General features: G+C 38.1%; 5 protein-coding genes and 1 pseudogene across 6 annotated transcripts; 1 reads left to right on the top strand and 5 right to left on the bottom strand.

The window, feature by feature from the left end:
- Nucleotides 2,178-17,883, bottom strand: LOC109716684 (protein SGT1 homolog). Its single transcript, XM_020242230.1, has 10 exons — nt 17,535-17,883; nt 16,027-16,096; nt 15,817-15,941; nt 15,424-15,574; nt 13,817-13,913; nt 13,657-13,722; nt 12,566-12,704; nt 3,095-3,183; nt 2,860-2,964; nt 2,178-2,650 (listed from the first exon to the last, which is right to left on the bottom strand). The coding sequence occupies exons 1-10, from the start codon at nt 17,692-17,694 to the stop codon at nt 2,549-2,551; spliced, it is 1,104 nt and encodes a 367-aa protein (XP_020097819.1). The 5' UTR covers nt 17,695-17,883; the 3' UTR covers nt 2,178-2,548.
- Nucleotides 19,270-23,534, top strand: LOC109716318 (3-methyl-2-oxobutanoate hydroxymethyltransferase 1, mitochondrial). Its single transcript, XM_020241683.1, has 5 exons — nt 19,270-19,767; nt 20,156-20,362; nt 20,476-20,622; nt 22,586-22,639; nt 22,980-23,534. Exons 1-5 carry the CDS (start codon nt 19,399-19,401, stop codon nt 23,238-23,240), a joined length of 1,038 nt encoding a protein of 345 aa, XP_020097272.1. The 5' UTR covers nt 19,270-19,398; the 3' UTR covers nt 23,241-23,534.
- Nucleotides 23,884-29,518, bottom strand: LOC109716317 (GTPase Der). The gene is made up of 8 exons (XM_020241682.1): nt 28,917-29,518; nt 28,358-28,582; nt 27,692-27,948; nt 26,804-27,021; nt 26,352-26,477; nt 25,932-26,111; nt 25,284-25,421; nt 23,884-24,666 (listed from the first exon to the last, which is right to left on the bottom strand). The coding sequence occupies exons 1-8, from the start codon at nt 29,357-29,359 to the stop codon at nt 24,352-24,354; spliced, it is 1,902 nt and encodes a 633-aa protein (XP_020097271.1). The 5' UTR covers nt 29,360-29,518; the 3' UTR covers nt 23,884-24,351.
- Nucleotides 31,205-39,837, bottom strand: LOC109716339 (SMR domain-containing protein At5g58720). 2 transcript variants are annotated; one of them, XM_020241717.1, is made up of 11 exons: nt 39,071-39,834; nt 37,936-37,961; nt 37,241-37,396; nt 36,454-36,536; nt 34,302-34,522; nt 33,216-33,292; nt 33,049-33,105; nt 32,484-32,551; nt 32,310-32,416; nt 32,116-32,186; nt 31,205-31,641 (listed from the first exon to the last, which is right to left on the bottom strand). In XM_020241717.1, exons 1-11 carry the CDS (start codon nt 39,648-39,650, stop codon nt 31,519-31,521), a joined length of 1,569 nt encoding a protein of 522 aa, XP_020097306.1. In that variant the 5' UTR covers nt 39,651-39,834; the 3' UTR covers nt 31,205-31,518. The 2 variants fall into 2 exon arrangements, with proteins under 2 accessions (XP_020097306.1, XP_020097307.1); XM_020241718.1 differs by lacking the exon at nt 32,116-32,186 and having other exon boundaries at nt 39,071-39,837.
- On the bottom strand, nt 40,282-43,441 carry LOC109716341 (annotated as a pseudogene).
- LOC109716340 (BURP domain-containing protein 6-like) lies at nt 47,435-50,493 on the bottom strand. The gene is made up of 4 exons (XM_020241720.1): nt 50,335-50,493; nt 49,838-49,949; nt 48,136-48,507; nt 47,435-47,962 (listed from the first exon to the last, which is right to left on the bottom strand). The coding sequence occupies exons 1-4, from the start codon at nt 50,485-50,487 to the stop codon at nt 47,658-47,660; spliced, it is 942 nt and encodes a 313-aa protein (XP_020097309.1). The 5' UTR covers nt 50,488-50,493; the 3' UTR covers nt 47,435-47,657.

Genomic DNA, 61,897 nt, shown 5'->3' with positions numbered 1-61,897 from the left:
GGTTCATGGGTTTATGGTTCATGAACTTATGGTTCATGGGTTTATGGTTCATGAACTTGGTGTATGGTTTGGGGTTTATGGTTCATGAACTTGATTTGATTCATGAACTTGATCATAATTCGTGGATGGTATGGTCCACAGGATTTGGTGCATGGTTTGGTCCATGGTTTTGGTTCAAAGTTCATGGACTTGGTTAAGGTTATGGGCTTGGATATGGGTTAAATGAGTATGGGTTCATAGGTTTATGTATATGGGTTTATGTATATGGGTTTATGGGTTAATGGTTTTAATGAGTTTTGGATAATGGGCTTAGATAGTGGGCCCAAATGGGTTTTGGACAGGGGGCCATTTGTAAATGGGCTCTGGACTTCATGAGGATTTGGACTTGGCCTAGATTTAATTGGATTGGGTTATGGGTTATGGGTTAGGTGTGTAGATTGGTTATTGAGTTTAGACTTGGACTGAATTCATTTTGATGTGGATTCGGGCTCAATATGGGTTGAATTCATTTTGATGTGGATTCGGGTTCAATATGGACCAAATCATTTTGGATATGGATTTGGACTCAATACGGGCTCATTTCATTTTGGATTCGGGTTCNTTTTTTTTTTTTTGAGAGAGAGATAGGTAGCACGCTAAGTCGCTAACTGCTTCATTTATTTTACTTAGAAATAAGCTTAGTTGAAAAATGTGAATCAACGGAATCAAACATACTCCTTCATTTAAAGAACTTATTGACTTCTCATTCTACTTTGTGGAAAATAAAATTTTAGACATTTAGTAGTTACATTTCCTAGTCTGAAAATTTTAACCACGTACTCTTTAAAATTTATGGATAAATTTTTTGAGGAAAGAAAAATAAAATATATGCAACATAGAAAAGTTTAGTTTTAATGCAATTAAACATATTACAATACACAAAAAGAAAACAATAACTACTACAACAAATATTGCTCACAATACAGCTAGAATACTTGTAGAAGTATAAATATGTTAGTATTTTCAGACAGTATTAAATAATGGTGTCTCTAAATCGACAATCGATACTGTTAAATATGATTTTAGCCCCAGGAATATTTTATACTTATGTAATGATCAATTTGTCTCATATATTAAAGTTTATTAATTTTAAAACCACTTGAATAATACTAAATAATGCTGAGAGATCACAAAATTTAATTTCTAAAAAATTCATAATATGTGAATCATATTATACAGAAAAGTTGGTATTTCCAAAAATATCCTAATTCAATCAACCAACTCTAGTGTAAGTGACAGCTGACGCAATAGTCCGTACTCAAGATCTCAAATTCAAATCTTAATTATTTCATATTTTCAACTAAATTTATTTTTTAATAAAATAAGAAAAAACAGCATAGTTGACTTAGGCTTAGTTTGATATTGAGATCTATTTAACGCTATTAGATAGAATAGAGTTGATAAAAAATATATAGGGATATATTTCTGCGTTTTCTGATAGGACCGCAGAAAATATGTCGGTTAAAATATATAGGAATATACTTCTACGTTTTTCGATGGGACCGCAAAAAATAGGGATATACTTCTGCGTTTTCCGATGGAATCGGAGAAAATATATCGTAACCGACTTACCGCAATATGCGGAACGCAATATTACGTACCAAAACAAATATAATATTTTTCCATCGTCGTTTCTCACCGCACGTAACACAATCTTCCCACAATTCCAGCATCAATTGGGTTCTCACCGCACGTAACACAATCTCCCCACAATTCCAAACAAAGCCTTAGAGTCGCATCAATTGGGTGGAGGATTTGATACACCACCTAGGTGATGTGATGCTAACACCCATCTTTATTTATAATTTTGAGGTAACAACTCATTAGATGGACTATTTTAAATCGACAATTCAACCTCTCAAAATTATAATTTTACTATTCAATCTTTTAATTTATTAATTTACACTGCTCAACAATATTTTTATTTCAAAATTTAAATTAATTACGTATCTTAATAAATTTATAATTGTAAAAAAATATAAAGTATACTAACTAAATCTTTAATCATAAAAAATGACGCATTCCAAGTTTCAAGTCAACATGCCCTCAACGAACTCAAATCAACAAACTGAAAAATTAAATAGTAAAATCAAATTTTTAAAAAATGGAGTAGCTAATTCAAAAAGATTTGTGGCTCAGATAGTTCCAATACCTTCTTATCTAACTTTCACCTGTTCTGATAATATTTAAAACAAATACAAATCTCGTCTTAGGACCGTACCCGACTAAAATAAACATGAATCCACTCTGATGGGATTTTTGTTCTATTACGACTAGGCTATCATATTGATCTCTGAGTCTCATTTCATAACCATGTCTCACTAGAAACAAGAATTTTAAATAACTTTATACTAATGACAAATTTAAGATTACATGGGAAAGAAAAGCACATTAGTTGCTCTGTGGAGGGATCTGAATTCCAGAAAGAAATATACAACTACGACGGCGCCGAGGTAGACCATGTAGAGCCGGCCAAATATCCGAATTGGAACTGCGGACGAGACCAGAATTACCACTTCTTGAGTTCCATACCTTCAGGTGGGCTCCCCTCGACTTTTTTCGAACCCACGTCTTTCCAGTTTGTGGACAGTACCGTTCCGTTCGACTCAATCTGGATACAGATGCATACGAGAAATCAGGTCTCGTCCTACTACACAGGAATTGATAGAATAACTTGTTTCTACGTAGATCTTAAAACATCTACAGCTTAAAAGCAAGGGTTGAGATGATTTTATAGACGCGACGCAACTAATAAAGTCAAAAGGGCCTTTGTATAAGGAAAAATCGCTAATGATGTTATGGGTGAGAGCCATGTCTTACAAAGGATTTGCTCATCGCCCGTCTGGTGTCCTCATCAGCGTCGTGATATATTTCCCGGAAGAACTTGCTCAGCGCAGCATCACCGTCGAGCTTCTCCTCTTTCTCCTGAGACATAGGAGAAAACATAATTGTTAACACGCATGCGTGAAGAACAAATTTGTAGGGACTGAACGGAGATTTGCATGTCGAGCACATTGTTCACAGCTTCACACTTTCATCGGAGATTACAACTCACCTCGTTTTTCACCTGGGCTTCTAGCTTGTCCCAGTCGATTTTGGATTTGGAAGAGGGGTAGGATGGTCTTTGAGATTGTGAAGCTGAATCTAACAAAATGTGATAGACGAGCATAAGAATATTAAAATGAGGGGTTTGCAGAGAATAACTAGTTAGCTTGTCAATCTCTTCTAATATCCTAGATATTTTGATTTCTTTTTCCTCCCCATGTTTACTTGGCAATATTGCATCCCCAGAGCCATTTTCTTCTAGTTAAGGATGGATTACATATATCTAGCAGTCTTTAGAGTGCGCGCACTTTATATGGCAAGTTTCAGTGCTTTACTAATTTCAGATGAGTAACTCTTATAGACGAGTATAATGAGCATAGAAGTCTAAATACTTAGTTAACACCATTGGGTGAAGTTTACAAATTCATGGAGCACAGTTTCCCAAGTTTGAGGTGATTACATTGTTCTACTGGAACTCTATAGTATTATATGGGAAAACTTCAAATACCCCTCTTGTGGTTTCACTTTTTCTCACTTTAGTACCCTGTGGTTTAAAGTGTATCAAGTTAGTACCCTGTGGTTTTGTACTTTTTCACTTTAGTACCCTGTGGTTTAAAGTGTATCAAGTTAGTACCCTCTGGTTTCGCACTTTATCACTTTAGTACCCTGTGGTTTTTACCTGTGGTTTAAAAACCACAGGGTACTAACTTGATACAAAAATAAAACCACAAGGTACTAACTTGATACAAAAATAAAACCATAGAGTACTAACTTGATACACTTTAAACCACAAGGTACTAAAGTGAGAAACCACGGGGTACTAACTTGATACACTTTAAACCACATGGTACTAAATGAAAAAGTGCGAAACCACAGGGAGGTTTTTTGAAGTTTTCCCTAGATATAACGAACTTAGCTTCATGTTAGCCTTACTATTCACTAGGTCACAATGTCACATTTATCTTGTCCATAACACGTGTAGTTCAACATACAAGTTGATCACCTTTCTACTCCATTCACTATGGACACACCAAGTAAGGAACCATTATTCTTTTCTAACATACTTCCTAAGATTCATAAGAGTTAATTATCAAGAAGTGCTACTTAGTGTACAAGTCCACATTGTATGCCTCTACTTTATAGAGCTTAAATTTTCCTACACATAACATGTATGAAGCATGCTTTCATAAATTCTACCATGTCATGAATAACATGAATGTGCACCAAATTATGTCTTATAACTATAAGGAAGACATAGAGGGAGTTCACCCATTTCGGTGAGGTCAAACCCACCAGATATTCCTCGAACCCTTTCATTCCTTTGAATGAAGTTGTCCACCAAGCTTCTAGCACCTTAAAAGAATTTCTAAGAGGGTTATAAGTTTCGAACGAACATCATACAAAAATATTCAAAAATCAAACCTAAATAGGTAGAAAAATACCTATACCCAAGAAGAACTTGATCAAAGTCCCAATCGAAGTTACAAAGCTTCAAATCCAACCTAAATGAGAGTTCTACACTCATCAATTAGGTCCGAAAAGCCTCAAATCAAGAAACCCCAAATAAAACCCTAGTTTTTCCAAAATTAGGTTTCATCTACAAATCTTGCCAAAAATCACAACTAGATAATGCAAGATGAGTATTAACCTCAAGCAAAGCTCCAAACCAAGATATCTTGAGCTAGGGTTGAAGATTGATCCACCAAAAAGCTCCTCTCTTCACATCCAAGCTTTCTCCAAGGTCCACAAGCTTGCCACCAAGAAGAGGAAGAAGAAAAGGAGATCAAAACCCAAATTAAAAGAAATTTGAGAGGGAAAATCTAGAGAAAGAAAGGGAGAAAGTCCTACATTTCCTTTTTTTCCAAGCTCAGCACAAAAGAGGGCTGTGGGGGAGAAAGGGGTTATATATACAAGTTGTAACAAATTCCAAAAAGCCCTTCCAAACACCAAAAATTACAAACTGCACGAACTGCAGTTTTTGCACTCCGTACCGGTACTCGGGCAAGAGTAACGGTACCCGGCAACCAGATCTGCCAAACCCGAGCCTCAGTCAAGCCATCTATTTACGGCGTACTAGTACCTGCTTGATGCAGTACCGGTACCCGACCCCAGTTTCGGTACTCGGTAACCTAGCATCGATACCCAGCACCTCTCAGCCCAAACCCAAGAGCAGCTCTCTCGGTTACGCACTGGGGTTCTGGTACTTCACCCAGGTACCGATACTCGGCACCCCAAAACCTGAATTTTCATATTTTGGTGCTAAGTACTCCTTCTCGCGTTCTCGCAAGACGAGTAATAGGTCGGTGCTCAGTCAACGACCTTCAAAAATACCAGGGATAGCTCAAAGTGCTATTCAGACACTGTAACCTCGCAATTTGCTAAGGTTCAGGGTGCTACATCCCTATTCCTATCCGATATGGGATTATTGGGGTATGTCACTATATACATAAAATTAATATACGTAATATATATATATTATTATATATGTCACGCCCGGGTTCCAGCGGAAGCCTACTTAATACGCACACAGACCCACCATATACCTAAAGTATACAAAGCGTCTACAATAAACATGTTACGAATAATACCAAGGAATAGTAATATCTAACATGATATCAGAGCATAAAATACATACTATACTCTAAAGGCAAATCGCAAAAGAGGTAAACTACTAACATGAATAACTTCCAAGCCGCTCATACATCCAACATAAACATCTCTATACATGTGGTGGTCTCTATACATAAGCACATAAACCTCTCCAGCTCACTCAAAAAGAGAGGTGATCACCTAGCGGGACTCCGAGCTCTGCCTAACTAGACGCGACCTCCTTACCGCGATCCCTAACCTCTCTCGTTGTGGATGGCTCTGAAAATAAAACAACAATAAATAGGGCATGAGAACTATTAGTCAATAGTTCCTAGTGGGTAAGCCAAACAGTAATATGCAACCAGTATAACACCTGATTATGCATGCTACATCATGTCCATTATTGTACACTATTTAGTAGTGATTATTTAATGAACATCTTTAGTTATCTTTACCTTATTTATAAGGACCTACACAAGTGTAGTCCGGCTTGCGCCGCACCTAATGGCCCCATGGTAGTATACACTCCCCACGACAATCCTCTTCAGCACTCAATCCCGCATGGGCGAGCATAATGTCGCGTAGGCCAACTCCGGAGTGCCGGCTTGTGGGGAGCGACCCTCACAAGCATGTGCGAATGAGCACAATGGCAAGCAAGCATGATCCACAATACAAAGCTCTCAATCCTCATGTCTAAAACATGGAATGTCCTCTACCGACCTATAGGTCGGAATCTAAATCCAATATCAAGTGCTAGTCATTAACTAGGTTATCAACAATAACATGAAATTCATGCTAGTTTTATCATGTATGTACAAATTCCCATCTTGTTTATACAAGTATGATAATCATCATATAATGAGTTTAATGCATCTAACTCTCTACTTCATAGAGATATGACTTGCCATATAATGTAAATACCTCTAATACATCCAACAACTCAATTATAATTTTACTAGCATATTATGCATGCTCTCCAATTCATGAATAATAATAAGAACATAGGGGGAGTTCACCCATTTCGGTGAGGTCAAACCCACCGAACACTGGTTGACTCCTTTTGATCACTCAAATGAAGAAGCTTCCTAGCCTCCAAGCACCCGAACAACTATTTACGATTAATTAGAGATCAAGCCGCGACTTGCTCTTGGGTTCCAGGTGTCCGTGGCAGCCCGGTGGTGGCCGGAGGAGCTCGGGGCTATGGCGATCCGTCGCTGGAGGCCGAGGGAGGGACGGTGCTCCCCGCTGTGAGCGGCGGCGACGTGCGATGGCCAAGAAGGCTCGGCCTCGGCCCGCACCAGGTCTGGGCGACCGTAGTAGTCACGAGCGGTGGCCTGCGGTGCGCGGGGACGGCGGAAATCGGGCGCGGGAGGTCCCCGGTGCGCACAGGGAGGCAGGGCGACCCGCCTCGAGGCGGCTGCAGCTCGCGATTGCGAGCTGACTCGAGCTCGGCCCGAGCTGCAGAAGATGACCACGGATTGCCTTGGCGGCGCCGGCGACGCGTGCGGGCGGCGAAGGCCGGCAGGGACGGCGTCGGGGAGTTCTAGGAGCGTGGTGCTTTCAACCCCGAGCAGCAGCGGCGCGAGGAGAGGGAGATCTAACCACCTCGGCCAGATCTATCCAATCTTGGTTGCAGCTTGCCAGGGCGGCGGCGGCGGCACTCGGGAGCGGCGGTATCGACAGGGATGGTCGCCGAGTTGGGGGCCTGCTGTCAGAGGTGGAGCCCGAGGGTGTGGGGTCACCCTGGCAGCAGTGCAAGCCGAGATGAAGGGAGGAGGTTGTGAGAGAAGTAGAGAAGGAGGCTGAGTGGGGCTTTTCCAGCGGCTGGGAATGCTTGCCGGCGACTGGGGCACGCGCACGGCTAGGGCACAATGGTGCTGATGATGGCTTAGATCAGCTCCAGCTGAGGAGAAGACCAAGGACTAGGGTTTTCCTCATGAAACCCTAGTTGCCAACCTTAAATACCATGTGTACATTTGCGAAAAGGTCCTCTAAAGCTGCATATTAAAATCCCAGTCCCTGCCAGCGTGTGTATTTTGCACACAAGCCCCTCGATGTTCGTAATCACGCAAAACGGCGCATAAAATATTGGCCTTTTCGCGATTTTTTCGTTTGCCGACTTCGACCCCTCAGCGAACATTTCGCAATTCCCGAAGATCCGTCCGTCGGATTTCCGAACGGATTGCGCCAGCGCGTTCAGCACGACTGGGCATCGAATATAGCATTTTGTTTCATTCGATTTGATCGCAGATTCACGACGAAACTCATCCACTCTCCAAATACCAAAAACCACATATATACCTATATGTGTAAAAACAATAAACCTTCTTTTTCTCGAAAATCGTGTATCATATCTGAAATCTGTCAGTGCCATTGGTTCCAGAATAGCTGAATCGTTCAAAACGAGCTATTGGATCGCTATGAACGGAGTCCAATGCGCACCAGAAGCCAACTCTACTCATCAGCCTCTCCGAAAAATCGGAGTTACTATTCACTTTTAGTGATTAGTATTTATCGCGTAACTTCTCCATTCTAACTCGTTTTCTCCTGAAACTTGACGAGTGCTTATGTAATTAAATTACACACAAAAACATCATCAACAGAGAGTTTAGCTACACTGCCAAAATTTCAATCCTTACAATAGACTTGATGATTGGCTCTGGTTATGTGATCATTTTGATTTAGAAGCCTTCCAGTGTCACACCCTGTGGTCCCTTTGTAGTTTAAAAACACAGCGGAAGTGTCTAAATTTTTTTTTTTTTTAAACCTGACCCCTAGGGTATGCCAGATCCGCCACAAATATAGGAAGTCCACTGTTCACACGGACAGAGTCTCCCCTGTATTTGCACGGCGTCGCACAAGTACAAGGTACTTAAACAGAACACAACCACCATAACTGAACATATAAACATTTAACATTCATACATTCATACACCATTCACAACAAATTCACATTCAGAGTTTTAATCATAAATCCACAACTATTAGTTTAAAATATTTCCTACCCGGAAACTGGTTTTGAAATACTAAGTCACGTAAACCACGAGAAAACCTTTTAAAAATTGTTTCCCACACGGAAACTCTTTTCTTTTTAAAACACGCTATCATGAGCAATAGAAAACCATTTTCATTTCACAAAAACTCACAAATCCTTTATTACATGCATGAAATCCCAAATTCAAGATGCTGAACCATATAAACTGTCTAATTCAATTATTGAAGGAAGTTAGAGTTTAGAATTTAAACTAATGGATGGGTCTGAAAGCTCTACCGAACCACTAAGAGCGCTCCTCACGAACCATCCCACTAGGACTGACGACGTCACCTGTAATGGGGGCGGGGGGTAAGAACATATAAATATGTCTTCCCTCCCAGTGGGTACCGCAAGTCGACGAGGGCGAGGGGTACTCACCAGTCACGGAGAATAAACAAAGGTATAGGTAAGTGTAATACAGTAGCAACAATAATACATGAACAGGATGTATAAGAACAACTATCGCTACTATATGAATGCATCAACCAGATGACAAGTCCAAAAATACCCAATCTAAAACCAATGCTCTGTTCGTCCGCACCGCAAACCTCAAGCCTGTGCCACTGCTACTCTACCATGCATATAACCCCTCGGGTTGGCACATGCAACCACTTTTGCGAAAAAGAACACCCTCTTGCGGTGGATCAGACCGCTGATGTTCATGAAATGTGTACGACTATTGGGCGATCAATGCTGATATGCTCAATGGCCAACCGTCGGCAACCAGCCGACAATCCTGCCCTTCAGGGCACATCGACCGTATAGGTCATCAAGTAGTACAATCGACCAAGTAGGTCACAACCGTGCAATAAGCCGGCCAAATAGGTCACAGATACGAGAAATGAAAATCGTCCAACCAGGTCACAAATGCGAGATATGAAAACCGACCAACCAGGTCACAGATACGAGGTATGAAAATAAACCAACCAGGTCACAGATATCATATGCAGATAAATCTACTCTACTCATCCTCATGATACTAAATATGAAAACAACCGAGTAGAGTAATACGGAAACAACATGGGTGCAAGGCTCAATATAAATAATATGCAATATAAACAACAAGGGGTGAAAGGAACGTCACCGAGCGTGCACCACTGTACCAACTTCGGGTCGAAGTACCCACCTATATGAATACGGTACGAATCTTCCGACTACGTAGGAAATAACAACCGGACCTGTCTACCAGGTTAGAATCTAACCCACCAACAAGTACCACTAACTCACAATCCCCACTCATAGCCCCACGGGAATCGGTTTCTCAAAATCGACTGCCGTAACACGCCGTAAGTCCCGAAAACAGCATCGAGACTCCGCCGGGACCCACGAACTGTCCCAGAACACACCGACTCGGACTACGAGTCACCCGCTGCCACTAAACACCATTATCCATGGGACTTGGCAGCAAACACCTCGCCTCACATCGAAACGATTATCGTCGGATAATTGTTCCGATTCGGGTTTCCGAAAGTGTTGATTTCAATACCGGAACCCACCGTCACTCACCCGTCATTTCCGAACCTTCAAAACGACGTGGGTGACCAACCAACAAGGCTCAGTGACATAACAATAGCTCACGAGGCACTGTCGGAAGAATTTCGAACTAAAATCGCGTTCCGTCAGCGGATTTTGCCGACAAACGCACCGGAAATCAATTTCCGATCTTTGAAAAGGCCGGGGAGCTTGGAGAACCAGTCCAGAGGTTACCCACTACCCACACATACTGCCAGCAGTAGCCATGAAATAAGCAATTGCATAAAAGTCCTCCCGATTGCATAAAATCACGTTATCTTATATGATTTCTGGGCTTTTATGACAGCCAAGCCGAGACACCCACTGACAGGTCTCGGCATGCCGGAGGCTGTGCTTACCCTTCGGAGCACTGCCGGCCACTGTGGCGGCCGCGCAAACGACGCAAACATCAGTGAAACAGCGCGCACAGCACCTAAATCGTGTCTATCCCGCAAACCAGGGCATCTCTGACCCTAACGGATGTGAGCAGGATATTCAGCACGAAACAAAGGTCATCGTGCTCACTTCCAAAGCTAGCGGGGTGCCTTCGGATCGTCGGAAAGGCGACCAGAACTCCAAAACGGCATGCAGAAAATTAACAACAGCCTTACCAGAGCAGTGGGAGCACGGGTTGGTCGCCGGCGACCGGACGGTGAGCGCTCCGGTAGGGGACGGTGAGTGCTTCGGTAGGGAACGGTTGCGGCCAGTCAGTAGGGTCCAGGGCAGGTGCTGGCCCGCGGCGGGCGGCAGTCGGTGGCGCGGCGGCAGAGATCAACCCGCAGCTTGCTCTCGGGTTCAAGGGATCCGTGGCGGCCAGGCGGCGGTCGGAGGAGCACGGGGCGACGGCGATCAGTCGTCGGAGGCCGAGGGAAGGGTGGTGCGCTCGACGGTGGGCGGTGGCGACGCACGGAGACCCTGCGGGCTCCGGCTCGGCCCGCCCAAAGTCTGGACGGCCGCAGAGAGTGGGAGCGGCGGCAAGCGGCCTCGGGGGCGGTAGCGATGGCGCGCGGGAGGGTGCCGGCGGCGAGAGGGAGGCAGGGCCCCCGAGCTAGGGCGGCTGTGGCACGCCAGCCTCGAGCTAGGCTGAGCTCGGCCCAGGCGGTTCAGGGTTGGCGGTAGAGAGCTCGGGGTGGCGCCGGCAACCTACGGGGTGGGCGAGGGCCGGCGGGGTTGGTGCTGGAGATGGGTCTCGGCCAGAGGGGGCGATCACCTCAGGTTAGGGTGACTTCCAAAGGCCAACAGCCAATGTGGTGGAGACAAGAGGAGGGAGGAGTTGAGAGGAAGGTTTTCCGGCGGCTGGAGCAGCTTGCCGGCGGCCAGGGCGTGCGAACGGCGAGAGCAGAGAGGAGGTGGGATGGTTAGGGTTAGCTGGGTGGACTAGGGCAGCAAAAGGGTTAGGGTTTTCATGGAAACCCTAGCTCTTTAGCTTTTATACAAGATGGCAAAAGTGCAATTCAGTCCACCCCTGCTCATTAATTTCAACTCAGTCCCTGTCAATACGTGAATTATGCACACAAGTCTCTCAACGTTCGAATTTGCGCGAAATGGCGCATAAAATATTAGCCTTTTCTCAGATTTTCCGTTTCGCCGATTTCGACCCCTCCGAGAACATTTTGCGATTCCCGAAGATCCGTCCATCGGATTTCTGAACGGATCGCTCCAGCGCGTTCAACATGACTGGGGCATCGAATCTACCATTTTGTTTCGTCCGATTTGGTTGCCAATTTGCGACGAAACTGACCCTCTCCACTCTCCAAAAACCACACCTATACATATAGATCCAATAAAACTCTTTTTCTCGAAAATTGTGCATTAGAACCCAAATCCGTCCATGCCATTGGGTCCTGGATAGTCGAACCATCGAAAATGAGCTATTGGATCACTATAAACGGAGTCCATTACGCACCAGAAGCCATTCCACTGATCGGCCTCTCCGGAAAACCGGAGTTACATCACTTTAAGTGATTAGTAATGATCGCGTAACTTCTCCATCCTAACTCTTTTTCTCCTGAAACTTGACGAGTGTTTATGTAATTAAATTACACACAAAACATCGTCAACAGAGGATTTAGCTACACTGTTAAAATCTCGGGTATTACATCCGGGTAATACAATTNGTTGAAGTTTTCCCTATATATATAAACACAAATTCGTTTCTAGATTGTAAAGAGATCTTGGAGTCAAAGATCTTGGAGTGGAAGACTTAAATCTTATGTGTACATATTTATAAATACTAGTAGAGCAGGTGGTTGTTATATTACCACAGTTTACTAGACAGCCTTATAATGCCATAACTAGAAGAAAAGTGTAAGAGAATTACGTGAAACAAAAAAAAATATAAGCTACCTGGGATGTTGCTCATCTTTTGTGGAACTGCTCTCTTGTCACTAAATTCCAAAGATGTCCATGTAATAGGTTCAGCCTTCCAAAGACGAATTTCAACTTTTGAAGACAAGACATCATACCTGCATTTCGCTGGTACGATCTGTACGTTGGCCACGCAAAGCCAAAAAAGGATGAATAAAATGGTGGAAACAGGACAGTAACTAAATCTACAAGATTGACTGCAAAACTAAATAATGCATTTCCAGATGCATTGGCAATCTTTTTTCCAGCATAGGCCGAAAAAGAAAAGCCAAAAAAATGCTAACAGCATATAGTAAATACTTATACAAAGGAAAATGCAAAAGGCATCTCACAATAACAAAGAAATATGTAAAGCTGGGGTTAAAACTAGATAGTTTGCCCGATAGGTGGATCCAAGTAACCAAATTAGGGAGTCTGGATTTATTTACATATCAACAGTTAAGTTTTTGGCAGAGAAGATGTGAAAACGGATTACCATTCACTTAAAAAGAAAAAAAATACTAACCTACACGGAAGAAGTGGAGAATATATGACACAGAGAACCACTGCTGGGCATTTATTTAACTGATTTCTCTCAAAAAGGATTGCAATCTTGAGCCACAAACAGCCTATAAGAATAAGGCTCAGAGCAGAAGGTATGAAGGGCCATACACAAGAGGCTGTGCAACTAAGGTGTTTGACAAGTGTCAGAGTAGGCTGTGTTATCCCTGTGTATGCAAACTGATAATGCCTAGGTGCAAGGGATCAAACTTACCAATACACCAAGCTGACGGCCAAAAACAATATGTTCTATACTACTAGTTTTTTTGACCTGCTAGTAAATCACTTTATGTGCAGGAACTGACATGATTCCATCATTTCATATATCGCACGGTTATATTACATTTTAGATGCTTGTGCTGCATGATGCGCACAAATTAGTAACGATCTAATACATTGCACACTACTGTTTTGTTGGCTCAGTAGCAATAAGGCCCACAAAGTGAACGAAGTTGAAAGAAGACAAAGTGCTCTATTGCCAAGGAAAATGGTCACTCAATACAAGTTGCGATATCAAGAAAAGGGCATACCTTTGCAAATAAACGTGGTTGAAATTGATATTTCTCTTCCCCAGGGATATCTATAGCAACACTAAGCTGAAAAGATAGGAAAAAGAAATCATTTTATTTGTGAATCACATGAGTATCTGGAGAAGAGAACAAAAGGAGCTGAACTCATGGAAGAGCATACTATTTGTTCACCAAAGTCGACAGACACATTTTCAGCAGGTATGCCCTTAGCAAAAATGGTCAAAACAACCTCTGTTGGAGAATTGTAGTAGTCATGCCTACACCACAACCATCCATCCAATTAATCAGTAATCAGGAACTGCTTATGGAATGCTTCCCAGCTATCAATATAAAGCATGGTGACCAATAAAAAGAGAAGAAATGCGTCACAAAATACAATGAGAAGAGAGAGTGTAATTCTTCAGCTGTTCAATATTTTGTGCGAAGATACAGAACACAGGGTAGTTCCTGTTGTACATCATCCAGCTTAAGACATATGCATGCCTAGCCTTCCAAGTTACACCTTTTGAAAGCAAACTACAAACTTTTACATTTAAACAGTACCTTCTAACAGCCAACATTTCCAATATGTGAGACCAAAAAAAAAAACAAAAGTATAAGACAGAGAAAATACACAAATAGGAAATGACTTATGGCAATGAAGTAAATGATACACATTAGCAAGAAGAGATTAAGATGAAAAAGAAGCGCATGAATGTGGATAACTGTGGAATACTTCTATGGTAGTTCTTACATCATATAGATGGTGTCCTGTCAAATTGTCGCGTCCAAGATGGGTTTTTAGATTTCTCGTAATGAGGCATAAGAATTTTATTCATGTTATTCTGAGTTCCTATTTGTCAGAGTCATCATTTGTCATCTAGCCGAATTCTCTTTAGAAGAACATGTGAACTATATGTTGAACTTTGCATTTGTAAATATGGGCTTGTAACTTTCTAAGGATATACTTGATTAAGCCATCTATTGCTTTGAAACAAGAATAATGGCTCACATTACAAAAAGTTCAGATACTGTTACAGTAGATTATACAACACAAATCCAAGTTAGCTATGCAGAAATTTGCATAGAAAATTCTCCACAAAATCTTCCATCTAGCAGTTAATAAACTCTTAGAGAACTTTCCATTCAGCAGAAGTTCAGCAACTTTGTCTTATTTCTGTTGCAACAGTACTAACAGGACTTGGAGACACGGCAAACCATTGCAATTAAGAGATGTAGGGAGTGCATGACAATTGTAAATAACACCAGAAATTTCAAATGTTCAAAGTTGTTTCTGATCACAGGCCAAACATTGTCCTCAGAATAAAACAGCATTCTATTGAATCATGGTTGAACTAATCATCCACAAAATAATGAATCCAGCAAAACATTAAGCATAGGGGCGCCAGTCTTCTCGGGCTCATTTCAAACAACATTTTCTTTCTATTTTGCAGAACCAAATATGTACATGAATCTCAAAACTAGGTGCTATCAATTTTTGTTCTTTCATTCTCTGAAGGACATATGTCACATCCGGTGAATCACCACAGAATTCTCAAAAGATAGCACTATCAAATGAGAATGCTAATTAGATTCTTGTCTCTAGAAGTAAAACAATCGTTATATCTTCTTGTTTCTAAAAGTTATGCTGTTTGGCGCCTCTTTGGTTTGCATTTCGGTACCACCCTTAGCTTTAATCAGTCTTTGCAGTTAGCATTTTCATACATAAATAACATTAAAATTGCATTAAAGTTTATTAGGCCAGCAATACCCAGAAGTTGTAAGTACCTGAATTTTGGGTTGCTTGCAATCACCACAGATTGAAGGGATAAATTACTCGGCAACGGACAATCCTTGTCATTCTCCATATTTAAATTGGAAGACACAGTACCAGTTACAGTATTAGGCATAGATCTCTTTGGCAGGTCACTATTTTCCTCTGCATGCAAGGTTTTGTAAGAGTTATACCATGAAATAAAAAACAAAGCAAAATATTCCAATCTATTTCATAATGATTTATTCTCCATTTCTGTAAAAAAGAGAGTTTTTTTTTTTTACTCAAGCTGTATCAATAACAACAAGCAATGAAAATCAGAAGAAATTAGATGTACAAAGTTGCAGGAATCTTTTCGTAGGAAGTACTGATTACTCGCATTGAAAGATCTTTTATCAAGAATCTACCTGCAATGCGCTCATCACATTCTTTAATCAATCGAGTGAATCTCAAATCTCCTGGAGCCAATGCAGCACCTGCTTCAAGAGCTGTTTTCGCAGTTTGATACTCTTCAAGCTTCATACAACCAATCCTATTAGAAGAATATTTGATACAAGGAAAATTAAATTCAGGGCCAACTATACCATATTTGTTTCCACAGAAATTTTTAGTCTTACCCTTTACGCAAGTAAGCTTTGACCATCGAAGGATCTAACTGAATCACTCTATTAGCATCTGCAACAGCTTCTGCAGTATCGACACAAGTGACAAGTTAGAATTGATTACAATTACCGAAAGATTACCATTTCAGATAAAAGAAATTGGTGTTGTGCCGCAATACTGCTTCCCTTTTGTCTCTAATAGCCATTTCCATGTAACTACAAACAAGCAAGATAGACTCACGCAACTCCAAACCACAACAGGCTCGAGAAATCAATAGAAGAATGCAATGTTTAGAAGAATGAAGGGAACACCAAAAACAAGGATTTAAGTGCCTATCGACACGGGCTGTATCTACCGTGCCGTATCGTGACAAAAAGATATCGGCACGATATAGCCTCTATGTCGATGACACAACTCAAAACCCTCTATTCTTTAAATTAGTAAGTAATTTTCTCAATAAAATTCAAAAGATTTCATAAAAATACATAATTAATTGTTAGAATATTTTGTTGCTAAAGAAAATAAATATTTCATACTATTATGTGTCGGCACGCATGAATTTTTTGTGACCGACATGTATCGGCACGACATGGCATGCACTGTGGCGTACCGTGCCGGCAAATTTCTGGCATGATGCCGTGCCACGACACTTAAATCCTTGACCAAAAACCCTTAAGCCTACACAAATGCATTGAACTAGCACTGAGCAACCAGATATCGAAAAACAAGGAAAAAGTTATTGCACACTCAACATTTGATGATCAATACCTCAAAATCAAAGATGTGATCAAAATCGTATAAAGGTCGTGTGCATGAAAAAATCATAACTTCTGAAAACCTATTACCCAGGCGTAAAATAGCCCAAAAAATCAACAATGTAGAGAGCAACATTATTGGATTTCCTAAACATTAGGTATCTAAGACCTCTGTTGGCATTTTCGCCATTTTTGTGTCTTTATAACCAGATTGCATTTCCCATTTTTGTTATTATTGGCTAGGTTGCAATACAACTTGCAATGTAAATTAAAAAAAAGGGCCATGTTTAGTGTTGTGTTTTTTTTTAATCTTTTTAAATAGAATTTTGTATATCAAAAGATGTAGGAGTAGAGTGTGAATTGCTTGCAATCTTTCCTCGAAGTATTTACTTAGCAACAAAAAATAAAAACTTGAAAATAAATTTTTTACTTTCAATTTTTTTTAAGTTATCGTCTGTTACTCGAACGGACCAACTATAACCAAAAAAAAATAAATCTTCAAACACGTCAAATCAAATAGAATTACTGTTTTTTTTTTTTTAAAAAAAAAGGACTGCGATACCAAACAAGGTCCAATTTTTTCTCTTTTTTTTTCGCCGCCAAAACAAAACCGTCCACTCACACACTGTATTACATAGAACTTGCTCTTTTTCTTTTTGGGTGAAAAAAGCGAAGGTGCCAAACGAGGCCTAATATTTATATAAAGTTTAGCATGCAGATCCAACGGAATTGCAATTTCTAGAAGAAGGGGAGGATGGATCACGGACCGGTGAAGTCGCGGAGCTTAATGTTGGCCTGGGCGCGATCGGCGAGGAGATCGGCGTTGCCGGGGTCGACGTCGAGGGCCTGCGTGTAGAGATCCACGGCGAGCTCGAAGTTGTCGTCGACGAACGCCTCCCTTGCCCTCCTCTCCAGATCCGCCGCCATTAGCGACCACAAAGGCGACGCGAGAGAGAGAGAGAGAGTGAGAGAGAGAGAGTATCAGAGGAAGGAGACGAGAGGGAAAAGGCGAGGAGTTCGCGAAGCTTCGAGAGGGGAAGTAGGGGAGGGAGGGGTTCGGCGGATTAGGAAGCCGGGTCGGGTTCGATCGGCTTGGGCTCGCTCTAGTGTTTCTCTTCTCAACCCGATCGGCGCTCGAGGCTCCGGAGGGGAGTGCGTGAGACACAAATAGCACAGCACGAATGCTACGCTAGTCATGCGGGGCCCCGGTCCGACCCAGAGTCGGGCCGACCCGGGCGGCCCATTGGCCGCCGGCCCGTTTTACATTCCTACACTTTAGCCATCAAACTACATAATCCATTTATTCATAAAATTTTAACCTATTCTAATTTTTAAATTTTATTAATCTTATATAATTATATAAAAAATAATATAGCACCATAAAATAATAAATAAAAATATACTATAATATTTTTATATTAGTAACACATTAATTTTTTATTATCTAGTAACAATATAATAAGTGTAGAACTATTATACTATCTAAAGCATAAGGGATATTAATGTTTCCGACTTTTTGATCTTTGAATTAAGAATTGTATGATCAAGATGATAGTGGTCCCCTTAGAATAATAATGTTAATTCAAAAATTAAAAATAATTAAAGAGGTTGATCCGAGGGCTAAAAAAAATTAGAAGCACGAACTCCCTTAGTGCGATTAGATTTTCAGTCGGAGGGATGTTTGGTTAGAACGATAATGGTACTCTAAATTTAATAAGTGATTGATAAAATAATATAATTTTAAAAATAACAATGATAAAAAATAGATCTAAGTGTGAAAAATTTGGCAGGACTAACTGCTTGGTTAGCATTATAGTGGGACTTATTAGGAGTTGGGCTAAAATACTCTCAAAAGCATCAAGAGGTGTTGCTTTTGAGTATTTAACCATTAGATGGAGAGATATAGAGTTGAGATGATGATAGTAGGTTGTGATAGGTGGCGGTAGATGAAATAGTATTTGATCCAAAAGTTATTAATAATCATGGAATAGATTTAAGAGCTATAAACTTCTAAGCACCAAGAGATTGGTGCTTCTAAAAATATTCTAGCTCAATTCGACTTATTAGAGTAATATCCCAAAAGATATTTTTATTTTCTGTAGAATGGTTACAGTAGTAAAAAGGCTTCCGGTGGCGGCTTTGGGGGGAGAGTACTTACTAAGGATTCAGTGACAGCACTTACTAGACATTCTGAATCTGTTGTTGTCACAACAAAGTAAGTACACCCTGAAAAGAGCGAAAAATTCTAGAATGCAACAGGTATATTGGTGACGTGACATAACAAATTAATCAAATATTTTTTTTAAAAAATATATATTCTATCATAATTATAAAAAAATATTTTTATTATATTTTTGTTTGAAAAAAATAAATATAATTAGTTTGTTATTGATGACGTGGTGCAAGTGTGATAATGTAGAATTCCTCGAAAAGAACCCTTTCTTTTTAAGCCCTCGTTCGTCTGTCTTGGCTTTTTCTTTTTCTTTGTTTTTTTTTTTTTGGTAGGTGGGGCGGCGGTTGGGGAGGGGGGAGAAGGAGAAGCCCGTGGGGAAGCGGCAGATCAGAGGACAACAGATCAAGAAGAAGAAAGAAGAGAACAACAAATCAAGGAGGAAAATAATTAGGGCGACGATGTTTCGGTGGGCGGCGCGGCGGTGGATGAGCAACGTGCCGGAGGGGGCGGTGTACGGGGGGCCGCGGGAGCAGAGCTTGGGGCGGCGGGTGACGCTGGGTCAGCTGCGGCAGAAGCAGCGGCGCGGGGAGGCGATCACGATGGTGACCGCGTACGACTACCCGTCGGCCGTGCACGTCGACCGCGCCGGCGTCGACGTCTGCCTCGTCGGCGACTCCGCCGCCATGGTCGTCCACGGCCACGACACCACCCTCCCCATCCCCCTCGACCTCATGCTCGCCCACTGCCGCGCCGTCGCCCGCGGCGCCCCCCGCCCCCTCCTCGTCGGCGACCTCCCCTTCGGCTCCTACGAGTCCTCCCCCTCCCAGGCACTCATTTCACATCACCCCGCATCTCATCTTTTCGATAACATGATATCAGAGTCCGTCTCTTCTGTCAGTGCACGTGTTGTAGCATACGTGATCTTCATTATGCACGTGAGCTAAGGTGTCGAGACTCTCATTCATGGACGGTTTAGTTCTAGATTACTTAATCTCTATTATGCATGTGAATAGATGTGCTGAGACTATTCTTGGACTGTTTACTATTAGATCGATTACCTCTTCTATTAGGGCATGCAATATTGTTTACTTGATTTCCAGTATGCACGTGAGTGGAAGTGTTACCATTAGATCGATCTTCTGGGGACATCTCTCTTATTGTTTCTTTGTTGTGTTTCTTCTTCTTCTTCTTCTTCTTCTTCTTGGGGCAGTGTAGGCGGTGGACTCAGCGGTGAGGATGCTCAAAGAAGGGGGCATGGACGCGATCAAGCTTGAAGGCGCAGCACCGTCGAGGATAACAGCCGCAAAGGCAATCGTTGAGGCGGGGATCGCTGTCATGGGCCATGTGGGGTTGACGCCGCAGGCCATCAGCGTGCTCGGTGGGTTCCGGCCCCAGGGGAAGACGGTTGAAAGCGCCATTAAGGTGGGGCTCCTTTTTTCTGATTGCGCATGCCAGATGTTTGATGAATTGATTGAGTGGAGATTGTTTTATTTTTAGTTTTATTGTTATTATTATTATTTTTTTTTTGGGTGTAGGTGGTGGAGACAGCACTTGCCTTGCAGAAGGCAGGGTGCTTCTCGATTGTGTTGGAGTGCGTGCCAGCACCTGTGGCGGCAGCCGCTACCAAGGCCTTAGAGATTCCCACTATAGGGATTGGTGCAGGGCCGTTCTGCAGTGGCCAGGTTAGTTAGTTCTTCAACGTTGCACGATGAGCATAACGAGATGCCTTTCCTCTTATTTTGATCGAAAAACCACGATTGTGTTGAGATTGTAACGATGTATATATTGCCGAAACTAAACTGACCGGTGATACAGATAATAGGGTTAAGCAACAGTTTGTCTCGAAAGTGTGTTGCTATTCCTAAAGAGATTTAATCTTTCTAAAAGTTGATTAGCTTGCCAGAGTAAATGAAGGTAGCAGCAATAAGAAGGCGAAACTGTTGCACCTTGAAGAATCAATTAGCTGAGAGTCCCTAAATGAATAGGCACAAACGGCTTGTTTGGTTTGGCCGGGATGTCGCATGTAGTGCTATTTGAATAGCATAGTGTCGTGCTGTTAAAATAAGCTATAGTGCTTTAAAAAAAATCTTGTCATATATGTGCAGTAGATGGCAAAAACTTGCTTACCAAATATTGTTGAATTATGTATCGTGTTGTATTAATGACATATTGCTGTACTTTGGTTAATCTCTTTGTACGTGTGATATATTACTGTACTTCGATTGACTCTTTATATTGAGAAAATTGTAAAGAACACCTTGAATACTTTCAAGTGCACTGGATAGTAAGGCACAGCTTACTCTGTGAAAGGACATGACTTATTCTAGAGCTTTTTGTGCATGTAACTTTGCCAATATGCAAAACTGCGCAAATGTCCGTGTAAAGCTAATATTTAAGTGTCCGCCCCTGAAAACTGCATTCTTCTGCTGCCAGGGGTATGTATGCAAAATCCATTGAATAGATACCTCCAACAGGCACACGTGCGAACAAGGTCTTTACTGGTAGGTTCAATGCAAACTTTGAGGACTATTTTCATGATTTTGTATATTGCAATGTTGCATATATGCAGAGTACCCTTTATTGCATCCAAGGGTTTGGCAAGTCGAGTCTCTTCGTCTCAGAAATATTTTGGTTATATTGTATGCCTGAATCAGTTATTTTTCACTGAGTTATATTTAGTAAGATATTTCAAGAAGACGCTTTGAGCAAGGAAAGCAGTTTTAACATGCGTCAGCCGTCAGCAACTCAGGATTATGGAGTGAGAAACAAAGAGCTCATGCATTCTCCCTATTCACCACTTCTCACATTTATGTTCATTAGGTTTCTGGATTCTGTTCCATGAGTTTATCGAAGAGACTCCTGGGGTGGCAAACTGCATCATTGAGCTTGAATGGGAATTACTTTATGCTTTTATATGCCTTCCATTCTCTCAGACATTCCCATTTGAAGGAAGTTAATAATCCAAGTTTGAGAGTGCTTACAATAATTAGATAGGATACTTCTAGATATGCCAATCTTTGTTAAGCCTAATTTTCCTTTAATTACTGGTGTTTGTTGCATCAGCTGACTGTTAGACAAACTCTCCTGCAGCATTATGAACTAAATTAAATAGTCACTAATTTGTCAGGTCATATCAAACTTAATCATAAAATTCAGGAAGGACTTGAAGAAAGCAACCAAAGCTACTGGGAGGCTAAAACATTGGGAAAGCGTTTGAGAAGGCAAAATGGTTTTATTCTCGATAAGCACTAATGCTGCCTGTCGGCATTTATTATATGTTATGGCCGAAGAAGATCTGACATTTCGAAGTGTTTATGAAGTCATTATTTGCACATCTCTTGCTGTTCCAATTGTTTACCATCAACTGAATTCATTTTCTATAGTTGTCTTGCTTGGTCTATAAACATTTTGTCGTATAGGTAGGGTTTAATTCATTTTCATGCAGCAAATCTCGATACAACTGGTGGCTTATTTTCTTAGCTTTGCTATTTAGTTTCCTTGCCTTCAAATTAAATAGCTATACCTTTCTTGCAAATTATATCCTGGATTATCCATGTCAAATTTGCAACAAAAGTTTATTTGCGTGTTTGAATATTATCATGAGTGCTGCATATTAAGGACCTGCTAATGTTATTTTTCTTGCAGGTATTAGTTTACCACGACTTGCTGGGAATGCTGCAACATCCTCATCATGCCAAGGTAAATGCCACGTCTGATTCTCTTTCTTAGTGCCTCTTTGACTTGGCTTTTGAAATTGCTTCTCTACTCTGAGCAGCAGTAGCTAGGTGTCTTGCAATCCCAAAGTACGGAGCTTTTGCTGCTATCAGCTGCCGCAGAAGCTCCACCCACCAGGCATATGCTAATGCCTGTTTTCAGATATAACTGCCCAATAACTGCTCAGCAAGTTTGGAGGAACGTAACTTCTTAGGGTTTCACAAACAACCATCGTGTGAACAAAACCTGTCGCATGCACTGCATCATTTGCTCCCTGTGCTCTCATGTGCGCTGACTAATCTGCTGCTTTTTACCACTTTTACAGGTAACCCCTAAATTTTGTAAGCAGTTTGGACATGTGGGTGATGCCATCAACAAGGCACTGTCAGAGTATAAGCAAGAAGTGGAGAGCCGGTCTTTTCCCGGTCCGGCTCACACTCCATACAGAATAAGTGATGCCGATGTCGATGGGTTTCTTAACGAGCTACAGAAGATGGGTTTGAGTGAGGCCGCAACCGCGGCAGCTGCTGCTGCTGAAAATGTTGAGACAGCTGGGCGATCATCGGAGGACAACAACTGCTCATAGAGACAATAGGCTTCCGTTCTATTTAACAACCAGATCTCTCTGCTCTTTCTCGATTCTCAACTCTCTTTTCTCCACAGTGATGTTTCGGGAATCGTAAATTTTCCCTCTTAAAATGGTGCTCTGGTGGAATAATAGAAATGAGCATTTCTTTGGGAATAATGACCTTTACTTTTCGAAGTTGACTTGATTTCATGTCAAAAGAAGATGTCGTGTTTGTCGGTATTTCTTTTACTTTGATCTTTTACCTATCAAGTTCTTTTTGTTGGATATAAGAGGCCTCTTATATAGTTCTTACTTCGTGCGGCGTGATGTGTTATAACCTGTATCAACTAACTTTCGTTGATGTTTATTCTCTTTTCTTTAGAGACCTCAGCTTTAAAGAGAACGACATCTCGACCAAACTGCTGCTGCTGCTGATCATGCCCTAGTTGTTCTGTTCATTGCTTCACTCTGGGACTTTCTGGTCTCATATGTTTGCTTGCGAAGCTTCTAAGAAGAATCAAAAGAGTGCTAACAAGTAAGAAGTGCCTTGAGAGCTATTGTAGATTGGCTAATCAGTGAGTTGATTATGAAAAATCTCAAACATAACATCCTTAGTTCGGTTAGGTTTATCTCAGTTTGGGAGTTTAGTCAGAAGAACAGGGAAGAACAAAATTGCCCCCACTGCCAGAAAAGGAAACCAACAAAAAGCCCAATTATATCCAGTTGCCAAGAACAGAAAAGTAAGCATATTAGTAATACACCACTGAATACCATCATTTTGTGTAATGAAATACTCGCATGTTTTTACATGAGCAACTATTTTCTTCTCTTCGCTGCTACTTACCATTGCAGTAATCGCGATTACAGCTAGGAACTAATAGAATTAATAAAAAGCGCCCGTGTTCTTAAAACTCGAAAAGGTTAGTCCTCTTGTCGAAAACGAGGCTAGATTCCAATTGCTATCATTTTCCACTTCACTCAGTTAATAGATATGGAACAGACCGGACGAGTTCTTCTTCATTCTTTCAATTCAAGGTGGAAATTCTTCACTTGAAGAAGATTTGTTGGTTACTACCTGAATAAAACACCCTTCTTTTCCTTTTCTGAATCATTGATAAGTATCAGATCCTCACGAAGGAGCAAGTTCTGATGGTGCCAATCTTTTGTCCGATCTGGCTCTCAAATTCATCCTAGTTCTCAAATTGTTACTATTTTTATTGGGATCTGCTCTTCTCGGAATGGACCGCTGCATGATGCGGATTGGGATCCCACCAAGATTAAAATCTTCCTTGAGAGACTTCGTTAAGAACCTCATATCGGTATCTGAAAGCTGTGCCTTCCCACTCAGAAAGGCAACGAATGTAGGCGGCCGTGCTTTGACCTGAGTGAAGTACTTCACCTTCGGTTGGGTCGCTAGATCTTTCCACGAATGCCTGCTCATAACCTGTTAGAACCAAACAAAAATATGATAAAAAAAACTCTCTGGTAAAAGCAAGAAATCACCATTTTTTTTTTTATTTTGATAATCACTCCAACCATGTAATAAGTTATAACAAGTGATCATATGCGTGGCAAAACAGGAATATGTATTTAAATAGCACAATGGTCAGATAGTTATGTAGTATTTCCCCAACTAAATGCCAGTTTGGCTTCAAGGTTCTAGTTCAAAAAGCAGCAGCTGGACATTTTGGCAAAAATGAGGATCTTCTTGTGGATCTGTACTGGTTAGCTGAATCGAGTTTCTAAACCCTAAGGCAAAAGCTCCAATTTGAACGATCTACTTCCGATGCAGCCACAACTGTTGGTGAGAACGTTAGTGAAAGTGCCGCCAGTCCTTTTTGAATAGCTTACACAATAACACTTCTGCAGAAGTTCAACCAAGCCAAAAGAGCTACAAGGGAAATATAACGAGATGCTTCTGAACAAAGAGTAGTTTTCCAAAGAGAGATGGCATCCATACTTAGCATGAGCGGTATTTAAGGAAATACTTTTTTTCTGTCATTTACAGTTTACTATAAAATCCACAAGTGAGAAAACGATAACATAGTTAAGATAGATTACCTTACGCAACCAGCGATTAAGACGCGCAGTTGGCAATCTTAAGCACCATTTTTCATAAGTATCTATGAGCTGATGCATGACGGCAACTCGTCCCCTTCCTTCCAATGCAGAAACAAATACAACTGGTATCCCAGTGACCTGATAAATTAAGTGATATATATGAATGCATCTAACTGATACTTGGAACTTAACTCTGCTGCGCAACAGATAAATAGATTAAAAAGCTGAAAGTAGCATGGTCACAATCTTCTCTGAAATGACCAATTTACAGACTTTTGGATGGCTGAGTAATTCTTTAAATTATTGCTATGCACAAGAATTAATAAAAAAAATCATAAGAAAATCACTAGCAAGTATGAATTAGCTATTTGCCACTAGTCCAAAGTGAGAAAAGTCTGGTGAATAGTAGTCGTGTTTCACAACAAACAAACACCAACTACAAAATGAACTTGATTACACTTCAAATATCTTTTTAAAAAATGCGATTAGAAATTTTTTAATTTCATTGCACCATAAATCCATAATTCTAGGAGTACAACTTGATTTAAAATGTAAAAATGTTAAATTCATAACCATCAAAGTAGGAAAAAAAAAAACATAAGAAATTATCCTGCCAGCATGATGCATATTATGGCTGTATATACACACCTGAGGTATGACAGTCTGAATTTCCTTAGGAACAGCTTCCATGACTTTTCCAATTAATAAAGAGTTTCCTCTAAGAAGATCCATCTTGTTTACAATCACGACCAGTCCACGACCTTCTTCAATCGCTTGCCGTGCTATAACTACTTCTGCATGTTTCATACTGCTCTTAGCTTTTGCAATCTACATATCCAGAGAAACACATTCAAATTCTATTGAATCACCAGCAGTTGATGACGTTATCAGAATAAGAATCAAAAGCATAAAGAGTAGTCTTGAATTATTTTATGTGGTAAGTTGGAAAAGAACAAAATAAGAAAGATTGGTTGCTTTCATTTGTCAATAATTTGGGCTGCGTAGCAAGGCTTCTAATTACATGCTAATAGATTTTAGTAAGAAACAGAGAAAAAAAAGGTTCCATACCTCTTCTCCATCAAGCACTAAAGCTACAACATGAGCTCTCATAAGGTTCTTTCTTGACTGTACGACACTTAATGATGCTGGCCCCTTTTCTTGCCCTGATCTTTGTAACCAACCTGCAGTGTCCACCTGAACATCAAAAATTACTTGATTAGTCAATACAACATTCACATGCTTCTATAAGAATATCCAGAATTCTACAAGCCTGCGACAATGCTACACATACAGATAAAAATCACAACATGCTAAACCACAAGTCTAAACTGAAGAGAAAAGGTGTTTCAAGTTGTCAAAAGAGTATGGGAGGACAAACGGTATTTTATCCCTAAGTAAAAGGATATTATTTGAAGCTCCGAATGGAGGAAATATTAAGAACATATGGAAATACAGGAAATACAACAAAAAACCAGTAGACCAACATAGCTGAGAAGAATATATAAAACCTGCTAATTTACCAAATAGACAGTCCGGTTTTCGAATTGAAATTGAGCTCGAATTGAATCCCTTGTTAAGCCAGCCTCTGGCCCAACCAGAACCCTTTCTTCTTGTAATAAGGTATTCAGCAGAGTAGACTTCCCAACATTAGGACGTCCAACAATTGCAAGTTGCAAAGGTAACTTCCTCTCTTCGTTATTCTCCTCTTCAGACGTAGTATCCTCTTGGTTATGCTCATCTACAAGAATCAAAAGGGATGAGTTATAGACTAAGTTATATCGCAAACGACCAAAAGAAAGCCTGTATGCCTTTAACTTTATGAGATGCCTATATCATTAAATAGAGGATTGGTTATGACTTGTGACTTCTACTCATCAACTAAATCATAACATAAAGCGTAACTGTAGAGTTCGTCCAACAAATTGAAACATACTGTGAGTCCTGATTTCAATTGATACAATCCTTACTGCATGCCATATGCACCTCTTTCTAGTGAATCTTCTGACAATTTATAGCCAGAGATCTATGCTACTGAAATTTAAAATAAAATTAGGTGACATTAGTAGCAGAATAGCATGGTAAAAGCATAGTTGAAGAGAACTGCATAGCAAAAGTTTCAAAATGAAGCTGAAAATGTAATTTACAATCAAATTTGCAAAGAGAAATATTTTGATGGAATCAACTTCACTTACTATAATAAATTATGCAAGCTTCAGATTCATGATCCATTTTCCATATGATCTGAACGTCATTCTCTTCAACCATGCTAATATATGAGTTGGAAATATCGCAGTTGTTTAATTCTAGCTATAGATTTCTACAAACAATTACTTAACGGTAAGTCTGTGAACTTCAAATTTTAATTTTCTATAAACTCTACAAAAGGTCATGGATAATTACAGACGTACTTTTTGGAAGTTGAAGCATATAATCGTCCAACATTGGGCGGAGGATCTCATAAAGCTCTGCCATTCCCAAGCCAGTCTCTGCAGAAATGGCAATTGGGTCACCAAATCCTAATGCATAGGCCTCCCCAGCCGCTGCAGTAATAAGGCCTCGCTCATCAAGGGACTCGGATTTATTCATTGCAACGATGGTACGGACTCCCTGGGCATGCCTCCTCAGCCACTTCCCAACTTCAAGATCGAGCGGCTGCAGCCCATCCCTATAATTCAATGTATACCTCATTGGCAATTCTTTAATTTGAAGCTACCCTAAATTGAGTGACTGTTGAAACTGTAATTGAACTTGAAATATTTCTATTTAACTACCTAACCTTACAGTTTACTTGATTTGACTACCTTTTTGTAGGTAATTACTGTATTTGAGCGAATATGCCATCACTCGACAAAGTATTCTTTGAATTTTCCGACGGAAATGCTTAACTTATAATAGAACTTGATAGAATTTTCAGGAATCAACAGTAAATACAGGTTAGGAGGAAAAATCAGAAATTTTGAAGTACGGATAGCCGTTACAATTTTAATTCTGCTAAGTTCTGTGTGTTTTTCCCTAATAACTAAGCAGCGAGAAATCAAACATCAATATGTGATCAAGAAGAACAAGAAACCAACCTGACATCAATCAGAAAGATGGCGAATTGGGACCTTGCAATCACATTTTCTGTCATCTCGGCAGTCCTGCTAAGTATACTCCCTGAAGTAGCCGCAGTCTCGAGGCCAGCGGAATCCAGAACCCTAAATCTCAAATCACCCAACTTGGCGATCCCTTCTCGGACATCGCGTGTGACGTGATCACCAGGAGTGTTGTAAACGAGAGCCTCTCTCCGCCTAATCAACCTGCAAGGTAAGAAAACGACATGGAAACTAATCACATCAACTGCTTGGTTGGCCTTCAGCAATTTGAAGCATTTGCTTTTACTGCAGCTGCAAACTGTTCAAACAAATTTTGGTTAATAATATGTTTGGCAAGCTCCCAAAAAAGCTATTTTTCCTTGATAAGCAGAAGCTGAATATTGTGTTTGGTAATCAAAGTGTCAGAAGCTTCTTCAGTTGCGAGAATTCAGAATAAGCTTTCGATTAATAGCACTTCTTTGGGAAGCGAAAATTCAAATTACCAGGATAATGGCAAAGAAGCAAAAACCCCAAAAACCCTACTTTTGAAGATTCTCACCGATTGAACAGCGCCGACTTTCCGACATTGGGCCGACCCACTAGAATCACGGTTGGGAGAAGCGCTACATCGACCTTCGTGAAATCAAACCTCGCTTTCCTCTTCTGCGGCTTCTTCTTGCTCCTCGGCTTCTCCGGCTCAGGAGAAGAACCCATCAACGGCGATTCCCCGACCTCGTCGCCCACGCTCGCACCGGCGCAGAATCCCACGGCGGGAGCGTGGAACCACGGCGACGGCGAGGGATGAGAGAGGCCATGGGAGGGGTTGAGTGAGGATCTTGCAATGAGGGTTTTGGGGAGGTTACCCAGAAGGGGAGGAAGAGGAGGAGGAGGAGGGGTGGTGCCGAGCGCCGCCGCGGCGAGGTGGAATTGGGCGGGGAGGCGACGAAGGGTGTTAGGGTTTCGGCGAAGAAGAAGAAGAGATCGAAAGAGGGAGCTCACCATTGATGACGTTACGAGTGCAGTGGTTACGAGAGGACGGAGACGCAAAATGTATGAGGGGAAAAAGAGGAAATTGTGAGGCCGAAAAAATAAAAAATTCTTATATGCAACAGAGAAACGTGATGACACAAAATGTGGAACTTCATGACCGTGTTGTGCGCTTCGAATCGTATGAAATGACGATAAAATTTAAATTCTCAAAGTAAAACAAAAAGTCATAATTCAAAATAAATAAAAAAATAAATAAACATTCATGTCAGATCACAATGGGTTAGACTGCAACTGCATTTGAAGAATTTTTTTTATAAATAATTCTATCGATTTTTATAATTATAAAAATAATTTTTTTAAAAAAATTATAAAAATAGACTTTTAAATACGGTAAATAATTCACCACATTCATAACTCCTCAGTAAGAGTAAAAAAAAATTAAATACGGTGAACCATTCATCGCTTTTACCATCGTACAAATATAGAAAGAAGTAAGAAAAAAAAAGAAAGCGGTGAATGATTTACCGCTTTTAAAAGCGGTGAACCATTCACTGCTTTTATAGAACTATATCTATAAATAAAAATTTAACGGGTCTATTTTTAGAATAAAATTTTAGAAAAAGACTATTGCACTAAAAACCCCGCATTTGAATGTCTCAAAGCACAGTCAACCAGAAAATCTCTAGTTAAGCATTTAACAAAGAATAATAAAATTAAATTTATATTATATCCGGATTCTAGATAAGTGCTCATCTTTTTTCCCTTAGGACGGGCGTCGGACTCGTCAAAACTGTTGTGAAGCAGGCCCATTTTGTACTTCATTTTCTTATGATTTTATTTACTTTAGGGTAAAGTTTCTCGTGGCACACGCCTTTTGACCTCAAACTTTGTTATAAATTTTAACTTTATTTTTTAAAATTATTATAATTAAATTCTATATTCCAATATAATTAAATAAAATATAAACAAATTATTAATATAAAAATAATATAATATTTTAATTATTATCGTATTATTTATCATAATACTTACACATCACTTCTGTATCAAAATTTATCAATATCTAATCAATTAAATTAAATTATAAAATTTAAGTGCAACAATTCTAAAAAATATTGAGCTAAATATTAAAATATATGTTGAGGACGAAGTGTCACTCCTAGTGGTTTAAGGATCAAAAATGTAATTTATCCTTATACTATCCTGTAGTACCACGTACTACACAGAATCAATACAAAGTACAAACAAGCACAAAATAGATCCATACCTCCTGCTCGTCATTGCTAATAGGGGAAACTTCAAATACCCTTCATGTAATTTCAAACTTACCCATTTTAGTATTCTGTAATTTAAAGTGTATCAAGTTAGTAATTTATGATTTCGCACTTTCTCACTTTAATACCATGTGGTTTCAAGTGTATCAAATTAGTACCCTGTGATTTCATTTTTGTATCAAATTAGTACCATGTGGTTTCAATTCTCTTTTTATTATCTATTTTAGAGTATATAAATTAACAAAATATTAAACCATATGGTACTAAAGTGAGAAAGTGCGAAACCACATAATACTAACTTGTACGCTTGAAACCATAGGCTACTAAAGTGAAAAAATACAAAACCAAAGGATACTAACTTAATACACTTTAAACCACAGGGTACTAAAGTGAGAAAATACAAAACCACAAAGGGATATTTGAAGTTTTCCCTTTCTAATATAATATACCAATGAATAATCCAAACGATATAACAAACTAATCACAACGAAATAAATAATTACAAGCGTTTCAATGTAATGCGCTAAAGCACAATGCGTATTTAAAAGTTCTTCGTTAATTAATACAAAACCAGGGCTTGAGATTTATCAGTAACTCTTGGGACAAGAAATATGATTATCTCATCAGATACGATAACAGAGCACAGTAACGATATAAATCTCATACTCTTGGGGCAACTGCAACTAGCACAATATTTTTGAGAAAGAAGAGGATTTTTTGGTGTAAAAGGAGATCTGAAGATACATGATACATCATAAATTACAACATAACCTATCCTTAGACCCTTACGACAACTATAATAATTTACATTAAGACAAATTAAAGACATATATTAGCCTGTAAAGAAAAAAATCAGCAGTTAACCACCCTGTTGACCAGATTAATCGTGTGCTTCAGCTACTCAGAATCACTATCGCCTTCTGCAAAACTATACTTCCTCGCCCCATCTAGCCTGAGAATTACAGTCCCTGCATTCTCTTCGCTCCATTCTATGCCTTCCTTCTTCGCAAGCCCAATTACCTGTAATAGACATGAAGTCATGTATAAACTTAGTTAAAGCTAAGAAAAGAGATTAAGAATTGGGAATTCTTTTCCAATTATTATGTCCTATATGAAGTCATGAAGAATTTGTGTAATTATATCTCCTCAAGATTTCCCTACATATAAAAGCTACTTTATACATAATTACAGAAGAAACCATATAATCAACAATTGCCTTGCAATGAAAAGGAGGAGGAAAAAACTGGGGGGAGAGCAGGGACAAATTACATAGTAACAAAAGAAAGCAAAAGAAAGCACCGCAAAATTTTAAATCCAATAGAAAGCATATGATAGAGAAAAATAAAAAGCATGCCAAAAGGTGACTTCATTATTGATTTTTCGTCATAGGTATGATAGATCTTTCTTATCTAACATTTTTACTATTAGACCTGGGGAACATTTTATTATCTTTCATTAAGAAAGGGAACAGATCTAAGCTTGCTTGCTTCTTACCGAGCACTTTAACTTTCCCCTGCCAACACCATCTACACCACATCCAGTGATAACTCTGAGGAAATGGACAGCTAATTGAAAGAAACAAGCATTCGATTGGTAAAAGTAAACAATTTAATTCCTACCACATGCAAGTAAAAAGCACCTGTATGTAAAGAACTAGGAAATTGACATTACAAAGTATTTGTGCTTACAAGGAATATATGAAAATAAAAGTAGGTGAAGCTTCAAAAGCCCAATAGCTTGTTTGACATGCTGCCCATGTAAGTCGATAGTGACTGTATTTCTTATACTCTTGTTTCTGCATACACAAAGAAAATGTTACGAGGGATCTCTAATGAGAGAGAGAACTAGCCCGGTGCAATTACCTAGCTTCAAAAATCTCTCGACTGGCTTTTTCATCAGCTTCAAGGGCCAACTCACGAAAGTATTTGCCCTAAAACATATAAAAGGTAAGCCATTACTTGCACATAAATTAGAATAATCTTCTCGCAATCAACAAAGAATGTTTCTACTTGAACCATAGATATCATGGATACAAAGTGTATTAACAGCACAACGCAGAAATATATGGGCAATAAACAGACTATATAAGCAAAAAGTAAAACAGAAAGAGAAAAATAAGCAAGTATTTTTGAATGGCTTCAATTCTCCTAGGAATAACTAAAGCTAGAGTTATGTTTTAATTCACACATCATAATCACGACAGTTGCAATTGTAGATTAGGATAACGAATAGATTGACCAGAATCTTTTTTATTTTTTGCCACTATTTTGAAGGATGCTCTATTTTGAAGGATGCTCAACAGAATTTAATAAGCCTTCAAAATAGTATTTTAAACTGATGTGACAATCAAAAATATAGTAAGACATATGTATGAGCACCGACTAGCATGAAGTTACTTCAACTTAAGAAAAAAAGAAGAAACGAAACCTTCTCTGAAAGATGAGAGGCATAAGCACGTTCCCCTCTTGAGTACGCCAACGCAGCCTACAAACGAGTTGACATAAAATTTGCAGGATAGAAAATACTACTTCGAAGCTCTCTTTGGGCAGCACAACTGGTATGCTAAGTACAACTGTACTGTAACTGTATCTTACTTTCTGATAGTACATTTTCATCGTGTCCCAATGCTTACTGGCAACACCGCGGAACTCCTGATAACCATCTCCTTTACCTGCAACAATAATTGTCATAACATTTGCATCAGCACCAGTAAACAAAATGAATCCGCAAAACAATTTACAAACTTGTAGCAACATAGACTAGGCCATTTGCAAGCTATCAGAGAATCACTTTCAGAAAGATAGATAAAAAAGTCACGTATGCCTTTTTTATTTCACAATGCGAGAGAGAAAAACATTTTTTGCGGACTTATCCAAGTTCAGATCAAAAGCTTATATGCAACATGCATACAATTAAATGACTAAAAAGTAGGTGATTATTCAAATCAATCTTCAGGTTTTCTGAGTGTGCACCTATCATTAATAATTTCTCAAAACAAGAGCTAATTGTATGACTGATAAAAAGGCTAAAAAGGCCTCCTGCCTATCCACTAGGTTTTTAGGTTTAGACGACTGTGATATTGCACTTACCTTGTCAATATCAATATTCAAGCACTATTTCGTCACGGTTATTAAATTGTGCATAATTTTAGAATCTAGCTAAACATCTAATGTCCTTTTGAATTTTAGCTCAATAGATAACTGCAGTAATAGTGGTACACCATAATGACAATCATATTTTAACCAGCAGAAGATTCATAATGCAGCTATTAACACAAAGTGAAGAGTTGCACAGAATACTTTGGATGTTATGTGAAAAATAAACACTTCTCAAAGACAAAGTGAACATCGTCTGACAGAATACTTTGGATAATTATGTATTATAATGTATGAGTAATATTACCGTATGGCCTGAGGGTACACAAACCAATATTCTGTACGACTTGTCACTGCCGTAATTATCATTATACAGATAACACTAGCATGAAGGACAAACTTTCAGTTTTAAAGGAAAACAAATCGTATTTAACATATAATTCTAACTACTATCTTAAAAACCAGCAGTGAAGTGCCAAAAAAGATACTCAAGAAAAGAAATCTCTCTCAGAGAAAAACAGGCTCCTACACATATGCTAAGATAGCTTTTCAAGTTTAATATGATAGATGAAAAAGGAAATTTACCACTTATAGTTTTTTCTCCAGTATCTATGATGTGGGGAGAATTAAATTCCAACCCTTGCCCAAATGATTTTAGCTTCTTTACTACCGTCTTCCAGTTCATACGATTCGGCTCATACTTTGGATACTCAGTAACACCAAACAACGACTCCAAGATTTTATGTTGCATTTCGGATTTCCCCATCGTTGGAATATCTGAATCAGGAAGATCCTTCATGTAATGTCTAAAACATCAAAGAGAGATAAATGCATCATTAAATCATAACGCACATCCATATATACATATACACATATACTTAATCTTCAAAAAGATGGGAAATCATGAGTTTGATGCATATAAAACAGGATGCTGTGATTATTTGGTTTATTTTAAGTAGATAACTCACAAGGTTCAAGATCCAAAACTGGTGATCAGTACTGTTAGATGGCAGGTGACCTAAGATCTAGGGCAAGGATTGAAGTGCCGCCCATGCCGTACGGCACAGGGGCGTGCTGTACCGTGCCCTCGTGCCGTACCGTGGGCTCGGTACAAGGGGGGGTCTCGGACCCCCCCTATCTCGCGGCATGCACCTGCGTGCCGCTTGAGACAAAGCGGTAGGCAGGTGCGTGCCGGCGGCACGTACCGTGCGTGCCGCCAATTTTTTTTTTTCTTTGTTGTCTTTTTTTCAACTTCTTTTTTGCTTTTTGGCGGATACCTTTTTTATAACTTCTTATTTATCAATACAGGAGCAAATTTTTAATTGACATAAGCGATCCATACCGCGGGGGGCAAAGCCCCCCGCACCCCACTCAGATGTCAGTGGTGGGCTGCGGGCTCGGGCCGATACACTTCCACCACAAACATCTATTTTTTTTTCACAAAAAATTTTGTAAAAATTTGTTGCACCGCGAAACTTTCGATAAATCAAAGGAACAAAAATCAATTTCCTAAACAATTTTTGATCAGATATTTTTAAAAGAATAAAAGAACAAAAAAATATAGATGTAATATTGGGAATATATGAATTTCTCACAATACCAGCAATACTTATATCAACATTGTCAAATAAATCTTGTATCTGCAGATAACAATATGTCATATGATCAAGCGCGACGATCTATGTGGAATTAAACAGTCATCTCTATGTAAAGATGTAAATTTAAATAATTATTGTACTTGTGAATTTTATTATTATATTTTAATTTCATTCTATATCAGGTATAGTTGTACTTTACTTACAAAAAGTTTTCATGCATGTTAATTGATGAGTATAGTAAGGTATATATAGTAAATATTCATAATTATTTTGTTTAAATCTTTCAAAATAATATTATAAGAGTTTATTGGAACCAAAAAAACTAAAATAAATCCATACCAAAGCGTGCCAGTAGGAGGTCATGCGTATCTATCGGCACGCAAGCGTGCCACGTGTCGGCACGCAAGCGTGCCTGTGCCGTATCGTGCCAGGGACATAACGGCACGCCCCCGTGCCACGGCACTTTAAACCTTTCTAGGGTTTAACCTAAAATGAACAATTTTGCCAAATAGTCATATCCTATCAACATCAGGCACCTAATTTAATTAATCATCTTGTAGGCCTGAGAAATATTACCATGAAATATTAGTAGTAGAAAAGGAGGTTAAGTAATCTCTTTAACCTTAGGATTAATTACAGCTGACACTGTGGAAACATTTGATACCATCCAACACCTTATTGGATCCCTATTTCCTCCTATCTGTTCCTCTTTTGAACTCTTTTATCCAAATTAATTGCATTAAGTCCTCCAACGCTTTTCATCCAACTTTCTAAAACTTTCTACAAATAAAGGGATTCCCTAGATAATTCTTTGACTGCTGGTCCGCTAGACTTATCCTTGTCATGGAAACACTGAGCATATCTAAGAAGACTCTTTCTAAAGGAGATGATAAGAAATTGTCAGTTGTAAGTAGTGAATCAGAATTCATGGCATAGAGCCGTAGCCTCTTAAGTTTTCATCTCATCGAAATACAATAAATGTACTCAAAAGGCCTATTCACAAGAGGATATGAACACTAATGATCCTTAAAGCGAAAGACATCCCTCATAATGATTAAATGAATAATACATAATATCTATAGGTAATGCTACTTCTATTAGAGTCAATAAAAATGAAGCAATGAAAAGAGTAAGCACACCTGCTATCATATCCTGCATATTGTGGGAATTCTTGTTCTTTTTCAGATGAATGACAGGTCATCTCACCGGTATTATCTGGTGACTGAGACAAACTAGCATTAAAATAAAAATTATTACGGCAAAAAAGAAAAGAAGCAAGATTAACAATTGCATGCCAGTAAAAGCATCAAAAGTATATTTAAATAGTCCCTCCAATATTTTATCTTGACAAAGTGAATAACAGTGAGAAAGGAAACAAGAAAATGATAGAGAAAGAAGAAAATTTTCATTGAAATCACACAATGCAGTAGTAGTCAATGGGAACCATCTTCATTTCCCCTCCTTTGATAAGCTGTGATTGATCCACTTGTCACTACCTCTTCAACTAGAAAGAAAACATAACTATCTAGGTCAACACCCCCTTCTTTCTTTACAGATAAAACAAGAGGACTATAGACAAAAAATGGATTGCCTGAATGTAGAAGCACTTGCTTTTACTTCTGTTACCACCAGACTCGTCCTTGAACTACACATATTCTGGCATGAACAAAAGCATTGTATACATGCAAAATAAACTTGAAATTTGGGCAAGATATCCCAATTACAACTGACTGAAACTGCAAAACCAGTATCTATCAGTCAAGCTGCAAATATGGAGTGTTCAATTGCAGTTTATCAGTTAATTTAGCAGAATGACACGAAATATAATTTGCTAACCTAATATCAAGCCTGGAGACAGTTATTTTCACATGCTAATGACATGAGAAGAGAAAATAGCAGTCAACATTTTACCAGGTGAAGAAGTACCTGGAATGAGTTTATATTGTTCTCTCGGGTGTTTTTACTGGACATCCCACGGAAGATAATAGAATAATCCATGCAACTCTTTCCATGATTCCAATAGCTCCTCTCCTTGTGCTGGTTGTAGGAGGATGCTGCTAAATCTAGTAACACCTCCAGAGCCTGAAAGAAACTTTAGGTTTTGTAGTTTAATTCTCATACAGTTTCCAGAGTTAGGCACCCTCCACATGAAATAGAAGGACGTCTCTACTCATTTAGTGATCAAGAATCACAATGTGTAATCTGTAGAAAATTGAAATTTAGCATTTAAAGCGGGAAGGATGAAAAATGGTGCCCCTCCCCCTTCAAAAGACAAAAGAAAAAAAGAAAACAGCTTCATTTAAACTGGAATTAATTGGATTCTTTAATCCAAAATTCCAACTAAAACAGTTAAAATGAAAATTTGGCTAATCTGAAAGGACACTAAAGAAGAAACCAAGCAAGTCAAACATAACAAAAAGTAAAGGTAAATCAGCTATTACTACTCTCATGACACAAATTTATTCGATTGGGCTATTTGGCAAGAACATACTACTTAAGAAGCACCTCTACATCTTGATTTGATGGAAAAAATAAAATAAAATAAAATAAAAGTTTCTAGACAATGCATGTAAAGTTATGTACTTATGTAAGTACTTGAAGAACATCAAAATAGACAATACCTTCTCAACATCACATCCACATTGACCTGCAAGGAAAACAAAAAGTAAGTAATGAGCACATGGTACAAAAGTATGAAGCTCAGCGTCGAGCATACAACAAACATCCTACAATTAGGTACCTCAGAGAGAAAAGTTTGTGCCAGCCATGAAAACAGTTCAAAAGACGCTAAAACATAATGGTATCAAAGAATGCTATGCAATTTAACAATATGGATTGCACAGAACTTTATATTTCATGCAAGAATAGTGGGATACATAGCACAATCCCCACTCTTTTCTTCAATCAGAACTGCCTAAAAACACACCTAACACATGTTGAAGACAATATCTCCCTCATTTCCAATCAACCTCTCCTAACTCATTTATGATCTCTTCTTTGATGTTCACCTCTATTAATGCTTTCTTGACTACTATTTATCAGTTCGTTTTTGTTGATTCTCTTTTACTTTTTGTACCATGCATAAAACGAGCACTTGTTTCAAACAAAACGAGTATTGGCAGATTTACCATTCACAAGTTAACATGTAAGGCAGTATCTTTATCTTTTCAACAGCTTTCTGGACATGACGAATCAAAATCATTGATCAATAAACTCAGATCCTCATAACGCGAAACAAAAAATTTTTAGCTGTTTATTTATTTCTTCCCACCTCCATGAACAATACCTCCCGCAACTTAATTACTCCCCTGAGCACTTCCGCTTGTTCCCTCCACCCATTTTAAAACCACCATAGCCAGATAATAGATTGCATGTCCATACAATACCTTCTGAATCTTACACGACAAACATAAAAAGTATTGTACCTATAATTTCTTAAAATCCAAATTAACAATCAAGAATAATAGTTTCCTCTGAGATAAATGCAACACTCCCAAGGGTGACGAAGTGGAATTGTAGCAGCGTCTCCTTCCTGAGAACGCATTAACTAAATGAATCATGAGAGAAGACTCTCCGGCCGTTCGATTAAGAAATTAGCTTAAGGCTACTCCAGTAATTTGCCAAAATTGATGTATCCATAGTTATTTGCATAAAGCAACCCCAACAACGAACAATTCAGGTACAGAAACAGAAAAAGCTTATGACCCCCAAAAGGAGAAGGTAAAAAAAGAAAAAGAAAAGGATATCTATGCTCACCTAGAACATCTCTGACCACTCCCATTCCAAGATGCGAGCTATCCCCCAGCATCGAGCACAAGAACTGCTCCGCATCCTCGACCTCCGCATCCCCCCTCCTCTTCTCTTCCTCCGCCCTCCCCTCCCCGCTCCTCCTCCCTTTGCCGCAGACCATTACCGGGCTCGAATAGCTCTTCCCGATCACGTCCGAAACCATACCCGTGGCCGCCGCAACCCTCTTGGGCTTCCGCCGCGCTCTCCTCCCGCCACCACCTCCGCCGCCGTCGCCGCGGCCGCAGCCGCCGCCGCTCGACGCCGGCGCCTCCCCGGGGTCCTCGAGATGAGCGCCGAGAATTCCGGCGGCCTTGTAGGCGTCGCCGCCGGCCTCGCGGTACACCGACTCGATCTGGTCGACGGAGACCGAACCGAACGCATCGATCAACCAATCCAGGTCCTTCCTCTCCTCGCCCTCGGCCTTTTCCCCTCCAATTCCCTCGTCCCCCTTCGATTCAGCGCCGGATCTTTGGGAGGGCGGCGGAGCGGGAGAAGAGGGCTTCGGCTTCTTCTTCCTGCTCTTCTTCTTGTTCTGCGAGGGTTTCATGGCGCGGCGGAGAGGGGGACGAGGTTGACGACGACGAGGGTTTCGTCGGTGGCGATAGAGTTGGGGAAAGGGATCGTAACGTGGGAAAGGTAGAGAGAGAGAGAGAGAGAGAGAGAGAGAGAGAGCACGGGATACAATTCCACCGCACGGCGCCCTGAGTCGTCTGTGCCCGAGGATCTCGCACCCAAGCGCACCACTCGCGTTTGACCCCTAGTCAAATTAGGACCAAACTAAACCTGATGCGGAGCCCAATCGAGCGCATCAAGATCCGGCTCCGATTACAGTACACAACCCATAGGGCCTATGAGGCCCATCATCGTTCGGGCCCACTTAGCAGGCCCGAGCAAACCCGTTAACTTGTTAAGGCCCAGTTTGGAAACACATTATCTTGTACTGTATTTGATAGTTCAAAAGATATCTGAAATTGGAAACTGATGTTGCCACAGAAGTTTCTGCTATTGCCTAGCTTTTCTGGTAATATCAAAACTAATTTTGACAATATCGATTCTTTTTTAAAATAAATTTAATTCTAAGATAGAGTTTTTTTTTTAAAAAAAATGTTATAAAATGATAGCAAAAATTCACTATCACATAGACGTGCATTCATTTCTACAGGAAACCAACATTTTAGAATAAGTTTTCTTATTTATATAACATAGAGGAAACATGGATACAGTTTAGATATGTGCCGGCAAGGACAAGGACGAGGACAACACAGTACAACACACATACACGCTAGTACACCAGTTAGCTGGCCCAATAAACCATGGATCACAGACCAGATTATAATATGTAGCAGTCCACTCCACGTCATAATTCACATGTTCTAATCTGCCAAGTTAGTTGCGGCTCCACAGGAGATCATCCTGGGGCAGGAAGTGGCACACTGGCACGCTCCAGGGCTCGACGTTGAGCTTCTTGAACGCCTCCTCGACCCGGCTGCCGCGTCGGTGTGGCACGCTGCGAGCGCCTCCACCCTCGTCCCGTCGGCGCCCGCCATCGATACGGTGTAGGCGGCCGCGGTCGTCATGTGGCAGTGGAACACCGCGTACGCATACTTCATGCCGTGGCATGCCACCAGCTCGGATCCTGGGGTGGACATCTTCTTTACATTCTCGATCGTATATGCCTGCTTCGGCGTGCCTGTTGAATATAAAATATTAAGAAAATATCACTCGAGTTTTGCCAGCTGAGATTGATCGGACTATCTTTCTGTTGGGACGCTCTCTAGTACATAAAATTCTCTTGTTTTCTATGTTTACACTAGATTTTTTTTTCTTTGGTTTCAGAGAAAAACGGTTATTTCACTGTGTCGTACCCTCACGGCCGACAGCGGTGGACACGGCCCGTAAGTCGCGGATGCCGAGGCTGGCAGTGGTGAAGTTGACCATGGACTCGAGCGAGGTGACGCAGAGCCAGTCCTCGCCGCCGAGGGCTGGGGCCTCGCACTCGGTGAGGGTGCTCTTGATGGCGTCAGCCCTTGCAGAGGCGGCGTCGACGGAGAAGCGGGAGAGTATCTCCGGGAGCTTGGCGGAAGAGAAAGGGATCGAGTCGGAGACGCGGCGCGGGAGGAGCACGGTGGCGGTGGAGGCGGTCCGGGTGAAATGCAGGGTCATCTTTGAGCCCGGGTGCAGGTCCTTCTCCAGGAAGAACACGGAGCCTACTCCGTCTACGTTCGCTGAGGTGGTTACTTTTCCTATATGTTTCAAAAAAAGACAAATATTTAAAATATAGTATACTATATCAAACGCTTGGTGCTATTAAATTTTTCGCTGTTAAAATTATTCTTTTGATCATTGTCATTTATTAGATTAATACTGTTCAACCAACCATCCATTCAATTCGAAGAATTTGTTATTATTCTAATCACACGTTCTTTTATTTAAAGGTCGAAAATCTAATAGCATCAAATATTTGATACTATCGATAATATAATAGCATAATTCGTAATATATATATATATATATATATATATATATATATATATATATATATATATATATATATATATATATATAGTGGAGGCTCCCGTACTATAGTGTAGTTTTCGATCTTGGGCATTAATCAACGATCCATACGTTAAAAATGATCTAGGGTATTTAAGTTTTTAGAAATAAATTTTTATTTTTTCGACATCGTTTACTTAGTAAATAAATTATGTCAAAATGACGGTGGGAATTGAATACTCTTTAAAATTTGAGCATAGGACTTTTAAATTCAAGATCAAGAATGTTAACCTTAATCTATATAGTTTAAAGTATTTTCTATCAAAATTTGAAGAAATTTAGATTCTTCTACACCGTTAAACTCCCAACTCGTCATAATAGCCATTGAAAATTGACAATTTTAAAATGTTTTGATCATAAAGTAAACTATGTCGAAAAAATATAAAAATTTATTTCTAAAAACTTTAAATATCCTAGATCAGTTTTAACGGTGTGGATCGTTGATTTGAACGCCCGAAGATCGAAAACGACACTATAGTACGGAAGCTCCCGTACTATAGATAGTATAGTAGCCGGACTCTATATATATATATATACTGTTTGAATTAAGGGGTAGTAACTGAGATTCGATAGCGCTTGTGTGCATGCATGATTATAATTGAAGTCCCCCGCTTATTTTTAAAAATAATTAAAAAATATTTTTAGAATGTTATTTTTCTCTCATACTTAGGAGATAAGAAAAAGTTGTTATTATGAGTAATTTTTTTTGCTCTTCATTTTTTTCTCTATTAAACTTTCATTCCAAAAAACGTGGAAAGATGAGTTTTTTTCTTTCTTTTTTTTTTTTTTTTTCCAAATCACAGTTTTATTTATTTATTTTTTTTTCATGCGTGCGTTTCCAACCAAATAGATGGGATAGGCATTAATTTGTTTTCTTACGATGTGAGATCATTTGATTATAATTTTTATCAAATTTTGCTAAATCTAGTGATTTTTTTTTAAAAGAGAAAAATAGTATATTACTTGTTTCATTCATTTTTTAGAAATAAACTTAACTAAAAGTATTAACTAGTTGGGATACTCATAAGTTCTTTTGCTAACTATGTGAGATGCGTTATTTTAAAACCTCGCAAAAGTTGGCTAACTTTGAATACGAATTAAACACAAATACTGTTATTTAATATTTTAAAATTTTAACACTGTCATTTAATATTTTAAAATTTTAAGAAAAAATAATTGAGAGAGAGAGAGAGAGCAACCAGGGAGCAGCAGGTCACGGATTGCGCTCGGCATGGGAGAGTTGGGCAGGACGTTCTGCCAGTAGACCTCTGCAGGCGAAGCTGCATGTCTCGCTCCTACTGCAATGGCCAGCTGAAATATACAAATATCAATCAATAATTTGTTATATATAAAAAATAAAATAAAATAATAAATTGTGAGGGAAAAAGACAACATTATCTGCCAAATAAAACCACGAAGAAAGTAAAAATTTAAAAAAATCATAATTCTACGAATTTCAGTTATTTTGATCATTTCTAGGTCTAAAAGGTACTAAGCTGGTGCCGCACGTTGTATATACGCGCGAACATCAAATGTTTTCTCCTTAATTTACGCACAGTTAATCATATATATCTAGATCCACTTAAAAACACAACTTATGTCACGTTATCGCACGCCGATTCAACTTAGCTAGAGCTTCTACAGAATCACTTGTTTTAACGAAAGCATGCATGTCGCGTATATGAATTTGCTCACCAAAAGAAAGGAGAGGAGAGGCAAAAGGCGAGCCATGGATTCAAGAGAGATCGAATTAATTAATTAATGAGAAATATATAGTAGTTGTTGTTGTGCATGGTGTGAGGAGGAACAGGGTTGGATTTATAGAGGTAGGGGTAGAGAAAAAGGCCAGCATAGAGCCATAGAGGTGGGCTATCTCCCATAAAGAGGCGACTGTGAGAGAAAGTGATTCTAGCACGAGCATGGGCTCGACCCAATGCAATCATGGAGCAAATGGAGCCGAGTATTAATTTGGATTTTGACGCCTATGGTCATTCACGGGCCGGTGTAATGTCACAGATTCTTTCTGGTTGTTTTGGTTGTTGTGAATTATAAATGCTGAAAATAAAGTTTACGTGCATGGTAGTAAATTAAGAAGTCATGAGTTTTATTGATGCCAAAATTAAAATTAAGTAAACCACGTATGAATCAATAAAGATACGTAGCACCAGGGACGGAGCCATGTGGGGGCCGACAATGGCCATACCCCCCCCCCATTTTTAAAATTACAGAACAATCCACTAGTAAGCTATTAAAAAAATTAAAATATTGTAAATTTAGGGGACCAAAGTGAAAATTTTTGAAAAGAATTGTTGCCTTGTGGGCCAAGACTCCATATATAGACCCAAAGGAGCTATGACCCTCTTCAACTTTTCAATATTTACTTTATAGTTCTTTGGTAGTTTATATATTTTCAGTTAATTTTTAAAATATATCGGCCTATTTTGTAAAAAGTTTTTAGTGCTAATATAGAGCTCTCTCTCTCTTCTTATGTGTTTTATAGGTGAAAATATATTAAGAACCTTTTAATTATAGTGCATTTTGAAATAAGTCCTTTCAACTTTAAATATTTTATTTATACATTCTTAACTTTCCAATTATTTTGATGAGCTAATTTATTTAACTAAATAAAATAGTATGCTAAATTTAATAGCTCTGTTAGATATTAGTCATTGGTTGTTATTATTTTATTAACAAAAATTTAAAAAAAATTAAATTCTAACTAAATTTTTATTAGATTTAGTAAAATTCTTAAATTATTTGAATGAAATAATACAAATAAAATAATTAGAAGTTAAGCAAGTGTAAATTAAAAAAATAAATTTAATATTTTTTAACATTAATTATCTAATCACTAAATTTTTTTATTAAAAATTTGAGTAGTTAAAATTTTATTTATCTGCTAAACTTTTTATTTGTACATATTTTGGCCCCCCTTGTGATTGAATTCTGGCTTCGTCCCTGCGTAGCACATCAGGAGTCGGCAGGCAATAAGGCGACTGAAGGTTTAGGCGAGAACGGTTGAGAAGTGGGCCGTAACTTCCATGAAAAGTTGGCGTAACTTCTACGATAGGGCGTAACTTCTATGAGGAGTGGGCGTAACCTCCACGATCATGGTTACAACCACTCCCCCCACTACTTTTAACCAACCAATAATGTGAGTTGATATTACTATAAATAGTAATTTCAAAGCCTGCAATAGCGGTCTTTCTCTTCTGTAAACGAGAAGACCGCCGCATTTTCATATCTTTCATTTTCTGCATTTATTGCTTTCTAGAAGTAGTCTAAATGTAATATTTTCTTTTTCGCATTTATTGTTTTCATAGGAGTAGCTTTTAAATAGAATTCTGAAGTCTGTCTGCCCCACGGGTATCACTCTGTTGTAAACTACATATTTGCAGAGTCTGTATGCCCTTCAGGCACACTTTGTTTTATTAATATGTATATATAGGTATTCGGCTCTTTCAGCCGACCAGTTACTGTATACTTCTTCCATTCGGCTCTTCTGCCGACATTGATCCCTGCACAGTCCATACATTCGGCTCATCCAGCCGAACAGATTTAAAAGTAGAGATTTTTGAACTCGGCTGATCCGATCCCTCATTAGCCGAATCGCTTGATCCAGTCGAAGGGTGCAAACTTCGAGGGTCACTATTCGCAGCTGTTTCGCATCCCGACGCGCTTCCTGAGGGGTATCTTTGACCGGGTCAGGGATTAGGGAATTTGGCTACCAACAAGTTTAAACGAAAGAATTTAAGTATATCCATCAATACCGGCCGTATCCATCGTACTATATCATGTCAACAAGATATCGGCACGATACTGCCCTCGTACTGATTGCACAGCTCAAAACTCTATATTTTTTAAATTAGTAAATAATTTTTTTCAATAAAATTTAAAATATTTGATAAAGATATATAATTAACGGTTGTAATATTATATTGCTAAAAAAAATAAATATTTCATGACATTATGTGTCGGCACAAATATATTTTTTATGACCAGTATACACGTATCGATACTATTCGACACGCATGAAATTTTGACATGATTCCGTACTAGGATACTTAAATCTTTGAGCTTAAAATCTCATCAGACTCCAAGTGAGAGAAAATTTAAAAAACATTTTCAAAGTTGAGAAAAAATATATAAAATAATCTTTTTTTAGCTAACAATCAATGGATTGGTTAGTATCGTCGATCAACCAATCCAGGTCCTTCCTCTCCTCGCCTTCGTCCCCCTTCGATTCAGCGTCGGATCTTTGGGAGGGCGGCGGAAGGGGAGAAGAGGGCTTCGGCTTCTTCTTCCTGCTCTTCTTCTTATTCTGCGAGGGTTTCATGGCGCGGCGGAGAGGGGGGAGGAGGTTGACGACGACGAGGGTTTCGTCGGGGGCGATCGAGTTGGGGAAATGGATCGTAACGTGGGAGAAACAGAGAGAGAGAGAGAGAGAGAGAGAGAGAGAGAGAGCACGGGATACAATTCCACCACACGGCGCCCTGAGTCGTCTGTAGGGGTGTCAAACGGGCCGGGCGGCCCGCGGCCCGCCTGGCCCGGCACGAGAGTCGGCTGGGCCAGGCACGGCCACGCAGTACGTGTAGCGGGCCGTTGCCAGCCCGGCCGGCATCAACCTAGTGTGCTGGGGCCTTAGCTTACTGTGGCCGCTGGCCGGACGGCCCCGCACGACCCGGCGGCTTTGCCGTGCGGCCTGAGAATTACCTTGGCCCGGGCCCGGCCCACGGCACAGCACGGCCGGCCGATGTGGCAGGCCGTCTTTGAGCCGCGGCCAGGCATGGATTGGGCTATAGGCGTAGGAGTTGGCTAACCCGAGTTGGGAACCAACTCCCAAGGCCTTGTTACAAACCCCAACATCCCAATGATGGGAGTGGCTTACAATCCAACACACAATCCAACTCCCAATGGTCCAACTCCCAATGCATGGGAGTTTGGGCTTTGGGCCTCTTCCAGGCTCATTGATATATATTTTTTTTAAAAAATATTTTTTATTTTTAATTTTTAAAATATTAAAATTTTTAAAATAAAATTGATAAAATAAAAAAAGGGCTGCCCGAACTGCCCGGCCGGCCCGCACGGCCGGTGCAACAGTGCGGTGCCAAAGCGGCCGTGCTGGCGCCGGGTTCCAAGAATTTTGGCCCCGGCCACAAGCACGGCCGATTTTGGGTGGCCGGGCGGGCTAGCCTCCGGCCCATTTGCGGCACGTGGGCCGTGCACGGGATACAATTCCACCGCACGGCGCCCTGAGTCGTCTGTGCCCGAGGATCTCGCACCCAAGCGCACCACTCGCGTTTGACCCCTAGTCAAATTAGGACCAAACTAAACCTGATGCGGAGCAGAATCGAGCGCATCAAGATCCGGCTCCGATTACAGTACACAACCCATAGGGTCTATGAGGCCCATCATCGTTCGGGCCCACTTAGCACTGCCGAACAAACCCGTTAACTTGCTAAGGCCCAGTTGGGAAACACATTATCTTCTCCTGGATTTGATAGTTCAAAAGATATCTGAAATTGGAAACTGATGTTGCCACTTGCCACAGAAGTTTCTGCTATTGCCTAGCCTTTTCTGGTAATATCAAAACTAATTTTGACAATATAGATTCTTTTTGAAAAATAATTTAAATATCTTTGAGTTCTTTTTTTAAAAAAAATATTATAAAATGATGGCAGGAATTCACTATCACATAGACATGAGTGCATTTGCCCAAGGCATTTTCAAGTGAGATCTCAATTAGTTGCACGCATTCGTTTCTACAGGAAACCAACATTTTAAAATAAGTTTTCTTATTTATATAACATAGAGGAAACATGGATACAGTTTAGATATGGACGAGGACAAACCATGTCTGCATGGACACAGAAAACATAGTACAACACACGTACACGCTAGTACACCAATAAGCTGGCCCAATAAACCGTGGATCACAGACCGGATTATAATCTATAGCCGTCCATTACACGTTATAATTCGCATGTCCTGATCAGCCATGTTAATTGCGGCTCCACAGGAGATCATCCTGGGGAAGGAAGTGGCACACCGGCACGCTCCCGGGCTTGACGTTGAGCTTCTTGAACGCCTCCTCGACCCCGGCCGCCGCGTCGGTGTGGCACGCTGCGAGCGCCTTCACCCTCGTCCCGTCGGCGCCCGCCATCGATACGGTGTAGGCGGCCGCGGTCGTCGTGTGGCAGTGGAACACCGCGTACGCGTACTTCATGCCGTGGCACGCCACCAGCTCGGATCCTGGGGCGGACATCTTCTTTACGCTCTCGACCGTATATGCCTGCTTCGGCGTGCCTGTCAAATATAAAATATTAAAAAATATCTCTCAAGTTTTGCCGGCTGAGATTGATCAGACTGTCTTTCTGTTGGGACGCTCTCTAGTACGTAAAATTTTCTTGTTTTCTATTTTTACAGGAGATTTTTTTTTTTAGGTTTCAGAGAAAAACGGTTATTTTACAGTGTCGTACCCTCACGGCCAACAGCGGTGGACACGGCCTGTAAGTCGCGGGTGCCGAGGCTGGCGGTGGCAAAGTCGACCATGGACTCGAGCGAGGTGGCACAGAGCTTGGCCTCGCCGGCGAGGGCTGGGGCCTCGCACTCGGCGAGGGTGCTCTTGATGGCGTCGGCCCTTGCAGAGGCGGCGTCGACGGAAAAGCGGGAGAGTATCTCCGGGAGCTTGGCGGAGGAGAAAGGGACCGAGTCAGAGACGCGGCGCGGGAGGAGTGCGGCGGAGGTGGTCCGGGTGAAATGCAGGGTCATCTTTGAGCCCGGGTGCAGGTCCTTCTCCAGGAAGAACACGGAGCCTACTCCGTCTACGTTCTCTGAGGTGCTTACTTTCCCTGTATGTTTGAAAAAAGAGGTAAATATTTAAAAATATTGTATTGAATCGATAGTACCGTACGCTCGGTGCTATTCAATTTTTCACCATCAAAATTAATTTTTTTATTATTTTTATTCGTTATATCATACTGTTCAACCAATCATCCATTCAATTCTAAAAATTTATTATCATTCTAACTCCACATTCTTTTATCTAAGGGTCGAAAGTCTAATAACATCAAATGCGTGATACCATCGATAATATAATAGCATAATTTGTAATATATATATATATACATATATTTTTATCATATATCTGTTTGAATTAAGGGGTAGTAACTGAGATTCGATACGGCTTGTGTGCATGCATGATCATAATTAAAGTTCCCGCTTATTTTAAAAAGGAAAAACTTTAATTACCCCCGTGGTTTCATTTTTTCTCACTTTAATACCTTATGGTTTAAAGTGTATCAACTTAGTATCATGTGCTTTTGCACTTTTTCATTTTAGTACCCTATAATTTAAAGTGTCTTAAGTTAGTACCTTGTGGTTTCGCACTTTATCACTTTAGTATCCTGTGGTTTAAAAATCATAGGGTACTACTAATTTGATACAAAAATAAAACCATAGAGTACTAACTTGATACAAAAATAAAACCACAGAATACTAACTTGATATACTTTAAACCACAGAGTACTAAAGTGATAAAGTGAGAAACCACATGGTACTAACTTGATACGCTTTAAATCACATGGTTTTAAAATAAAAAAGTGTGAAACCACAGGGAAGGTTTTTGAAGTTTTTCCTTTTAAAAAATAATTAAAAAACATTTTTAGAATGTTATTTTTCTCTCATAATTTGGAGGTAAGAAAAAGTTGTTATTTTGAGTAATTTTTTTTGCTCTTCATTTTTTTTTCTCTATTAAACTTTCATTCCAAAACGTGGAAAAATGAGTTTTTTTTTTTTTTTTTTTTTTTTTTTTTTTTTCCAAATCACAGTTTTATTTTTTCTTTTTTTCATGTACGTTTCCACCCAAATAGATCCGATAGGCATTAATTTGTTTTCTTACGATGTGAGATCATTTGATTATAACTTTTATCAAAATTTGCTAAATGTAGTGAATTTTGTTTAAAAAAAGAAAAAGATAGTATATAACTTGCTTTATTTATTTTTTAGAAATAAACTTAACTAAAAATATTAACCTTCTTTTGCTAACTATAGTGAGATACGTTATTTTGAAACCTGGTAAAAGTTGACTAACTTTGAATAGGAATTAAAGACAAATACTGTCATTTAGTGTTTTAAAATTTTAAGAAAAAATAATTGTGTGTGAGAGAGAGAGAGAGCAACCAGAGAGCAGCAGGTCGCGGATTGCGCTCGGCATGGGAGAGTTGGGCAGGACGCTCTGCCAGTAGACCTCTGCAGGCGAAGCTGCATGACTCGCTCCTACTGCAATAGCCAGCTGAAATATACAAATATCAATCAGTAATTTGTTATATATAAAAAATAAAATAAAACAATAAATTGCGAAGGAAAAAGACAACATTATCTTTCAAATAAAACCGCGAAGAAAGTAAAAAATTAAAAAAAATTATAATTCTACGAATTACAGTTATTTTGATCATTTCTAGGTCTAAAAGGTACTAAGCTGGTGCCGCACATTGTATATATGCGCGAACATCAAATATTTTCTGCTTAATTTACGCACCGCTAATCATATATATCTAGATCCACTTAAAAACACAACTTATGTCATGTTATCGCATGCCGATTTAACTTAGCTAGAGCTTCTACAGAATCACTTGTTTTAACGAGAGCATGCATGTCGCGTATATGAATTTGCTCACCAAAAGAAAGGAGAGGAGAGGCAAAAGGCGAGCCATGGATTCAAGAGAGATCGAATTAATTAATGAGAAATATATAGTAGTTGTTGTTGTGCATGGTGTGAGGAGGAACAGGGTGGGATTTATAGAGGTAGGGGTAGAGAGAAAGGCCAGCATAGAGCCATAGAGGTGGGCTATCTCCATTCTCCCATAAAGAGGCGACTGTGAAAGAAAGTGATTCTAGCACAAGCGTGGGATCGACACAATGCAATCATGGAGCAAATGGAGCCCAGTCTTAATTTGGATTTTGATGCCTATTGGTGATTCACAGGCCCAAGTAAAGAAGTTTTTCCTATTATTTGGGGGTTGTAATGTCAAAGATTCTTTTTGGTTGTTGTGGTTGTTGTGAATTATAAATATATATATATATATATATTTTTTTTTTGAGAGATAGATAGAATGCTATTCGTATCTTTTATTTCATTTAGAAATAAACTTAGCTGGAAATATGAATCAACTATATTACTTAGTGCGTTTAGCCAAATACCGTCATATTTTTTTATTTCTGTTGGATTAATAGAAATCTTAAAAAGATAGCGCGAACTAAATGCACCCGTAGTGTATTACCAATCATAACATCATTACATCATTTGTACATTAGTAGTATATTAATATTTAGTTAACTAAATTGAATTTTAGAGCTTGGTTGTAATAAATTCTGAAAGTACAAGCAAGAAATTATAATAAATTAAAGTTTAAGAACCGAACTATTATCTGCCTTGTAGTTTTCAGGACCAAATGTGCAAATAAACTTGTTATCAAACATTGATTTATATAGGGTAAACTTCAAATACCACCTATGTGGTTTCGCACTTTCTCACTTTAATATCATGTAGTTTAAAGTGTATCAAATTAGTGTCCTGTGGTTTCATTTTTATCTTTTCGTCAGCTTTTTCGTTAATATTTTGTTAAATTATATACAAAAAATTTAAGATACCTCACCTAGGTTTATCGAATATTCACTTTAATATCCTTTAGCTTTTAACTTTGTCACTAATTTAACGAAAAATTTAGTAAAATCGATAATAAAAAGATAAAAATGAAATCACCGGACACTAAATTGATACACTTTAAACCACAAAGTACTAAAATGAGAAAGTATGAAACCATATAGGTGGTATTTGAAGTTTTATCATTTATATATGTAGTTAAAAGTATAATCATTGGTGGCATTTGCATGTCTTTATTATGTGGTTGTGATTTATGTGGAATTCAAACCACACACGTTTGTAATCTTTTAACTACTATAATATTAGAGACAGTTATTTTCACACGTAGTATATTTCATCTAATTCCCATCTTATAGTGAATGGGATTGTTAAGATTATTTCTGTATCGTTTTTATCATATTATATAGTTTTTTAAATAATAAATATATAAGAGATCTGTAGATATAGTTTGTATTTATAAGTCATAATTATTTTCGACCACTCCTTTGATGATAATAGCTTTATTGCTTGTGATTTAATTAGTCTTTATCTACGCTCATATTTATTGTGGCTACTTGACAATGGTATCTTTGATAGCTCTTGTCCAATCCTGCATGCAATTGTTCGTAGCCAATTATCTCAACACTTCCCTAACATTATCTCTTATTGGTCTTTAAAGTTAGGACACTAGGCGCAAATGTTTCTATCAATGTTTATTTTTTTTACTTCTCCACCTACGTGCCACAATCAAGCAATATATGGGTTACAATCACGTTCTAATAGAGTAGGTTGATATCTTGGTCGCCGACCATAAAATTGAGAGGTCTAATTTTATTATTCTATACAGCCTAGTTTATGAAAAAAAAAAAACTATTTAGACATATATATATATATATATATAGGACTACTGTACTATTAGGAGTACAGCAGTCTTTTTGGCCTAAACTTCTGAACCACCTATCAAGTTGATGGAACTTGTTATGGATGGTTAGATAGAGATAGCGAAGAGATATTGACAAAAATTGGGCTGTCTCAATTTCTCTGCTCCTTAACATTTTCTCGAATATCTATTCGCCTCTTCATTCTAATCTCCATCAAATTTGCTGAGTGGTTAGAAAGTTAGGTACATAAGGATCTGCTGTGCTCTTAATAGCAGCAGAGCAAAGTACAGCACCCTGGCACTATATAATATATATATAATATATATATATATATATATATATATAGAGTACTGGAATACCTGCGATAGTCAAGCGGGGCATTTTACTATCCGAGTTGTTTTCGATGACTAGAGCTTCCATAATTGACATCGGCCCGTTTAACATGATCTAATACCAACGTTAAAGTGTTTAGAATACAATTTCAAATCTTCTTCGACATATTTGCCCTAATTATACAAAGGGTTCAACTTTTAATAATTTTAATGACTGGAATAATGAGATGTTTTCTCGGTTTATAACGGTGTAAAGAATCCAAACAATTGAAATTTTTGATTAGACAAATTCTTAACTATTTAAACAACAGATCATACTCCTTGATCTTGATTACAAGACTCCTATCATCATTTTTTAAAGAATATTCATTTTCAACCATTCATTGCTGTTCAGCCATAGATGGATAAAGAACAATATCCGAAAGTGCATTGAATTTGTTATTTCCTAGTCGTTTAAATGGTTTAAGATCATAATCTACGGGCCGATCGTAATTTGGAAGCTTTATCATCGAAAACACAACTCGATATACAACGCTGCCTACAGTTTACTATCGAGAGTATTCCTACTCCATCACTCTCTCTCTATAGTATATATATATCGGACTGGGCTACTATTAGTAAAGCAACAATTCTACTGGTCGTTCAGCCAGTTTTTACCTTTGGATTCACTCTTATTCATCTATTTCTAATCATTTGGTTAAATACAAACCCAAGTGGGACCACTCAATTCCTAGGGGGATCATTCAACTCTAACCGACTAATATCATAGCCTGACCCTATAATTTTCATGCCAAAGTAAAAACTTGATAGTAAAAAAGAGCGTTTTACAATTAATAGTCATTCCGCCTAATTATAATATATATATATAATAGAGTAGGGCTAGAATCACTTGTAAAAGTATCACCCAAATGATACTTGTCTGTTTTTTAGCCGCTTGGATGGAGAGATGTGAGTTCGAGATGCGATGTGTAGCGTGGTGGTAGGTGAATACGTGTTTTGATCCAAAGCGACTCTAGTTAGTAAAAAAGTGATCCAATGGCCTAAAAACACACAGAGTATCATGGGTGATACTTGTAATATAGAGTCCGCTACTAATCATCTTATAGTACGGGAGCTTCCCGTACCACTATGTTGTCTTTTCGCTCTTCGGTGCGTTTCAAATCAATGATCCATCACGCGTTAAAATTGATCTAGGGTTTTAAGTTTTTAGAAATACAAATTTTTATATTTTCGACATGTTTACTTTATGAATCAAAATATTTCAACATTGCAAATTTCAATGGCTATTATGACGAGTTTTGGAGTTTCAACGGTGTAGAAGACATCAAATTTTCTTCAACAATTTTGATGAGATAAATTCCTTTAAAACTATATAGATTAAGGTTAACATTCTTGATCTTGAATTTAAAAGTCCTATGCTCAAATTTTAAAGAGTATTCAATTCCTAGCCTGTCCCATTTTTGACATATTTACTTTACTAAGTAAACGATATTGAAAAAAACTAACATATTTATTCCTAAGAACTTTCATATACCCTAGATCATATTTAACGGGTGTGGACTCGTTGATTTGAACCCCTAAATCGAAAACTAACATTTTCTATATGTGACGGGAGCTCCGCGTACTATAGATAGTATAGTAGCCTAATTCCTTGTTATATATAGTATATATTATATATATATATATATATATATATATATATATATAATATAATATATATATATATAAGTTGGATCGGGGCTACATTAGTAGGCAAAATTTTAGTGTGTACCCAGTTTTTTAGCCTTTGGATCAAACTCTTTTCATTATTTTTTAACCATTGTTAAAATACTATAACCAAGTGGGGACCACCCAACCTCTAGGGGGATCCCAACCTAACCGACATATGCATCCTGACCCTATCAAATTTTCTTCCGACAGGGTTAATAAAACTTGATTAACAAAAAGAGAGTTTTACTAATAATTAGTATAATTCCACGGCCTAAATTAAATATTAATATTATTATAAATTATATATGATAGTAGGGGCTATTATATCTTAGGCACGTGTTTGAATTTTTTAAAATGTATAATTTGAGATTTTGAAACTTTAGAATTTAAAAGTATATATTTAAATTCTAAAATTATAAATATACAAATATAAAATTTAAAATAGTTACTGATACAAGAAAGGCATAATACCATTATTTTTTATTTATAACTATCTACTTTAATTCTTATTCCATCTTACCTAATCAAACGTTATTTTTTTTATTATCAAGAATAATTCAATTTTCATCTAAACGCAAAATTGTTCTAATCCCCATTTATACCTCAATTTATATCTATTCCTGGAATAGTCACTTTTTGCTTATCTCCGAACCAAACGATACCTTATGAGTGTAGACCCTTTTTGTATTCATAAATTTTTGACCGTTAGATGAAGAGATGTCACTACAACAGAATTAGGTTATAGGGACACTTGTTTGGGACACTTTTGAGTAAGTGTCCCATTTATGCTAAAACTTAAAAAAACATCTACTTATGTCTAAATATAAAGCCCAATCCAACCAAAAATAAAAGATTACTCTACTCAACCCACCACACCCAGTCCATTTGACTCGATTACAAACAGAAAAGAAAAAAAAAGAAAAATCAATTACCATCTTTTCTTCTCTCCTCACTCAATCCACTGAAATTCTAGACGAAGAGCCTTTCCTGTCGTCCTCCTCCGCCACCGCAGCCAACAAAATAGAGTTTCAGCGGTTGCTAAATACTTAAATAAGTGTTGGTAAATTAGCAGCACTCTTTTAGGTTATAGTGACACTTTTTAACTGTCACTATATACCTAGCGACCCCACATATAGCAACACTTTTTAAAAGTGTCGGTAATTTTAGCTAGCAGCACTTTTTTGATATGAACCTACATTTAAAAGTGTCGCTATAGACCGCTTTTGTTGTAGTGTGTGCGGTTAGCATGATAGTGATCTCCGAGTATAATAGTAGTTCTCTAGGCCAAGTTGAGTGGATAGTTGGTTGGATAGTAAGATCTATCATCAAACCAATAATGTTGATTGATATTTGATGGATAAATATCTAATCTAAGATAATATAATAATATTATGTTGAAATTGGATCAAAAATTTCCCTACTTACATATAATATGAAAACGTTTGATCGTCATGGTATTATTCCTACATTGAATAACTGTCAAAAAAATCTTTCTCTATATAGCTCTATTTGTCAAAAAATCTTTCTCTATATAAGTCTATTTCTAACGGCTAATTTCTCATGTTTTCTTTTGCACTACAGTCAAGTACGAGTTCCCTTAAAAATTTTACCAAAACTAAATATTTAATTATATAAGAATGAATTTTACAAAAGATAATCTTATGTGGATTTATTCTGATATCATCCAACCCACCAAATGATCCATGCAGTGGTTGGAATATTACGAAAAGTTTTAACCATATATAAGTAAAGTTCATCAATGAATGTAAAGAGTTAGTATCTAAAGCTATGAACGGGAGCGCCTACTATACTATCTATAGTACCAAAGCTTCGGTACTATAATCTCGTTTTCGATCTTAAAATGTTCTAATCAATAATTCATATCGTTAAATATGATCTAGAGTATATGAAGTTCTTATGAATAAAATTTAAATTTAAGATCAAGGATGCCAACCTTGATCTAGATAGTTTAAAGTGTTTTCTATTAAAATTTGAATAAATTTAGATTCTTCTGCACAGTTAAATTATGAACTCGTCATAATAACTATTAAAAATTAATAATTTTGAAATAGTTTGATCATAAAATAAATTAAATTAAAAAAATATAAAAATTTATTTCTAAAAATTTTAAATATTCTAGATTAATTTTAAAAATATGGATAGTTAAATTTAACACTTTAAATCAAAAGTAAGACTATAATATGGAAACTTTGATATTATAGATATTAATTATAGGCACTACAACAAAGATGGTCTATAGCGACACTTTTAAATATAGGTACATGTCAAAAAAGTGCTGCTAGCTAAAATTACCGACACTTTTAAAAAGTGTTGCTATATGTGGGGTCGCTAGGTATATAGTGACAGTTAAAGAGTGTCGCTACAATCTAAAAGAATGCTGCTAATTTATCAACACTTATTTAAACATTTAGCAACGACCGAAACTCTATCTCGTTGGCTGCGGTGGCGGAGGAGGACGACAGTAAAGACTCTTCATCTAGAATTTCAGTGGATTGAGTGAAGAGAGAAGAAAAGATGGTACTTGATTTTTTTTTTTTTCTTTTCTGTTTGTAATCGGGCCAAATGGACTGAGTGTGGTGGGTTGAGTAGAATAATCTTTTATTTTTGATTGGATTGGATTTTATATTTAGGCATTAGTAGATGTGTTTTTAAATTTTAGCATAAATAGGACACTTACTCAAAAGTGTCCCAAACATATGTCCCTATAATCTAATTCTGTTGTAGTGAGGAGCCTAGCTCCTTAAAGCTATTTATATTCTGGGTCCACACACAAGTCCTTGTCTTCAATTATGGAAAACATCCAAACAAGTAGGAGCTGAGTTCCCTACAGTAGATGCAAATTGCTACAATTTAGGCACTTGGCTTCCCAATATTGGCAAATTTAAGCCATGCAATTATAAATAATTTATTTAATTATGCAGTTGAGAAATATATTTGTAAAATTTTATCGAGTGGTACTAATTTAGTTGGCTAAATATTTGACAAATTTAGCCTATTAAATTATCTGGTCAATTTTTAAAAAATAAAATTTTAAAATTTTAAACATTTAATGTATGAATTTTAGAATAAGGGTATAAACTGTACATCCTTATTGCTGGGATACATATCTAGCATTTCTTTAAGCAAAAGCTTGACAATAAAACAGAAGGATATATTTTTTCAAAGAAGAAAAAAAAGGAAAGGCTAAGATATAGAATACGCATTTTTTAATTTTTTTTCTTGATTTAGCCACTTTCAATTAGAATTCTATCACTGTTCATTTTTATACGTTATATTAAAAATATTATTAAAAATAAGATAAATATATTAAAAAATATATTTTTTTATAGAATAAGTTAGTGTAATTTCATCATTTCATCTTCTTTATTACAACTATAATCTTCTACAAATATTTTCAAAATTTTAATAGAATAAAATATAGATTCTTTTAAAAATATAAAAAATATGTATTTATAATTTTTTTTTTTGTATTTTAGCAAAAAAAAGGGAAAAAATAAAAAAGAGGAAAGCTTGTGGTTTGTAGCCTATGGAGAAATCGATCATCGAATTTGATGATATATTATATTGTAGGGAGGGTGGGGCCCAGCAGGCACGTGTTTGTTTTTGAATAAATGAAAGGCACCGGCCTGACAGCCTTAGATTCCGACTGACGCGTGCGTCTTTTGTCCCGATCTGCTGCGCGGCCAGACAGCTCAATTATTCTTCTTTTGGAAGCAGATCTCCTTTGATGGAGATTCCAGAATTCGCCTGAAAGTTCTCAACCAATTAGGGAAAAAAAAAAAAAAATAAAACTCTCCCCACACCACCTTGTTCGATTCATTTCATAAACAAGTCAAACACGAGCTAACTCATTAAAGTACCCGAGTCAAAAAATTATTTCATAAATAAATCAAACACGAGCTAGCTGGCTCACGAATAACAAATTAAAAAAATTAAAAATAATATATATATAAAAAATAAGTTTATGAGATCTAACTTATTTATTAGACTTTAATCTTATGGTTGAAGCTTTATATATAAATGAATTTTTTTGTAATTGAGTTGAGTTTTATAGTTAGGTTGAACTAATTAGAATCATATAATAAAAATTTATACTTATATAACCCGAACCAAACGGAACTATATATGCTCACCCAATTTCGATTTCTTTGCTAACGCCTCGACTCCGCAAATTCGGAAACTGGCCCATGAACCCAAGTCCAGCTACAAATGGCCCATGACCCCAAGTCCAGCTACAAAGGCCTAAACCCTTTGGGAAGCACCTGCAATGGGCCCATGAGCCTAAATCCAGTTAATCAAATCATTCTATGCATACCAATATTTTAAAATTTGGAAAAAACTAAATATTTTATAAATCGTACCATAGGAAATTATAAGGGACTGTTTGGTTGCTCAAAAAGGTAGAAAAAAGTTTCCGCGAAAATTCTCTTTTTCAGTTTTCTGTTTGTTTGGTTCTAAAAAAATTAGCTTTTTGAAAAGTTTCTTTTCATATCTTATGAAAACTAGTATTTTTCGTTTTTCTAAAAAAGTTCGGAAAATAAAAATATTAATTTGCCATGAAATTTGGAAAATAAATTTTCAGAAAAGTTAGTTCTTCTTGAAACCAAATGTATGAAAAATTGAAAAAGAGATTTTCATGAAAACTTTTTTCTTTTCTTTACGTACGCTTTTTCGAGGAACCAAACACCGCATATTACTTTGTTAATTACTCTTTGAGTAGTTGAATTTTTTATGGAAAACTACATATGAAGAAAAAAAATGTTAATTAGTGATGAAATATTCCGATTGAACCTTCAATCTTTAATTATTTTGTTAGTCTGAAATCTGAATTGCCTTTTTTTTCTTTTATTTTTTCCTTTGTCTAAATTGCCCTCTTGGTTGACCTTGTCTTAATTTGCTATAATTTTTATCTCAAATATTAATTCTAGACTGTTTCAATTATCATGATGTAACACAATCCAATTAAATTAACCGAACGGTGGTGTGTTGCTGATGTGTGAGTAATATGACATTCTCGTCATTGCAGCTGCATCAGTAAACACAATAAGGATCTATTTAGTTCGTGCATGTGGTTTGTAATATTTTGATAATTCTCTATATTTCAGTTGAAAACTTGTAAATTCCTAAGTAGTATAAATATTAGATTATGTTAAGTTAGAAGTTTTTCTTATTTTCATACTTGACGAGAATCATTAACCGTCACTACAATAAATTTATTGTATGGAGACAAAATATTTAGTGAGGGAGCATAATTTTTGTCTTTGAAAGCAAATAATTAGCAACTAAATTTAGCAACAAATCTTTTGTTGTCGCTAAATGTACTTGACGAGAATCATTAACTGTCACTACAATAAATTTATTGTATGGAGACAAAATATTTAGTGAGGAAGCATAATTTTTGTCTTTGAAAGCAAATAATTAGCAACTAAATTTAGCAACAAATCTTTTGTTGTCGCAAAATGTAGCGGCTAATAACGACCAACTTCTTTACTTTGTTGCTATAACATTTTTGCGACGGGGTTGTAGTAACGAAGCAGTGACAAAAGTTTTTTTTGCCGCTAATTAGCATTAGCAACTAATTTCTGTTTATAGCATGCAACAAATCGTTGTTATCGCAAAAAGTCTAAATTTTTATAGGAAGTTCATTAATAAGAATATACTAGTTCTTAATGATTTGTCAACCTGAGTAGCTCGATAAATTAGTAATAAATTTGTCATTTCAATAACAAAATATGCAATAATTTTAGAATATTACGAACTTTGAACCAAATGGCTCCTCAACACAACAATGTGGCGATTGCGTGACAATGTCGTGACATCTTAGTTATACGATCACCTTACCTGCAAGTCATTATAAAAGAGATGGAGAAGAGAGTGTGTAATTTAGTCCTTTACTTTTTTCTGCAAGTTTTCTTGGTTCAAACAATCCATCATCACCTTTTATTGTCTCTGATCACCTGTGACCTGTCTCAGTTGTGTATTGATATTCAGATTCCTAATCACCCCACTATCCATGCATGTTGACCTGCGTATACGTACGTGCTGAGACAATGGTGCAATATGCATCCTCAATGATCACCGTTAATATTCACCACTACCAAAATTCTCAGCGCACCAATGATGTAGAGGTAGTGGCATGCATGAATGCACCCTCCTGTAAAATTACTGCATTCAACTCCTCATTTGATCGATCCAACCTCAAAAGTTAGAGGGAGAGAGATAGAGAAAGAGAAAGAGAGAGAGAGAGGCCACCTTTTGCATGTGCGATCGATCGTGGGTCTCCATTATTGGCTGGAGTTCCGTGATTCTCGGAAGATTCCATACATTTATATTGCCTTATTTCTGCAAAGAAGATGATGATGATGATGATGGGATACAGAATAGAGTCGCATTTAGAGGGTGAACACAGAGGAAAGGCTTAGGTAAAGGCGCACAGAACTTACCAGAATTAATTATGGAATCACTTTGAGTCGACTATCCAGTGTTTCAAATTTTGATTTTGCTATCCAATCTTTCAACTTATTTGATTTGAGTCAATTAATAATATTAACTTCAAAATTTAAGCCAATTAGTTACTTTGATAAATTTTTAGTTGAATCTATAAAGATAAATGATGCATTCAAGTTTAAAAGTTAAAATGCCGTTGAGTCACTCAAATCAAACAAATTAAGAAATTTGAAGTAAAATCAAAATTTGAAAAGTTAAATAATGGACTCAAAATGGTACATAATTCAGATAAGTTTTATATATTTTCACCAAAAGTTTATACAATAGAGCACAGAGTGCTGCTAAAGTCTCTCTCTCTCTCCCCTCTTTGTGTGTGCACGTGTGTGCGCGCGTGAGCATTCTACTGATCGTTCCTAGAGCAAGTGGCAAAGGGCTGGGTGGTTAGTACCCGAGATCCCAAGTTCGAACCTAGTTGATTCACATTTCCAACTAAGTTTATTTCTAAGTGAAATAAACGAAGCGGGTAGCGTGCTACCTCACCCATACTGATGTACATGTATAGTAGATCACTCAAGAATTAGAACATGTTACACTGTAAGCATATGTATGGAAGTTAACACAAAAGCTTTGCAATTATTTATAGTAGTAGGTTAATTACACTGGTATGAACTAAGTGTACCTGATTGGGCAACGTAGATTAATTATATATATAGTTCCGTATATATATATATATATATGAAGTGGCAGTGTGACAAATGTTGATTTGACATTTAGCTAGTACATAATGCACATGATTAGGTAATTATTAAAGAATTATTAGAATGTCGAGAGAGTTAGATCCAGATAAAAAATGCTTCGGGTACCGTAAAGGTCCTTCTTATGTGTGGAATGTTGAAACGTTGACAAATTTATATGGCGCTAGCTTTAGATTGCATGCTTGAATCACGTAAACAAAACTCTCAATATGTTCTGGATATTATATATGCAAAATACATCAATGTTGATCTATAAGAGCAGCATGATAGCCAAACAAATAGCATAGGCTTTGAACTGCGGACCTCAGGTATCAATCACTCAGACCTTTGCTACTTTGCTAGAAACTATCGATAGTAGGTCAAGGGTGATATAATTGATAGAGGAGATTTTGATAATACCTTAGATTCATCAAGTCTAATCATTAGTTCAATGACTGAATTTGACCAAATTT

Source organism: Ananas comosus, linkage group 10 (genome assembly GCF_001540865.1).
Source record: "Ananas comosus cultivar F153 linkage group 10, ASM154086v1, whole genome shotgun sequence".
Taxonomy (NCBI): domain Eukaryota; kingdom Viridiplantae; phylum Streptophyta; class Magnoliopsida; order Poales; family Bromeliaceae; genus Ananas; species Ananas comosus.
The sequence above is the reverse complement of the archived record's forward strand: the minus strand, read 5'-3'. Positions and strand labels throughout refer to the sequence as shown.

Excerpts from the sequence above, each read along its gene's own strand:
- LOC109716340 (XM_020241720.1), bottom strand. The coding sequence starts at position 50,487 with ATGCTGGCCTTTCTCTCTACCCCTACCTCTATAAATCCCACCCTGTTC. Across the intron at positions 49,950-50,334 it reads CTCTCCTCTCCTTTCTTTTG|CTGGCTATTGCAGTAGGAGC; the intron begins GTGAGCAAATTC and ends TGTATATTTCAG. Across the intron at positions 47,963-48,135 it reads CACCGCTGTTGGCCGTGAGG|GCACGCCGAAGCAGGCATAT; the intron begins GTACGACACTGT and ends TATATTTGACAG.
- LOC109716318 (XM_020241683.1), top strand. The coding sequence starts at position 19,399 with ATGTTTCGGTGGGCGGCGCGGCGGTGGATGAGCAACGTGCCGGAGGGG. Across the intron at positions 19,768-20,155 it reads ACGAGTCCTCCCCCTCCCAG|GCGGTGGACTCAGCGGTGAG; the intron begins GCACTCATTTCA and ends GGGGCAGTGTAG. Across the intron at positions 20,623-22,585 it reads GGCCGTTCTGCAGTGGCCAG|GTATTAGTTTACCACGACTT; the intron begins GTTAGTTAGTTC and ends TTTTTCTTGCAG.
- LOC109716684 (XM_020242230.1), bottom strand. The coding sequence starts at position 17,694 with ATGGCGGCGGATCTGGAGAGGAGGGCAAGGGAGGCGTTCGTCGACGAC. Across the intron at positions 15,575-15,816 it reads ATGTGATGAGCGCATTGCAG|AGGAAAATAGTGACCTGCCA; the intron begins GTAGATTCTTGA and ends CCTTGCATGCAG. Across the intron at positions 3,184-12,565 it reads AAAGATGAGCAACATCCCAG|ATTCAGCTTCACAATCTCAA; the intron begins GTAGCTTATATT and ends ACATTTTGTTAG.
- LOC109716317 (XM_020241682.1), bottom strand. The coding sequence starts at position 29,359 with ATGGTGAGCTCCCTCTTTCGATCTCTTCTTCTTCTTCGCCGAAACCCT. Across the intron at positions 26,112-26,351 it reads TAGTGCTTGATGGAGAAGAG|ATTGCAAAAGCTAAGAGCAG; the intron begins GTATGGAACCTT and ends CTGGATATGTAG. Across the intron at positions 24,667-25,283 it reads TTAATCGCTGGTTGCGTAAG|GTTATGAGCAGGCATTCGTG; the intron begins GTAATCTATCTT and ends TGGTTCTAACAG.
- LOC109716339 (XM_020241717.1), bottom strand. The coding sequence starts at position 39,650 with ATGAAACCCTCGCAGAACAAGAAGAAGAGCAGGAAGAAGAAGCCGAAG. Across the intron at positions 37,962-39,070 it reads AGTGGTCAGAGATGTTCTAG|GTCAATGTGGATGTGATGTT; the intron begins GTGAGCATAGAT and ends TTTTCCTTGCAG. Across the intron at positions 32,552-33,048 it reads CCTCTCATCTTTCAGAGAAG|GGCAAATACTTTCGTGAGTT; the intron begins GTTTCGTTTCTT and ends TATATGTTTTAG.